The 61,861-nt window shown below is 31.1% G+C and overlaps 1 protein-coding gene across 1 annotated transcript; it reads right to left on the reverse strand.

Annotated features, from left to right (window-relative positions):
• Nucleotides 1-27,960: 27,960 nt before the first annotated feature.
• Nucleotides 27,961-60,702, reverse strand: LOC148272874 (glutathione S-transferase 1-like). The gene is made up of 5 exons (XM_088239464.1): nucleotides 60,563-60,702; nucleotides 42,015-42,172; nucleotides 34,508-34,708; nucleotides 31,771-31,976; nucleotides 27,961-28,397 (listed from the first exon to the last, which is right to left on the reverse strand). Exons 2-5 carry the CDS (start codon nucleotides 42,153-42,155, stop codon nucleotides 28,295-28,297), a joined length of 651 nt encoding a protein of 216 aa, XP_088095590.1. The 5' UTR covers nucleotides 42,156-42,172; nucleotides 60,563-60,702; the 3' UTR covers nucleotides 27,961-28,294.
• Between the last annotated feature and the right edge of the window lie 1,159 nt (nucleotides 60,703-61,861).

Raw genomic sequence — 61,861 nt, forward strand, 5'->3', positions numbered from 1 at the left:
GCCTACTGCCGGCTGCGACACAGTACAAATTACTAATACATAAACATAATTATTCTTTCCTACAAAACAAGAAATGTGCCTACTGCTGACTGTGACATGGTACAAATTACTAGTACTTAAACACATACATTTCTCTATAAAACACACAGTTTTTCCCTGAAGATGGCTCCTGCAATGGTAGCCGAAACGTCGGATCAAATCCAACATACACGGTATCACCCAAAAAAGATACATAATATTCACATTATTTTGGTAGGTAATGTTTTATGTTGTGAGAAAAAAAGTAAAAAAAATATTATTTTTGACTTTTACTCATCTTATATAATAAATACCTTGATTAAAAAGACCTTCAAATGATTATAAATAGTTCACAGATTGAGTATACCTGACAACGTGGTTGCTATCAATGGGTGTGTTTCTAGTGTGTCAGTATAAATCATTCGGATCACTATCTGAGTGTTGACTCTGGATGTGTTTGGTAAACTAACTCTCATTGAAAAACCTCTCACTACAAGAGCCTTCCCGCACGAACAACTTTTAAATTGAACGAATTGAACACTCGAAAACCGCATACCTACTGAAATATATTATTTTGAAACGCCTTTTTTTTGTTTCTTACTTTTTATTTTTCTATATTATGAATTACTTAATTTGCGCCAAACTGCTAAAGCAGTTTTTTGCAGGAATTTCTCACTTCACATATTTTGGTAACACAAAATAATAATTTCTACATAAAAATTTGAAAAATCTCAAATACATATATCGAAAAAAATATATTTATTTAATAAATAAAAATGGATTTATTTGAATGACTTCACTGGTTCATATGAATCAACCTGTTATATTAGAGATATGGAAGATTTTCGGTTTGCTTACCGTGAATGGATCAATGGGAAGAACATAATGAGAATTAGCGGAAAAGAACCTCTAACGTCACACGCGAAGTTACTACAAAAATACAAAACTTTAAAAAATCATAGCGCTGATTTAAAAAATTTAAAAAAAATAACTTTTAGCTTAGTTTAATAGTCGTTTTGCCAATAAAAAAACTAAAAAATTGTAATGCCTCCACTTGATGACAGTTATCATCGGAGTGTTATGTCATGTTCTCTTTTTACCTCGTTTCTTACAAAGCCACCACCGCACGAGCAGCCATCTAGTCGAAAACACTCGTCAAGAGTTCTGTTTGTTTTTAACACATAGAACTGTATTCTTCATCCACCCGGACTAGATTTTTTTTTGAATTTATAAAATACTTATCTGCTCATTTTCTTCTGACTGGTAGAACCTTGAGCTCTTCTCGTTTTTTTTCTATTTTTTTATTAGATTGCCCTGAAAATTTAACGTGAGAGTTGCCTCTTATTCTTATATCGTCCAATGTAAATGGATTTCTGGAATGTGTACCGCGTTACCAAGTTTGTTGACGAGGATTTTCCTTTATAAATATTTTTCAGTCCCGCAATATTTCGAGTGAATATCTGGCAAAATCATTTATTTTGTTATGAAATAAGTTTTTTTTGGTATTAAATTTTCGCGCCGCGCCACAAATATGCCGCTGGTTGGTTAAAATATGTCCGTGTTTACAGAATACACTAGAAATAATGGCTCAGATTCGAAACTACGTGGGAAGCTTATCTAAAAGAGAAACAAATTTGTGAAGAAAAGTTATCACAGAAAAACACAAAATGAAATCTATGGAAAAAATAAGACAATGTATTTTGAAACGGGAAATTTTAATACCCGAAGCGTTATCTGTTTCAGATGTTTCAGAACCTATATTTTACGCTTAGAATTTATGGCCTTGCCGAGATACTACAGTAAAAACGAAAATGTTTATGTTGAGTGACGTCAGTAGGCGTTACTGAGGAGCAGTTTTGCAGCGTTACAAAATTGAACAGTGCTAATTAATAACGAGTGATCACATCCCGAGCGGGAGTCGTATTTCCGAGTGATACCGAAGCATCCTGAATAAATAATGCATTTACGAATATACGGACTAGATTTTAAACCTTAGGGAGTTTACAACTTTTTAAAAATTATCAACAGTAAAAGTACTCCCCCCACATACCCGGAAACCGTTTTAAATACCGCCGGTCTTTCTTACACAAAAAAAGGTATTTCCTCATCTGAACTGCAGAACCTGTTAAAACAAAATCTTTTTCGGAAAGGTAAATTCTAGCACAAAATTGCCGTATTTTTCGGTCCAAAAGACTCATTTTTTACTCTGAGATTTCAACCAAAAATTGGAGTGCGTCTAATTGTCCGCAAAATACTGTAATTAATTACCAAACTAATTTCTCCCTAATACCACTTGAGCGAAGCCGCGGGTAAAAGATACTACGTAGATAAAGTGTAAAATAAATTATTGATAAATAAATCATGTTTTACAAAGTATTCCAAAGAATACAAAAGAACAAAGTAAAATGGTGCACTATTTTATTTACTGTAAAATACGCGAGCAAATTCACTTGGAAACCCAACAATGACTGTATCACACGCTTGCTCCATCGTATCATCAGTAAACAGAGTCTGTGGACAATATTGTTTTATTCTCATCACGTTCGTCGGTACGTATAAAACGGACTTTTTCAGCTTCGAAATACGAAGATACGAACAAAAGCACACGACTTACAATCAAAACGGTCATGAATTCCGGGAAACACTATTTGTCCCTCTCCCCCCGTGTACACTTGTATGTTTATCTGTCTCATTCTGGCAAAATACGAGTTGAAGACGAAAGCAAATACGTGCTTTTATCTCGTTTAAAGCTAAGTGATTTATACTCTGGGTAATATCTGTATTATATGGATCAGAAAATTGGTCAAAACTTGGAAATTTATGATTTATGTATTACGAAAAAAAAATCTTGAATGAGAGCATAAAAATTTAAAACGAGTCCTAATTTTTTTTCAATTTTCAATCAGATTCAAACTGCGCATACAAATACTACGTAAATACCAGAAATAGGCCGCTATCACAATTTTAAAACGACAAAATCTAATTAGACTCGTATTCATCAATTCTGGTCATAAATTGTATGGATTATTTTATTTATTGGTAAAATCTGCGCGCGCATACACTATGTGCATAACTTATTTTTCATGCCGAGAATGTCCAAATACTTATTAAAAGGGTCATATAATAAAAGAAACATCACTTTGCATCATTTCAACAGAAACAATATTACTTATTAAACCGTTAATTCTATACAGATAGTTGACATTGTTAAAATCCCATGAGAAATAAATTCAGAAACTTACGTAATAACTGTCAAAAAAGTCTTTTTCATCATGTTCAATGCGCCTGTGACAGACATTTGATTAATAAATATTTACATAATCCGACACAAAATACGTTAAATAATACTCTGAATAAATTAAAGTACTTTAATGTTCATTGTATTTGAATCGAAATAAAGGAATATAATATTAAAATAAGGGTCGCCTGTATTTGTAGAAATTTGTATTGACACATGGCATTAAAAAATAATTCTAACAATACGTTAATTTCTTAGTAAGTTTGGAGAACAGCTAGATAATTTCAGCTGGACGTACATTGGTTTGGAAATACATACTCGTATTTAAAGGCGTTATTCGGTACTGGGTAAGTACACATTAAACGTTGCGTTAACGAACTTTAGTTTGTGTATTGGGCCTTAAATATATATTTAAAAAACATGTAAAATGTGGGTACTAATGCCTTAATCTATGCACTATTTATTGTTTAAGTTTATAAGAACAGACATTATCAACAACATAAAAAAATGGGTTCTTCGTTGGTTTGAACATGTTGTACATGTCTACACCATTAAACCAGGAAAGCCAAATAATCGATACAAATATTAACGATGTAACTATGAAAGTCATAGCATTACCAAATACAACAAATATTTAATTTTCTATATGTCGAAAGTTGTAAAAATTGGCGTTGATGTATGTAATGATAAAAAGCGGCCTTTTTGTAAACACCTTCAGAGAAACGGCATGACGGTTTTTAATATAGATGTTTACAAACTCATATCTCCACTTAGTAACAATAAATACATTTATTTTTTTACAAACAGGTTAGCATAAAATGAAATACAATTGATGAAACTGAATGATTCTGTCTCCTCTCCTTTTTAATGTGTACCTGGAAGCCATTTTTCATGATAAAAGACGAACTGGGCGGAAGAGGTACATAGATACATGTGTGGATGAGAATATTTTGTTAAATGTGGGTAAGATAAAATGTACATCAAATTATAAATAAAAATATATTAGTACATAATATCGGCGCAACTAAATTTTTTTATCAAATTATTAACGATTTTTAGAATTTTTTCGTTTATTTTTTGTTCAGTGTTACACGACCATTATCTTTTTGTTCATGAACGTTTTTGTGTTTTCATTTAGTGGCGGGAGTTGCGAGATATGGCATGTTTGGACGTGTCACTGTGGTTTATTAGGGGATGTTTTATAAGACAGAACAATACAGTGAAGGTTTAAAACAATACCCTTCGTTGGGGTTAATTCAAGCTCTCGATATATTAGTAATTGCGCGTTTGAAGGATGCTCCGAGCGTGTCTAGACAGGCAAGAGACTCTTGCTGGTAATTATAACAGCTTTTTCATGCTTTACTTTAGTTTCCTAAAAGATTTCATCATAGATTTCTGAGAACAGTGAGAAAATAAAGACTTGCTACAATGAATTAATAAATAATTCACTTAAATTTTTTATTTGGTGTTTATCGTCTATTTTTATTAACTCGCCTGTTCCTGTGATGTAACCGGCATTGCATTTAATTGATTAATATTTCAGCAACCCCTTTAAATATTATCACGTTTTTTTATAAATCTTTAAGTAAACTTTAAAACATAAAAAAACGTGTCACATAAGTACATTAGATCATTTTTAATGAAATGTTTTGTCCATCAGGATTTCTGAAAATGACAAAAAATTTAAGTATCCTGAGGGAAATGTACATAAAACATTTATTTGAGAGAAAGAGACGTAATCTAATTAGATCACTAAGCAAGACACACACATTATGTCAATAAGATGAAAAGAGACAGTGATTATCAGGCAATCATTTCCTAACCTCGGGTTACCTATGGTAGGTTAACAACGTTTGGTAATAACAGTTATCATATTTCTATGAACAAACAAGCGGTAAGTAATTTACTAGTTTCTTTATTTACTGCGGACGGGCTGGACGCTGGGCGATGCTATTTATAAATGTATTGTTGGTGAAATGTATTATTATGTAAACGGTGATGATAATTTATAATTAATTACAATTATTTTCTTTATTTTCCAATAAAAAAACATTATTATCGACAGTCAAATATAATGGTGAGCTGCGCATAATCGCTTATACGGACGATTCGCCCCTGATACAAGATGTCCTAAAACACAATGTATTCCCTTTGACCGACTGGTTTTGAAGCTACACAAGCTTCCTTCCAAGGTATACTTTATTAATAAATATGTCCTATTTTATTTTTAACAGTTTTATTACGAGAAATTATTAAAACTAAATACGTGTTCTTGTCATGTAGTGTTTTGTCTTTGTAAATGTAGGAGGTGTAGGATAAGGGAGGTACAATCTTTGTTACCATAAAAGATTATTGGACTATGGGAAATATTGCTTATTTGATTATATATCGTATTTTTAATTTATTAGATTTCTAAGTTTCCTAATTTAAATTTTTTATTTTCGATGTGTTTAACCTTAAGCCAAGTGTTTTCATTAAAACCAGATGTATAAAGTTAAAACTATGACTATTTTCTTTCAGACAGTTTATGAAATCAGAAAAAAAAAACACGCGCCTTATGTGTTCTTTGTCTCTTTTTCAGTTATTTTACCTCACAAATGTCAACAGATGAAGAATTGAGTAAAAGCGGATGTTTGAATAAAGGCAAAATTACAAATTTCGCACACTTCAAGAGAGGTAGTAAGCTAGCGAACACGCGTGAGTTAGGTTTTTATATGATGTACCAAAAAATACCTCAAGCCATGCGATGTCCGTCCAGCTCCAATGTTCGTCCAAGGTCAAAATTTAAAAAAAATATATTTGTCGGCAAGAAAATAATATTATTCACTCAGTTTACTCCATACAAATTCATATAAAAATCTTTCACAGAAAACTCTATTAAACTGGATCAATATTCAAATAAATGTAAACACATGGAAAATATTTATGAAACAACTTTGTTTCAACCATTTTTTTTTCTACCTACCGTTTCAAAGTTACACAAGTTTTTATAAAGTTATTATTATTTACTTATGAATATCCAATTTTATTTTAACAGTGTTTACTAAATATTAATTCTAAACATATGGAGCCAATGAGTCAAGTGTTTTTGACATGTTGTTCTTGTAACTTGTCGGCCTCGTGGCGCAATGGTCAGCGCGTTTGCCTACCGTGCAAGAGGTCTCGGGTTCGATTCCCGACATGGTATTTCACACTAGAATAATTTATAGTTCATGGACTGGTTGATACCTGAAGCGTAAGACTGATCATCTTCCCTTAATGAAACAATTTTATTTATTAAGATTCGCTGCAATTGGTGTACATGCAGTGCTCTATGCACTATGTAGATGATGATGATGATGTTCTTGTAAAGACGTTATGAATAACCACACAGAAATTGCTTTAAATATAAATTTAATATAAACAGACGTATTTTAATGACTTTATTATGATTTACATATTATGAGCTTTAAGGACAACATGTTAGCAAGATTTTAAATAATTGTTCCTACAATGAAGGCAGTTTAAGCGTTCTTGCTCATACAAAGGTATGGTTATATGTGTTCAAGTATTGGTTACGTGTGAATGTTTACTGCCATTTATATTTTTTGGTTGTTGGCTTTTCCTTAAGAAGTAGGAACCTGAGCAGCCTGGCAGTATCTACCGCATTGCAACAATTCACAAATTCCATATTCAAATAAAACTGACAGCGGTATTTTTTTCTTCAAACAAATGAAGTTCTTCTGTGATCCGCATGATAAACTAACAGCAAATAATATTCGTACCGTTATCTTGCCAAATAAAGTTACCGGTAAAGTGTCAGCATTATTATCATCACCGCATCCAATTACCAAAAAGACTGATGCACAAAGCAGAATAAGAAAGAACCTAACATCCGCACCATTCCCGCATTAATATTTGGTGAAGCGAGGGGGAACACTTCAACACAGGTGAGTCGATTTCCATTGTATATTAAGTGGCAGTAAACGTTCTTAATAACGTGTGTGTTGGCTGACCCTGTTGAACCATCTTGGATCAGTTCATGCGCTCTCTACGCTATCGAGGAATTAACTTTTGTGCCTCTCTCTCGCGTCACCAAGTATTGCAAATTGAAATAACAGTTTGTTTATTAACTTTACTAACTTTTTAAAGCGTACTTTTTTTAAAGTTTGTTTATTTCAACCCATCAAAAAAGCCAATGAAGCTTGTATATTCTTATACTTCCATAGTACCCTTTCAAAAATATTTTCCCTCTCCGTTCTATGGGATTCTAACAACTTAAACATTATTTCAACAAAAATTCAAAATCAATTAGCCATCAAGTCCTCATAAGGGGATCATTTTGACGACAGTGATTCTCCACATACATAAAATGAACATGTTTATATCTTCAGAGTTGTATTAATCTGCTACGTATTTAATCAAAAGTTAAATAAGTTATGTCGCACAAGCAACGGTTTTGCCTTCCTAAAAAAATGTGTTTCCCTTTTTTGCTTTATATCGTTAGTAGTCTTTGGCCCAGTTGATTTACTGCGGTTGAAATAAAACTGTCGGCAAAAAGGCCAAGTTTCGCACCAGTAAACGTGGCGCCCTCTGCGAGAATAAATGAAACTACATTTGATTTGCGTCTTGGCTGAATGTGGCGCATTTTGTTCGCTACAAAAAGGATTTGGCAAAGCTAAATGAAAAAAAGGCATACGCTCAGAGTTCTCCGAACACTTTTAGCTCGAAATTGATTCTGCACATCTAAAAGCCATGTATTACTATACTTATTGACATATTAATACATAGACGCACCCTGTAGAGTAAAATAATTTTTAAAAAGTAATAACACGAAAACGTATTTATAGCTACTTAATATGGTTTTTTTACCTGGGATGCATTCAACGACCCTGCATAAGCTAGCAAAAATTGGAGGATACTTGTTTTTGGTATAATAAAAAGTTCGTATATTAACCTCAACAATCAATATTAATTTTCGGTGGATCCCAATCAAATTTTCTCCTTAAATTCCTTAAAATTGCGACCCATTTATTTTTTTTCACTGGATTTGGGTGAATGGAAAAAAAGGATTTACCCACATTGACTATATTTCAAAAACGTATCCCTATTAGTGCAGCCCTGTCAGTAAGAAGAGATTTGCAGTTCAGCCGCAAGGTGTAGTTTGACGTTTACAAAATAATAATATTAATATTTGAACATTAATTGTTTAAAGCTTTATTAATCACTCGTGAACAACAAATGCTTACCAATGAAAAATTACACAATCCTTTTACAATGTTTACCTGAAAGGTTTTTACACGCTTTTATGACACAAGCAGACATTTTAGATTTGATTCTAAATGTCACTCAAAGCGGTCGAAGAACGACTTAATATGCGTTGAGCACGACTGAGTTAATGATCATCTTTTATTCTCGGGGCTCAGGGTATGTCTATGTGTATTAATATGTTAATGACTATACTCCAATTCTCCTAAAAATCTGCTATGCGCCCCGCAGGTTAACGCGCCATACCCCCTCTAAAATGTACGTTTTAAATTTATTTAAAAATGGGGGTTTAAAATAGTTGGAAAAGGACGGAAAAGAGCAGCGTGGTCCGAGCGAATTCCAGAAAGCTGCTGACCGTCGCTGCATAATTGATATGTCTCAAATGCATAGGTGAAAGCCTGCGTCGTAAAAATATATCGTCGGGCCAATGCCAAAGTCGCGAATCTGCATTTTCGCCAGTTTTGAGTTAAATATACCACGAAAATTCATTTTATACAGAGCACACACTACCAAAACAATTAATTTGTCAAAAATGTTTAGAGTTTGTCTAAATTTTTGAAAACATTTTTGTACATTCAACTCCGTAGAAAGCTGTTAATATTAATTTTTTTAAAGAAAATTAAATCTTTGCGTTCTTATGATTTACCCAAATATTATTTTTTGGTGGCCATTTTCAACAAGTTGTAAATAACTCACTATTAGAAAATGGAAATCAAGTTGCGGTAGAGTGGAGTGAAATCTTCGGATCTTTGATCCATGAGTCCACGACACTAGCCACGGGACCACAACCCGATTAACTTCTCTAAAAAGTTCTTCATCTCTTCTGTAATATGTTGGTAACTAATAAGTAATTGCCTAACAGTACCAAGATCTGAACGTCTACCATTTAACTAATCTGACAAAATATCCATGTATGCTATGCCAAATTCGCGAATATTTATTTGAAGACTTTGGCGTTGAATGCATTTACTTATTTATTTATTTATACTTTTACAATGTTTGTGTTTTCATTTTTATACAGAATAATGTTCCCTCACTGGGGTGTCCCGTGCTTAGAGAAACATTTTCACATATGTAAAACATGCCTTAAATTAGTTATTTAACAAAACAAACATAGAAAGGATTGAAAATGTTCAACGAAAAATTTTAAAATACCTTGATTATAAAAACAATAAAATGCTTTGTACTTACAGCCAATCTGCCAAAAAAAAAGAATTTTTACCCTTGAAAATAGACGCACTGTATCTGAACTATGCTATTTACATAAATTATTAAATAATAAAGTAGATTCTTTTAGTATTTATTCCATATGCCAGTCTGTAGCACTAATTATGCACAACACTCTTTTCTCTATCGTTCTTGCTCTATATAACAATATATTTTTTTCCATCTATTGATATGTTTTACATACCCATTAGTTTATTTAAAAAAACATTTAAGCCTTTTTTTTTTTCTTTTTTTTATTTTAAAATTTATTTATAAACCCTTACGGATTATTACATTCATATTACATAAAATAATATATACATTTTTCATTTATACTCTGTTGTTCAAGATAATATTTTTTACGTCTTTTGAAAAGTTTGTCTGAGTCTTTTGTTTAGTTTTGTCTGGTAGTTTATTATATAATTTCAGTCCCTGGTTCATTAGTCTTGATTGTCCTTGTCTTGTTTTAGAAAGTTGTATATGGTATTTGTCTGATATTCTCGTATTATGTCCATGTTGACTACAATTTTTTACTAGTTTTAGTTCTTCGTCTACAATTACATTAGTGGCTAATTTATGGATAAATTTTAATGATTCTAGTTGAAAGAGTTCAGTTATATTTAATTGCTTAGTTTGTTTAAAAAGTTCTCTAGTTGCAGTTAAATAGGGAAGGTCATACACTAACTTTAATATTTTATTTTGTTGTCTTTGTAGTCTGTTTATGTCATTTTGATTTCCTGCTCCCCATAATAGTTGCGTATAACATATTTTAGTTTTTACATAGGCTTCATACATTAGAATTTTTTCCGTTTTTGGAATAAAATTTTTGATTTTTAAAAAAAGACTCGATAATGTCGCCACTTTGCTAATTAAATTGTTGATATGAATTGTCCATGTTAGTTGTCTGTCTATTGTTAGTCCTAAGTATTTAACATGTTCAATTTCAGTAAGTCGTTCATTATTTATGTAAGCATCTACTTTATGTCATTTTTTTCTAGTTTCAAAATGGATAATATTGCATTTTTTTTCATTAAGTGTAAGTAAGTTTGTGTTTGTCCATTTAGTCAACATAGTTAGGTCTTTGTTAATGTCATTGTTTGTTAATACGTCTGTTTGACTTTTATAGAATAGTCCAATGTCGTCGGCATACATAATAATTTTTCCCTTGAAATTGTACAGTGACAAATCATTAATGTATAAAATATATAATATTGGACCCAAAACGGATCCTTGGGGTACTCCAAAATTTACCGTTTGCAAAAGGCTTTTTTTTTCATTTACATATGTATACTGCTTCCGATTTGCTAAGTATGATTTTAATAGTTTACTTTCTTGAAATTTTACTCCTATGTCGTTTAACTTTTTTATCATGGTCTCAACATGAACCGTATCGAAAGCTTTTTTAAAATCTAAGATTACTCCCGTGATTGGGATCCCAGTATCCATGTTGGTTTGGATAAAATTTATTAAATTCACTAGGGCTGTTCCGGTTCCTTTTTTTTCCTGAAAGCCATGTTGATTATAAGTAAGTATATTAAGATTTTTAACATGATCCATTAATCTCTTTTGAATATATTTTTCAAATATTTTGTTGAAAACTGTTAAATTTGCGATTGGTCTGTAATTGCTTATTATTTCTGGCTGCAATAAGATCCCACTTACTATTTAATGATGCCCAATCCTGAACACTTACTCCTAACAGTCAGCAGTGGACGTCGAGAACCCGATGTCTTGTTAATATAGCCATGCCAACTGTATTGCCTTCGCTTGATAACAGTTGTCACCGGAGTTTTTTGCGACAGTTCTCTTGTTACTTCATTCCACACAAAGTCATTCCACCGCACACCCAAGATTCTTCTGAGGCACCTATTCTCAAAACCCAGTATTTTGCTGTTTTGGGCCCTGGTAAGGTGCCACGATTCGCATCCGTAGAGGAAAATAGGTGTTATGCAGGCGTTATATAGGCGGAGGTTGGTTTTCACTGAGGAAATACATCGTTAAACTCTTCAGAAAATACAAATAATTCATTTTTAACATATTTTGCCATGAGAATTTTAAAAATGTGATAAAAATAAGGTCAAATGCTTATTAATTTATGTTTTTAATAAATCGGTTTAATTTATCGATTGTTTAGATATGAAGCTAGTTTAGTAACAATTTAAATAGATTGAGGACACCAGTTCTAAACTTCAAACATCAATATCTCAAAATAATGTTATTGAACGTTCACGTCTTGGCATCGACCCGACGATATTTTCTTCGAAACCCGGACATTCTTAGGAAAACTAGACTATATACTATAAATGTATGTATTTCAAACGCTTTTACATAATTTAAAAATTATTATAGACAAAATACTAGATTTCAACACCAAGGGAGTCATTAACATAAATATTACAACAATGGAAAACATTTTATATAAGTCTAGGCATTTACAACAATAAAGGTTTCAGCTCATTGCCGACAGGTCATAAGCCCTGTAAATAGATAGACTTCCATATCCTTATCTTAAATGTTCTCCATCTCTCTGGAGTGTGTTTGTCGAAATGTTTGTAGACAACGAGCGTATTTTACCCTCTTTTGTAGATAATTTATACAGCGCCGTTTTCGTTTTATAATACCTTGAGGGTACTTTACAATTTGACCATGACTATTGACATTAATTTGACATAAAGTTTATAATTAAAGTAAAGCTTTTTAGTTGCTTTTAAGTAATTTTGTAACATGAAACGAATTTATTCAAATGAATCAGAGAATTGATTGTTTTTTCAAAGGCATCACTTCATTACATATATAAAAATTATAAATTTAAAGTCCCAGTAACGTAGACCAGAAACCAATCTCTTTTAAAAAGTTTTTAATGTTACCCTAAATCTTTTCGAAATTCATTTATAAATAGAACCTGCAATATGTGTAATCAGAAATGAAATTTTATTGATATTAATAACATATCTTCAACTTCCTTTTAAAAAGTTATGATGTTGCGCCTTGAATCCGCAGCCTATATTATGCAGGTTATGTGCAGTTCTGTATGTCGGTACATTATTAATGTACACTGTATGGTCAACTATAATTGTATTATATATTATAATGTGCAACTGTGTGACCAATATTCAAAAGAAGATATATTTTTAGTAATGTGTATTACATTTACATTTTTGTAATATTATACGTTTTGTATAATTAGTTATTTTATGTTGTGTATAATTTTTATAACACAACATTTACAAAAACAGTATTATGTGGAAGCCTTTAATTGGACTTATGATATGTATTTATTGTATAATTGTATCTTATAAATTTATAAATGTCTGTTGGCTTTCCAAAACATAATAAAAAAATAAAGTTTACTTATTTTTTTATTTTTTTTTTTGTTTTTTTACAATAAACATAATAATAAAACAGAGAATTAAAAAAATAAAGAATAATTACATATCAATGAAATACATATTACTAGAAAAATAGTAAACAAAAAATCCCACAAAGGCATGGCCTGTTCGCGGGTATACACGAAAATGTTAATGAATTTTCGCTCCTATAATAAATAATGGACAGTTATAATATTTTTGTATAACATAAGAAAGAAAAAATAAAATAAATAAATAAATTGGGTTTATTTAAATTTTAAAAGGTACCTTATACATTTTAGAAATCAGTTGAATCTGCTTTACGACTAAAAACCCCTGATGACGTGTTTAAAGGTCATTAAAAATTTAGCACAAAGCACAGCTCATAAAACCCGAACTTAAGATTTAATTGACTTGTTTCGTAGGAAAAATCCTATCATCAAACTAACTTTAGGTTCTCAAATATATTAAGTGTTTGTGTGTATATTTTCTTGATTAAATAAGAAAAACAGAACAAAAAAACCATCATGGCATTTACCCTTAGGGATATGCAGAGAGGATAGAACGCCATATCACGCTGTCGTTGGTTAAAGACCTAGCTTTCTCTACATTTATACATCTTCTCATGCACGAGTGCCAATTATTATTGTAAAGTTATAATAAAAAATATAAAAATTAAAAGGTAGCGATCTCTCCGGCAAATTGGTGGCAAAATTATCTAAGATGGTACAATTGTCGACATCCTTGCGTTATATAAGGCTGAGATAAGTATTATGGACAAAATTAAAAAGGAGTTCTGTGTTGGTTTGAACATGTGATGTGGATTAAACAAATATGTGAATGTTGATGGATGCAGAAAACGAGGGAAACCGAGAAAGAAACTGCATAATCAAATTCAATAAATACATACTTCAAAAAAGTCATGTCGAAAGTTGGAATAATCGACACGCGTATGAATGTAGAGGAAACATGATCTGTACTTAAAAACAGAGTTTTATGTCGTTATATCCTCTCTGCCTACTTTAACGGGAAAACGGCGTGGTTGGTTTTGTTTGTTTTTGTCTTATTGCTGTGTACAATAATTAATTTAATTGCATTCCATCATCTCTGTATAGTAAATTAATCGAAAAAAAATATTCAGGCTTGTTTTATAACTATAAAGTCTAGAACCAAATATATCGGCCTTATCCTCCTACTGATTACCATGTCTGTGGAGCGTAGGGATAGGCGAGTGCATGTGATAGTTGGTCCTAGAACTTGCTGAACAAAAATGAGAAATGTGGGGGGTATGTCGACCAGGTACACAGAAACACATCAACTCCAGCAAATCTTGAGTGAAAGTTTTACAGAGATAAATGACTATAATTAAATAAAGAAGCTAGAAAATGTAGTTCAAAAGTAATATATTTTTAAAATTACTTCTACGCACGCTCAATTGAATTAAAATATATACCACTAGGGGGCCCGACAGACGTTGTCCTGCCCGAACGTTGGCTTGCCTGCTATTAGTTTGGTAGTACTTGCTAGTTAGGTACTTATTTGTGATTGAATTCCAAAACTAAAAATTGTTAATATTCAAATATTGAATTAAGGTGGGTACCTAGGTACTTGTTTATGGTTGAATTCCAAAACATAAATAAAATATTTTTTCAAATATGGCATTATTTTTGCAAACGTCAAACTCCGGTCTTCTCGTTATCAGAGGGGTGTACTTATGTAGGAATACAATTTTAAAAGATGTATTGAATTAAATATTATTTTAGTATTACCAAAAATTCAGTAAAAAGAAATAAATGGGTCGAAATAATAAGGAATTTATGGAAATTATCTGATAGCGATCCACAAAAAACAAATGCTGTTTGCAAACATTAAAAAAAAGTTTTTTTATGCACAAAAAACAACATGTTTCCATTTTTTGTAGATGCATTCTCCTCAAATGCAACCCTGGTAGATCAATGAATAAAACATTTTAGCTTCTTACTTCTTTTTTACACATTAGATTAAATATTTTAATATCCACGAACACGCACAGCGCAAAGATCTATATTTCTCTGAAAACCGCACGTGAATCGGTTAAGCCGTTTAGGAGGAGTTCAGGGACATCACACGTACAGAATAATTATATATATAAAGAGTATGGGGCGATACACTGATATACATAAATAAAATGGAACGGTTTTAAGAAGATGTTCATCCAAGTTTGTCTAGTTTTTAATACATTTACTGTGGTTAGCTCGGGGGTATTAGACTAGGATTGTAAGCATGTATCTCCGAAGCATAGTTCTTCTTTACACAAATCATTCTGCTTTGTCTCTTCCTATCTTCTGTGAGCAGCGGTTGTCGGGTTCGAAGTTAAGCGGGTCATTATTTAACTAGAGTTCAAGGAGTCAGTACTTAAGTAAATCTTTAGACAAGTCCTGGCTACAGTGGAACTTCCTCCAGCCTCAATCTTAGCTCCGAAGCAATTGTTAATATTACAATAGCAATGAAAAAAAATTTAGAAGAGAAAATATAGAGGTTTGGGAATTTATAGTGCTCAAGACCTGACACAAGCCACGAAAATTGTATTAATAATATTTTGAAAAAAATTAGTCAGATGAATCTCACTCACATTAATAAATATTTCAAATCTTTAACTTCAGAAAAATTAATTCATCGGAGAAATAAAAAAACTAATATGTATGTACCACAGTGTGTAAAATAGCCACTTAAATCGGTCATTAGTGTTAAATGAGCCATAGAGCTCATAGGCCCTGTAAATGCTCACACTTTATGTCACTTTTAACTAACCTATTTAACTTAACTGGCTATGTTGTATTGTTATACGAACTGAATACTGGCGTAGTTAAATTGTTTGACATTGAAAAATTTCTGTTTTTTTGTTATGAAAAGTTTTTTGTTTTGAAAATACATATTTGCATTCTTTTAATTTACCCAAGTATTTCATTTTTTAACGGGTTGTAAATAACTTTTAGAAAACGGTTATCAAGTTGGGATAGAGTGGGATTTGAACTACTGACCCTTGATCCGAGAGTCTGAAACACTAGCCACAGGACCACAACCTGATTCGAGTTAGTGCATTAAGTATTGATAGTGTTTTGAGTGGGTCCAAATGTTTGTAGACAGAATTGATTTCTCCCCTATGGAGTTATTTGGATCTAAATTTGTTAAAACATATAGGGGAAACATTTTTGAAAACGAAATACGGAAGTCTAGAAATTTACAGAGCTTATAACCTGTCGTTGGCTGATTAAAGTGGCCAATTTACATACTGTGTTACATTCACTATTCTGCCTATGTTTGATTTTCCACATTCCCTCAACTCTTCCATCAACCCATATGATAAAGATTTCAGCTCTTTTACTTCACAAAAGTCAACAAATGGAAGAGTTGAGGAAATGTGGATGCTTAAACATATGCAGAATAGTGATCGTTGCAAAGTGTGTAAAATTGCCACTTAAACCAACCAATGACAGATCATAAGCCCTGCAAATGTCTAGACTTCCATATCCCCTTCTCAAAAATGTATTCCATTTCTGTTGCAATAAATTTAGATATGAACTCACTAAACATTATTTTGGGGACGTTCTTGTACAGCAAAAGTTAAATATGTACAAAATGTTTAAAATTCACTTGTAAATCGATTGAAACAACATAACATAACAAAAACGCTAGGTTTCGTTATCAGAACAACAAGAGAGTCTAATACCCGTATGCAGAGACAAACTTTAAGGTGAGGAAAGTACATTCTATTGTCTTCACCTTCGGGTTATTATTGAAATTATAATGTACTTTCCTCACCTTAAGTTTTGTCTCTGCATACGGGTACAAGAGAATACCCGTATGCAGAGACAAACCTTAAGGTGAGGAAAGTACATTCTATTGTCTTTACCTTCGGGTTATTCTCTGCATTTGAAATTAGAATGTACTTTCCTTACCTTAAGGTATAAGTCTATTGATGCATTAAACATATTATACATGACCCTAGTAAGAAACCAGTTGGAATATGGGTCCTCAGTTTGGTCTCCTCATTATGTTACCCATATAGACAGTGCGGAGAAGGTCCAACACAAGTTGTAAAGATTTATAAATTTAAATTAAACATTCCAATTGAAGAGCTTAACTATAAATGTTAAATGAAGCAGTTAAAATTCATATGTTATAGTGAAAGAAGGGAAATTTCAGATTTATTGCTGCTTTTCAAGTGATTAAATAATGTTCTTGACAGTCCCAAACAGTTAAATTGTGTGAATTTTTATGTGAGAAAGCATGGGACGAGACAAAAAACTTTTTTGCTGTTGATGTGCATAGTTCAAACTATGCTAAATACTCACCTATTCCACGGCTCCACGTGTTCACGAACAAACATGGAAACTTTGGTTTATTTCATTTATCTTTATACAAATTAAAATCAATACTTTTTAATCACTTCTTTTCTTAATTGTAAAAATGTTTTAAGTGTTATACTTGTTTTACTGTTTATACTATAATACATCGCCTCTGTTACTTAAAAACTTTTTTATATTTAAACTCTTTATTTATTGTTAATTTGCTGCTTACCTATGTTATATTTTTTTCTAATTTTCCTTTAATTTTTCTTTATTTTCTGCTGATTATATTTTATTTTATTTTATGTATCTATATTTTCTATAATTGTGTTCAGGTATTTTTTTCATGATAATTGTTTTTCTAATTTTTTTTTATACTTTGTTAAAGCCGTCGAAATAAATAACATTTGTTACGTATACAGTCAGAGACGAAATGTTCTAATTATGTTTAAAAAATCCAATTATTTACCAGTTAAATGTATTTTATGTGGCAAAATTATTTATCAACTCATGGTCAGCTTAATACAAAAAACAATTAGAACACAATTATTATTTAACAAAATTTTCATCTGTTAATGGTCTTGTTTTACCAAAATAAATGTGGACGGCGAACATTAGATTATATTGTTCCTAAAATATATAATATGCTGCCACATGACTTAAAAATATGGCTTAATAAAACTTTATTAAATTTTTGTTACGAAAGGGGTTAGAAAACAGACTGTTAACATACTGAATTTTTATTTATGTACAACAACAAACCATCACGCCGTTTCCCCGTAAAAGTAGGCAGATATAATAGAACGCCAAAACACTCTATTCAGACACAAGACCACTTGCATGATCGGCAAACGCACTGATCATGTGAGCATGAGGCGGCCAAATAAAGACTATGGAAAATTTTATATTTGATCGATAAAAGAGATTAAACCAGGCAATAAAAGGTCACAAGCCTTTTATGTTTCCTATGAATCTTTTTTTGGATCAAAACAGCAAAGACTATAGATTTTCGAAATTTTAAAACAGATTTATTTGTTTAACGGGTTCCAGCTGTGTGTAAAAACTTAAAATTAAATTTGTATAGAGACAAGAGACTAGCGTTTCGAAATATAACAAAAGTTTGGTTGAATTACAAAGAAAATACAACTGATTTGAAGTGGTTTTAAAGCATCAAAAGTATTATTTAACTTATTTTATCTGAGATTAAGAAAGGATTTTTTGATAACACGTCTATAACAGGTGTGTGGAACATGACAGGAAGGGCATTTTCGGGAGTTTTTACGTAAGTTCCTGCATTTACATTTCGGGGGATATAAAAAATTTCAATCACCTTATGCCTTAGATCAGCGGTTTCTAACCTACAAGATACTACGTACCCTCGAAAAAAAAGTATTTGACAATTAAATTTTGTGTTTTAATAAGAAAAACATTTTTTTATAAAAATAGAAGATAGATAATAACATTTCTTGCAGCTACTGAGTACATGGACGGTTGAAATTCAAGACCCCACTAACCCAATTAAGGTATGTATTGGTAGTTGATAACATTTACCTTTTGAAGCTAGATTACCAAACGTCTTGCAACTACAAAGCGCATTGACGAGTGAAATTCTAACATTTTAAAATTCAACCTATAAATTTACAAAAATAAACGTTTAGCAGAAGAGTAAATTTGTCAAGTGTTCGTGGTAAAAACTTAACATATAAAGCGCTGTTTCAACACCAAGATTAACAAAATTACGAAAAATATCCAAAAGGTAGCTTTTGTAGATTGTAAGTAAGTAGTTACTGCCGCACGTGTGACTTACAAACTTATTGATAATTCCTGAAAGATGGTAGATGCCCATGAGTAGTTACACAGGGGGGGGGGATGATGCCTATAGTTCTAATAACTTGGTTTCCGTTACAAATATGATTTGATTGTAGATGGGTTCAAAAAATTATGTAAAAATTTATTCCCTAAATTTTTATTGTTACTCTACGATATAGAGTTAAATTAATTTATGAATAATATGGTCTAAAAAAATAGTTTTTTATTCCATTTTTTTTCTCTCCCTGGCAATAAACCGCGCCTCCTAGATTAGAAACCGTTGCCTTAGATACTTAATTATTAGAATAGATATAAGAGTAGTTAAATCCTAAAAAATATTACGTCTGCAGGAATGATGCAAATGACGTTTCTAAAATCTGATTCTCAAGGTATATTCGTAACAACGCTGTTTGTATAATTATACCATCTGTAAACAAAAACCCTCAATTTTACTCCGACGACAACGGTAAGTATTTCATTTTCTTCGTAGTAAGAAAAAAATCTAGAAGCTGTGAATATATTCATGTCTATGGTGATCATTTTTCTTTCCATTTCATCCTCGCCATAGCCGTGAGTCTATAAAAATGGTATTCCTAAGTAAATAATTCACGCACAATCGTCCTAAGTAATTCCATGTAATGATATCATAAGTCTACGGAGCAAGGTTATAAATAAGGAAAGCTTTTCTATCTGAAATACATTTTTGGAGCTTTTATGGCACAGAATCCTGAAAAAGTAATAGTTCCTACATAATAATAAGTTAAAGCCCATGAATAATGCATGAAAACATGCATATTAATAATACTGTCTAAATAAATTACTTTTGTCGTGTTTTTCATTGACTTATGACATTTGGTGGTATTATATGTTGGTTTGGTTTTGTTTTTGTTTTTTTTATTGATTATTTTTTATTTACTTATGTGCAATATATTTTTCTTGTGACTAATAAAGTGCTTCTGCATGTTAATTCGTGACTTGTGCTTTTGTTGACTACTCAGTTATTAATTGAATAATGATTTCGAGTAAGCCTAAAGTAAAAAAATGTGCAGCGCCCTTGAAGTGATCACTCAAAAATAATGCGTAATAAAAATTGACGAAATTGAATATTTCTTAAAATTATATCATATATGGAGTTGCACAACATCTAATTTGTATTTTTTACTTTTTTTATTTAATAAATAATATATCGTACAAAATTTTATAGAGAGAAACATAACGATATTTTTCGAAAACTTTTTTACAGTTTTATTTTTTAAAATATGAACAAACAGGTATATAATTGTCGTGTCCATGATCTATTTTTATGTGAGTGTAAAGGCCCTTACATAGTTATGTGTAGGTTCATTATATAAGTTGCAAGCGGTGCGAGGCGGTCGGCTCTATTCATTCGGGTTTCGCCTTCCTAGTCGGTATCACGTCTTTGCAATGATAATTGTAACGAATTCTCTAGTATAATTGTTTTACAAAATATGTAAGTTTTTACTGTAAAAAAAAAATTGATAGATTCTAGAATTGTGATTAATTGCGCATGAAGTATTTAGAGATCCTGGCCATGGATTTTAAATTAATAAAAAAAACTTAAAAAAAGTATTCTTAACTGACAATTTTTAATTCTCAGCTTCAAATTGTTTAAACAATATACGAATGTATAGTTTTTCTCGTAAAACTTAAATAACTTAAATTTAGATTACATTACAAAAAATAATTTTACAATGTATTTTTTTGTTAAAAATCTCTAGGATTGGTTTGTGTCCTTTGGCTCACCTTTTAACTGGCAATACGATATATTGTATTTTTAACCATGTTATATTTATTTAATTACCGACTAGTTTCGAAGTTACGCATCAAAGTTAAATTTATAAGGTAATGAATACTATCCCATTTTATATTTTTAAGTGTTTACAAAATAAGCGCGGTGGCCCAGTTGGTTAGACGACCAACTGTGAAATTTGGCTGTGAAACTGTGAAAGTAGGCAAAGCGCTTACCATTTTACTGTATGACAAATAAACGTTAAGTAAAGAAATTAAAAAAAAAAGTTTAAAGAACGATGCCTTGTTGATAAATTTATAAGATTACCTATGTATACAGCTTATAAAAGAGTAGTTAGTCGATTCATTTATTTACTTAGGCGTTTTAAGCTCATTATAAGTAGGAACATAGTTCAGACCAGAAGCTTTCAATGGGATATTGCGGGAGGATTTTGTCTTAGTAAGCTCGAATAAATCGCATCTTGAAGGCTTTGTGTGCTACAAGAAGCAACCCGTTCACGAGTTAACGAAGACTTCTTTCCAATGCATTTCTAAATATAATATATTTTTGAGAGCTTTATTCAATAAAATAACCATGTTATTACAACATAAATACATTTTAAGAAAAAAAAAACATAAAGTATAAAACATACGTTTCCCGATAAACTATTAAATAATAGTTTGTCTTCGGATGCTCATGACATGAGTTTTTATTCAGATTCAAATAAAAGAGTTCAGACATAATATTGTTCACATATAAAATAAAGAACATATATTTAGTTTGTTTTGAATGCTTTGAAAAAATTAAAACATCATTAAAAACAAACTTTTTTTAAGTAGAAAAATAGAGAGAAAACAATTACAATCAAATAAGAAAATAAACGTTTACTTTAATATATTTGAAACATTAGAAAAAAAAGTAAAAGTAATGGGTGCTCATAAATGCAACCATAGCAAGATAAAAAATGAAACAAAATATATCAAAAATGGAAATGTTTATTCTCAAAACAAAAAAAAATTCAAACTGCCCATTAATATTAAGATCTTAAATATGTTTAAATAATAAAAAAAGAAAAGCCAAAAAATGAAATAAGCAAAACGTATTTAACGATAGACAAACAAAATAAAATTGTTTCATTAAATGAAAGTTTTACATAAATAATAAATCACTATTGGAAAGTTTTGTCAACATTCATTCATTATTCTCTTTCCTCACCTAATGGTGCATAGGACACTGCATTGGTACGCCGATAGCAGCGTATCTTGATCACTTTTGTTACATGAAGGTAAGATGATCAGTCTTACGCATCAGGTACTAGTCCAGGGACTATGAAATATTCTAGTGTAAAAACACCCTTTTAAATAAATATTTCATATCAACCATGTCGGGAATCGAACTTGAGACCTCTTGCATGGTAGGCAAACGCACTGACTAATACACCACGAGGCCGATAAAACATCCCTTAATAAAATAATGACCAAGATCTATTGTAGGTAGTCAAGGGTCTGGTATCCTCTGTTTAGTTACTGCAAATATGTGATTAAAAACTGAAGCTGCGTCTCTAAAACTGGATGCTTCCTAGTAAACGGTAGATTTAAAAAAAAAAAAAAAAAAATTACGTTTTACATAACACTTTTTTTTAAATATGAATACCTCACTGGGCACGACCCGTGTCGAGGCATTCATTTACATAATATACATATAAAATAATACATATTCATGCTTAAATCCACACAGATATGTATACACAAATAATAATAAGAAAAAAAAAAGAAGAAAAGAGAAGAAAAAGAAAACAACAATATATTATTAGTACAGCTCATATACTTAACTACTGTGCAGACATCAGGTCAAGTAACAAGCTACTGCCAGCTCCCGGCGGCCCAACGTCCGCACAAATGCCAAATATACGAGTATGTATATGACATATATTCATAGACACTGTGTGAATACAAATACAAAACATGAAAGGCAAAAATAATTATATATAAACAAGTCTACTGCTTTGGTGGAGTGATCATGATGCACTTGGAAGGATGCTTATTGTTCCATCGACATGTGCGAAATAGGTTATTCTCCATCGGATATCACGCGGCTGGTTTTGTTTATTGGGAAATTCTTGTAATAATGAACAGACTTTAAGAAATTATAAATTATTTCTGATATTTTTACTTAATAATGCTTATTCCTTAATATTTTATGAGCAGCATGTGCGTGCATGAACTTTTCAATTAAACTTTAATAGTATCCATTTCCAAAGTTTATGTTATAAGTTTGTTCGTGGAATTATAATGGCGCACATTAAAAACATGGCGTTGGAGTTGCATTGTTCAATGTCTAAGGTAGAATGCACCGTAAAGGTCGGGTGTAGAAGGATAAATTTGAAAAGAGATTATCCTGGTGGATGAAGCAAGAAGAACGGGATTCGTTGTAGAAAAGAAAGGAGAGAAAACGCTAAAAGGAAAACGATTACGCTAAACGACTAGAAGAAGCGAATAGCTAAACAAAATGCATCATTCTATGAAAACACTGTAGTAAAATTCAACGAGCAAGCAAATTCAATCTAGAGGATTTTTTTTCTGACTAAGATGCAAAATGTTAATAGATTTTGTTCGGTTTTCGTTGTTTTTAAATAGATTTTAGCTAAGTAAAACGTAAAAAACAAAAGCCTTAAAACAGCTAAGTGCTATTTGAAATAAAACAAGAAGTGAGTATCTGCATACGTGTTTTTATCAGGCATTGTTTAGTAGGTGAAAGGGCTTAGTCGGATGAATCTCACCCACATAATAAAGGTTTCAGCTGTTTTGCTTCACAAAAGTCAACAAATGGAAGCGTTACGGAAATTCCGATGTTTAAATATAGGCAGAATAGTGAATGCTACACAGCGTGTTAAGTGGTCACTTAAACCAGCCAACGACAAATCATAAGCCCTGTAAAAACTAAGACTTCCATATTCCCTTCTCAATAATGTAGTTGCTCACTGTTGCAAATAATTTTGTGTTTTTTTAAAGTAATAGTAATATTATTTTAGATAAAAATTATATTCCATGTCCGCTCCCTAGTTGGAGCATATTGTATCCACAAAGAGCTTCGATGCATCTCCATCACAAGCCAGCTCCTGTGCGTCCTCCAAAAGCAGGTTCTCACCCTGAAGTTCTGACATAAATTGCTGACGAACAGTCAGCAGTAGACTTCCAGGACGTCGAGAACCTGATACCATATAAAGTAGGCAAGCGTGCTTAAGGCTCTCAGGAGGTATCCGCAGTACACGGTCCAGCCAACCGTATCGCCTCCGCTTGATGACAGTTGTCACCGGAGTTTGCTGCATCTGTTCTTTTATTACTTCATTCCATACAAAATCAAATTACCGCACACCCAAAATTCTTCTTAGACACCTATTCTCAAAACTCAGTATTTTGCTGTTTTGGGCCCAAGCTAGGTGCCCGTATAGGAGAATAGTTTTGTAATAAAGGTTCCAGCTCTTTTACTTCACAAAAGTCAACAGATGGAAGAGTTGAGGAAAGGTGGATGTTCAAACATGGGCAGAACAGTGAATGTTACACAGTGGGTAAAGTGACCACTTACACCAGCTAATGACAGGTCATAAGCCTTGTAAATGTCTAGACTTCCATATTCCCTTCTCAAAAATGTTTTCCCTCTCTGTTGAAATAAATTTAAATATGAATAACTTCCTAGGGAAGAAATCCAGCCAGTCTGCAAGCATTTGGACTTACTCAAACATTGTTGAATTAATTGTAATGTATTTTACATTTTGTTTAGAGAATGTATCCTTAAATGTCCCCAATCGGCGATTGAGATCGTACACAACATTTTATCTTCCAACCTTCAATAAAATTATATCGCGCATTTTAATGCATTATCACGTATATTAAGGTTGTTTAACAATGTAGAAAGTAATGCTGATATTGATATCTTAAACGATACATTGAATAATTTTAGGAAAACTGTAAAACAATTTATGAAATCAAATAGTCGCTAATGTTAGTTAGGTAAAATAATTTGTAATAACCTGTTAGTAATAATTTAATGTAATAACTTTTATTACAGCCGTAGAATTAAATTAAGCTAGCCAATTTAAAAAATAACCTTTTTAAAACTTGCATGCTGTGTTCACACATAATTGATGAATAATATCTAAAATAACGATTTGTAGTGATTATTAAAATAAACAAAATAAAATGAAAAAAATCTAAAATCCTACGTCAAAACTAAAACGAAATGTAAACCAAACTAACCTTAGATAAAACAAGTCAATTATATAATATTTCAAATTGATTCCACCTTACCGCTTACTCATTTTCAAATAGTGTTGCTTATTTGTTAACATTTCTTTTCATTGAAATATTTTTGATTCGAGATGAAATATGCTATCCACATGCTAACTCTGAATTACTTGATAAGTTAGAACGATTGCAGAATATTTGTATGCGTTATATCTTCGATCTTTGCAAATTTGACCACATAACCGAGTATCACACGCAACTGCACTGGATTAGTATCAGGCAAAGATGAAACATTCACATTCTATCACTTCTTTACAATATTTTAAATAATCCCACCTTGCCTGTTTATCTGAGAGAGCTCTTCCAACATCTTTCACAACACGGACTGTCTCTTCGCTCTAGTAACGAGAGAACTCTTTTAATACCCTGTCATCGCTCTAATTTTCTTGCTTCCTCTTTCACAGTAGTGGCCTCTCGATTGTGGAATAATCTACCCAATAATGTTAGAGACGCCCCTTTTTTATTTACATTTAAGTCAAGATTAAAATTTCACTATCTAAATATTTAATATGTTCTTTTATCCTTCTTTTTTCCTTCCCATCCCCTCTCCTTTCTTCATAATATGGTGTTATCTTTGTTTTTAATTTTTGTATGAAATTGTATGATTCAATGCGTCCATGTTTTTGTAATTTTCTCAAACTGAACGGTTTGGGTAGGTAGGAAGAAATTGCCTTAAAGCAATATGCCCGTCCTTATATGTTTACATATTGTATATGTATATAAAGTGTTAAATAAATAAAAATAATATCGCATTTTACTTCTCACCTCTCCGGCTATACCAATGCTAAAAAATATGTCAGTCGGTCACGCCATCGAGACGATTTTCGCATGTATAATAATTTAGTATGGATTATTATATGATGTAGCTATGTTTGTTTTACACTTATCAGTTTTCTAAGGAAAACACAGATTGAAGTTATTTGTGATTCGCTGACTAAAACCCGCATTACAACGAAAAGTTAAAAGAGATATCGATAATTGTTGAAACAATCATCTTGGCATATTTGTATCAAGTAATATGTTTTTATTAAAATTATTCATTATTTTTTTAATTTTAATCCAGCAGCTTAGAGCTGATTTGCTTAAATCCATTTTGACATCAAACAGTTGTTGGCGTATCTTATTTCCAAAACCAAAAGTTCCGTCAAAGGCTTCCGTGGGTTATTTTATCATTTTAATTTTGTTACAACTTTCATATTTTCTAAGAGTGAGAGATTTTTTATTGATTTTAAATTTAAGTATTGATAACTCAAGTGTTATACGTCAAACGATCAAGAAACTTGTACTGTTATATAATTTTATTGCGTTAAATTATTATTTTTTGTGAAATGAATACATATCCCTGTAAATGCATGGACTTCCATATTCCCTTCTCAAAAGTGTTGTCCCTCTCTGTTGAAATAGATACATAGTTCTCATACATGCAAGTAATTCGTATCTCATTAATATAATTTTTAAGAAAAAAAAATATTGTTTAAAATATTTGAGTTGAAATTTAAAAATTTTATTTTTACTTTTATTGGTTTTTTTTTATGAATTTTTTTCATTTATTCAGAAAACCTACAGTACAATTTCATAGTGTGAGAATTTCCAAAATTACACACATTTCTAAAAGACCGGTAAAAATTCCATTTAAATACATGCTAAGGTAATCAAATAATTATTTTTATTATTTCAAGTACAATAATAATTTTGAAAAGTGAAAAAAAACAAACCTGAAAGTAGTTTAAAAATTAAGTTCTATGGGGATTAAATAAAAATATAATTTTATTTAATAATAATGATTAAACAAAAATAAGAACAAACTATTTCTTCATACACTTTACAAAAAATATCAAGTATAGAAAAACCTCTAAAATTATTAATGTTTTATATGTATCTTATGTACCTACTCGTATCTTATATTTGAATAATTGTTGGTACTATTTGCAAACCCGGCAAAATCTTTCTTTATTTTGAGCAAATCACAAAAAACTGATAAAATACTTGGCTTCAACTTTTTTTAAAAACTTCAATATTTTATTATAATCAATAAATATTTTATTCGTAAGCAGTGATGACATAAGCATGATTATGCCAAGAAACAGTAGTAAAATAATAAATGGAATTTTATACATTCCAACTTTGCAATTCTCGATTGCCATGTTTGCAACACACCCGATGATTTAAAAGAAAATTTGATGATGATTTAAAATTCCGATGATTTAAAATTTCTTACAGACAAAGCCGTATTTTTAACTGAAAATATTATAATTGTTTAAAACATTTTATTCTGAATAAGTTTCAATTAACATATCACTTTTTTAAATTTTGAATTTTGCCGGGTTTGCAAGAAGTGCCCTCAATTGTTTGTGAAATTAAAAAAAAAATGAAACAAAATAATTTGTCATTTCATAAAATTAAACAAGAAAACCCGTATTATTCAAAAAATATTTTATTTGTGCAGATAATGTATAAAATGTTTGTATTTATTTATTCATTATACGGCACAAGTGCCTTTTACAATGTTATATATAAAATTGGTATGAGTTCAGTTATACAAAAATAAAAGAAAATAATAAAAAATAAAAAAATAAAAATAACCCAAAAAAATAAAAATATATACATATATATATTTATATATATATATATGTGTGTATGTTAGCATACAAAAGATATAAAAAAAAGGCGATTCATAATATATTAAAGTATTCTTAATAAATTAAAACAAATATTCTAAAAATCTGAATCAAAACAAACTTTCTATTTCTGTGAATAGCAGCAAGAGTAACATCGCTTAAAATAAAAAATCTACGTACATATTAAAAAATCAAGGGAAATTTTTAACAAATAAAAAAAAGCAAAAAAAAATTGGAGAGCAAAAAAAAAGGTAATATTCAGAAATTAGGAAAGGTCAACATATTGTATAAATTATTTTGAAAATTCATCAAACTATAGCGATACATTGAAAATTGTGTATTTTTTTTGTGTTGATATATTTTTTTAAATGGTTGACGCAGTAAAAGCTTCTTAAGCTTAAAAAAAATAATGCTGACTGAACCCTATTTTTACTTCTTGGTGCAGTGGTCAACTAGCCCTTTGAAAGCTTTCATTCCAGCTCCATTCGTTTCGGCGTACCCCTTAGCGCTTTTAGCCACCCTCTCGTACCAACTGAAATAAAAGAAAAAACGTTAATGCCTTGGAAGTATTTCATAATTTGTCAAAAACATTTTTAAAAATCGGACAGTTAAATATGTTTTTTTTTTCATTTTAAAGAAAACTGAAAACATTATTTATTTTGTTCTTATTTAAAAATAAGATTTCCATTACTTAGAATTTCCTACACATATTAAAAATAATTTAAATGGTAAGATAAACGCATAATTTGTTCATTGATTAGTTTTCAAGTAAAAAGAATCATCTTAGCTTCAAAAAGTAAAAACAATCCAGTTAAATAAACATATTAGCTTGTTTTACTTTTCATTTATTCATTTAACACTTTACATAGATAAACAATATATATACATATAAGGGCGGGCATACTGCCTTAAGGCAATTTCTTCCTATCTACCCAAACCATAGGGATTGAGAAAATTACAAGTACATGAACATATTTTAAGGAATTATACTAAATCTTATAATTTTATAATTAATTCAAATAAAATAAACTAAAAAAACAACCTTTATTACTATACTATGAAGAGAGGAGAGGAAATAGGAAGGAAAGAAGAAGGAGAAAGGAACAACTTGAATAATTATAAAGTGACATTTCAATCTTGATTTAAATGTAAATAAAGAGGAGGTCTCTAACATTAGTGGGTAGATTATTCCACAATCGGGCAGTTATAACTGTGAAAGAGGAGGCAAAAAAATTAGAGCTGTGAAAGCGTGTTAAAAGGGTTCTCTTGTTGCTCGAACGAAGAGATAGTCAAAGTTGCGATAAAAGTTGGAAGAGCTGGCAAAGTAGGATCATTAAAAGTATTCTGAAGAAGTGATAGAATGTGAATATATTTTCTGTACCTGATACTGATACAGGATAGTTGCGTGCGATATTCGGTTATGTGGTCGAATTTGCGAAAAATAAATGTAACCTTAAAAATTCTGCAACCATATTTTTTTTCATCACTGATGGATGACAAAAAAATATGGAAGAAAAATTTGAATCGATAAATATTTCTTACTTGATGAGCTACAGACATAAATGTTATTCTTAAATATTTTTTTTTTAATAAATGAAAATATAAGCTTTAAATATTTTATTACATAAAAATCCACTTATATATTTTTACATATTTACATTTTTTTTTGCACCACAACAGGCCAGGAGGCCTAATTACAGTGGGGAATTACATCACAGAGCACCCAGGCTTGAGAAAAATTACATTTTTAATTTTTGTGTTCTCACCGGGAATCGAACCCGGAACCTTCCGTGCGTGAGTCAAGCGTCTTGACCACTACACCACGGAGGCATTATGTTATTCTTATCATACTAATTAATTAATAAATTAAACTTTGATTGCATTTGGTTTAAAGAAAGCACAATTTCTCCTTCAGTATTTGGTTAATGAAATCAAAATTGAATTTCGTAACGGAAAATGAATTTTGGTCTAAAAATACCAAATTCTCAATTTGTACATCCAGGGCAAATGCTTAAGAAAAAACATTTTGTTATATTTTCTTTCTTAGTAATATTTACCATTACTGACTTGAATAAATTAGTTTTCTCCAATCGGAAAACGTTTTTCTCGACTAAGTAATTCGAATCAATATTATATTATTATTTGATTTATTGTTGATTAATTCGTACTCGGGGGATATTGGGGAATTTCATTGAAGAAATACTCGTTTGTTCCCTGATTTGAACATAGTAATTTCGGTTGTCGATTAACCTACATAATACAAATAGACAGAAAAAAAATCCTTTCAGAGATTCTAGATCGATAAAAATACAATTGTTCGTGAATTAAGTAACAAAAACTGAAGTGAGTGTAAAAAATAAGAACATGGATAGTAAATATTACTATCCAATAAGTATTGTCTTTTTTGGGTATCCGGTATAGGTAAGATTTTTTTTTCATTGTTTCCTACGTCGTGGCTGCCTTTGCTGCTTGACGTTGGGATAAACCATATTTCACATAGTTTACTCTAAAGATGGATCCTGCAACAGTAGCCAAAACGTCAGTACGAACCCAACACGGGATCACCCAAGAAAGACGGTATATATTGATAACAGTTTTCATGAAAATCTACACAACTATTTGTTTTTTTTATTTATTTTAAAATTTATTTATTAACCCTTACGGATTATTACATTCATTTAACAAAAATAATAAAAAAAAATTTTTCATATTCTGTTGTTCAAAATAATATTTTTTACATGTTTTGAAAAATTTGTCTGAGTCTTTTGTTTAGTTTTGTCTGGTATTTTATTGTGTAATTTCAGTCCCTGGTTTATTAGTCTTGATTGTCCTTTTCTTGTTTTAAAAAGTTGTGTATGCTATTTTTCTGATATTCTCGTATTATGTCCATGTTGACTTCATTTTTTTACCAGTTTAAGTTCTTCTTCTACAATTACATTAGTGGCTAATTTAAGAATTAAAACCGACAAGTCAAAGATTTTGTGCTTTCATTTATAATTGACAAAATATCACACCAATTGCGGTATATGCTTTAAAAACAATACAATACTGCAATTTTTATACATTAACATTAAAAAAAAAACAATTTACTGTGTAATACTTGGTGTCTTGACGCTCCAAATACCCTGACTCTGTCAAACCAAATCATTGGAAGGGTCGAGAGTTTCAAATACCTGGGAGTATATATCACAGAAAATGGCAGCTTCCAAAAATAACTGGGAGTGAGGCTAGGAGTAGCAGGCACCACATCAACAGTATGAAAGCTGTCTAAGGATCGAATATTTACTGAGTGAAAACCAAATTCCGCCTTTATAACGCTTGTATAGCACCTATTCTCCTCTACGGGTGCAAACCGAGACACCTCACTAGGGCCCAAAACATCAAAATACTGAGTTTTGAGAATAGGAGTCTCAGAAGAATCTTGGGTGTGCGGTGGTTTGACTTTGTATGGAGTGAAGTTATGAGAGAACGGATGCAGCAAACTCCCGTGACAACTGTCGTCAAGCGAAGGCGATACGGTTGGTTAAGCTGTATACTACGGATACCTCCTGAGAGCTTCAACCACGCTTGCCTACTTTTCAAGGCATTAGGTTCTCGACGTCCTGAACGTCCACTGCTGAGTGTTCGTCGGCAGTTCGTGTCAGAACTGTAAGACGAGAACGTCGAGGCGTTGGCAGTCAATAAAGATGTATGGATGCTCTTTGTGGATACCCTATGCTTCAACTAGGGAACGGACATGGAATGATGATGATTATACATTTAATATTTCATCTAATAATGGTTGGGAATCAAACGAAGCACTTGTAAATTAAAAATAAGCGTAAACAGACGTTAAACATGCCATCACAAGTTGAATTTGAGAATATTGTGTATCAGGAGATCATTATATCATATAAAGTACAAACCTTTTCACACTGGGGTAAGCGGAGATATCGTAGTTCATGACGTCGAATGTGGACACAGACGCAACAAGACACAAGTCGGCAAGGGTCATATTTTTTCCAGCTGCCCAGGTCTGTCCATCGAGGAACTTTTCAAGAAAAGCGAAGGCATCATCGATCTTCGTCTTCTTATCAGCGTCATAAGGAACCCCAGCGAAGATATGAGGATACTAAAAGTTAAAGTTATAAATCAGGTATAACATGAAAAAATGGATGAAAAGTGATTTGAATAAAACTAAAAATTTAAAATAAGTAATGACATGTCCAGTAACATTTGGTAATAGCTATACGGCAGAGATGATCTGATTCGTCATTCAAAAACGTTGTATGTTTTCCAAAAGCTTAAACTCTTGCCTCATTTAGAAAGCAACAGATCATAATCATCATTTGTTTTACAATCGTGTATTATAACCAATTAATTATATCCACCCTGATATGCAGCGCAAAGTCTAAAAATTTAAATATGCTTAGTTTTTTCATAAATTGCAAGTTCCACAGAGAAATATGGAATCCGTAATTAATAAATATCATTGAGAGACAGACATAAAAATAATTGGATCTGCATACAAATCAAAGTATGTCATGTGGTTGAATAATGTCTTACGATAGATGTACAAAGCGTGTTCTCATGTAGACAACGAAGAATATGAAGCCCCAAAGACTTCCATTAATAATACGGTTGGACGGCTTTCAAAGGTTTGCCAGGAGACAGTGTATGAGAACGATGCAGAACATGGAGAAGTGGAAGAGACAAGGAAGGCCTTTGACCTACATTGGACCAACACGGGCTGATTTTGGTGATGATTGTTGAGAAAATCCAAAAACAAAAACGTGTTAACTACGTCACAATGAAGTGACATTTTAGAAACAAATATTGACATGAATACTCTGTAAAATTGAAATGTGCTAGAAAATTCCAGCGCTATTCAAACGCGTCTGGAAAATCTACAGCGTAATAACATCATAATATTTGTTTGCGAAGTTAACAAAGCAAGGATGTTTGTTTTGTATTTAGCTGTCAGTAAATGTAACATTGTTAGCATATCATTACACTTTATTTATATTTGCCAAAGAATTTCTTAATTACTCTTATAAAGTTAGAAAGTGAAGGCACAAAATAGAGCCAAAGGCTTTTTGTAGTTGGAAATAATATCATAATATGCAGGAACCATTTTTTTTTTCATCATAACCATCATTCCCTTTCCGCACCAAATGTAACATAGAACACTGCATTGGTACAGTTCATGCTTTTACCAGCTGAGACAGATTAAATGCATACGCAAAAATTTGCCAGTTGATGCCGCCCGTCAATTAATAAATGCGTTTGTAGTGTCTAGAGTCGATTATTGTAATGGTATCTACGCAGCTCTACCAATGAATAAAATGACTCGCCTACAGGCTGTATTAAATGCCGCAGCGAGACTTATTTTTGGAATTTATAACTTCAGTCATATCACTCCACTACTTCGGGAATTGCACTGGCTACGTTTTCCACAGAGGGTGGAATACAAACTCTGTGGGCTTATGTATAACTCACTGCACAACTCTGCTCCAGAATATCTAAGGGAACTCTGCATTCCAGACGAACTAGCTGACAGATGTCTTACGCTTAGATCAGCTACATCTACGTCGAAAGGAAAAGTTATTATACATCTACGCAAACAGGGCACTAAATTCGGCGAACGTGCATTTGCGGTCGCAGGCCCTACGGCATGGAATGCTCTCCCAGCAGAAATCCGAAACTGTGAGAGTGAAGTGATGTTTCGGAAGAAACTTAAAATCCTCTTGTTTTCTAAATCATTTAAATAAATTCTTAGCATGTGGTGGAAAAGTAATATGAAAAAGTACATTATTTTTCTTTAATCAAAAAGTTAAAATAAAATTTATATCTTTATATAATCACTTTGTAAAGCGCCCTTGAGGTATTATATTACGAAAATGGCGCTTTATAAGTTATTCATAATAATAATAATTATTATTATTAATTGCAGTGTATCTTGATCACTTTTGTTACATAAGTATGATGATCAGTCTAACGCTTCAGGTACCAGTCCAGGGACTATGAAATAGTATAGTGTAACAACACCTTTTAAAATGAATATTTCATGTCAACCATGTCGGGAATCGAACCCGAGACCTCTGCATGGTAGACTAACACGCTGATCACTGCACTACAAGGCCGATATTTGTTTTACAAAGTATATAAGGGAGATGGGGCTCAAATTTGAGTAGGGTCACAGTAATGCATATTTTGCTGGGAAATATGTTAATATAAAATGCTGTGTAATACCGCAGATGCATTCCAATAGCAACACGACCAATAGTCCAACTCCCTAGCGTGCATGAGTGGTCTCTTAGTCCCCGCGAGCACTAGGCAATGTGTCCACTGGTATTAACATCAGTTCCATAGCAGATAGGGATAGGATGAATGGCAAATGTCTGTAGCAACAAAACAATATTCCTCCAGATAAGAGTAAGTATCTCCAACAGAACCATTGGGAAACCGTTTTCCCAGGACATCACTTGGAGATCTATTTTCTAGATAAGTGACGAAGAATATATGAGAGATTCCAGCCAACTGAGGCCGGAAAGACCGATTAAATGTGAATGAATTTACTTCTTGCATGTTTCAGTCAGCGATAGTCGATAACCAACTGTTAGGTACCTCCAATTTTTCAATTATTATTCTTATAATACTTACGTAATAGGCAGCAAATCTTTCGTACAGAGTTCCGATGTCAAAGTACAGTCTCTGGTCAATACGGGCTCTTTCTTGGGCATCAGCGGGATAGAGGGGGCTATCTTTGGCGTATTTATTGACCAGATAGGTGCAAATGGCTCTGGACTCCCACAGGCAAAATCCGTTGTCATTTAGCAGAGGAACAGTGTGTTGAGGGTTCATCTGAAAAACAAAAATAATAAATTTATAAATCGAACGGTACTTTCATGTCCAACTAAAAATTTATTTAATATTGTTTATGCAAACGATTTTATATATCACTACTATGTTTTGATTATTTAACTTAAAATAACACAATTTCTTCACTGCGTTGAATGGATTTTAGCCAATGATTTTACGAAGTTTGATGTTAAAATTGGTCAAATTTGAATAAAATTGATGTTTTTTGTTGATATTCCTTGATAAAACTCCATTGATAATGATTTTTATAAAATTATAAATAAAGTTGTCAAAGAAACTTCTTGGTTTAGTTTTACTTTTTTATTATTTTGACCAACAAGCGCTTTCGCCTAAGCAGACATTTTCAAGACTGGTGAAATGTTTACAACTTTTAAAGCTTTAATACTATTCTTAACATATTTTGTAGATAAAAATATCGAGTAAGTATTTTAAAAAAGGACAAAAAACACTAGTTGTAAATATTTGTTTTCTGTCCTCTGTTAAAATAATTATTAGAACTTGTTATCTTTAAAAAATGTTAGGAATAGTATAAAAGCTGTTAGTAAACGTTGTTAACAATTCACCAGTTTTGAAAATGCCTACTTAGGCGAAAACGCTCGTTGGTCAAAATACTAAAAAGGTAAAACTAAACCAAGAAGTTTTATTGATAACTTAATTTATAATTTTATCAAAAAAAAATCGTCAAATTTAAATTTAAATTGATGATTTCTACTTTGTTTTTGCAAAACATAAAAAAAAATTGAGTGATATTTGATTATTGATGTAGGTACACTATTTAAAATATTTTAAGCTGTTCACGAAGTAGAAACATAAATATCTTAAAAGGTTCGTTTTTAGCATTTTCATGAAATCGCCATTGCCTTATGTAATAATAGCTTCATTAAAAAAACGTGTTCCTATTTCACGTTCCCATGCTTTGAGACGATTTTATCAGGCAAACAATGAGCTTTTTGCAAGAACAAAGATGCCTAATTATGTTTTCAAAGGTAACTCAACTGTGTAAGATATTATATCTGAAAAAGGATCTTTAAATCTTTAACGTGATTTCTATTTTTCCCAAAATACGAAATAATTTTATAAATATTTCTCGTTAAGTTCATCGAAAGAAGACAATAAAAATGTAAATGGTCCTTCGATTTGCAATTATTTACTGATACATTCTTGCACAAAAGAACTATCATATTTATTTATTTATATACGGCATTTCTGCCATTTACATATATGTGGTATAAAGAGTGCTTAAAAATAAAAATATTAAAAAAAAATCGAGTATGAAATATTAATATACTCGTACTGTACACATTATTAATTACTTGAAATACATATATATTTTTAAAAAAATATACAATAACAAAATGCATTAATCAATCAAATTATAATTATTCCAACCCAATCTTCTGAAGATGATTTGCTCTTTTTGATAAACATATGTTGGTCACTTTATTTTTTAAGTAAGGCAGAGATAAACTAAATATATCAAAATATGATGCATATTCATTCCCGGTATTCTGTAATCTAACAATATCAACACATTATGAAAATGCATCAATATCGTTTAGATAATAAATACCAAGATATTATGTCTAAATGACAATTTTATCCAAGTCTTCAAGATTTTTACTCGGAAATAATATGAGTACTAAACACAACAATATTTTTTCTAGGTAAGAATTTTTAGTTTCCACAGAATAACGTAAGATAAAATAGTATTGAAATTTTTGTGTCCAAAGTAGACCAACTTGACTAATTTTTTTAATCCTCATATTCGATATTCTCATTGATGAAATTATTATTAAGGCATACAAAATGCTAGGTTTTTTAATGCGAATGTCAAACGACTTAAAAAACATTAACACTGCTATATAACAAATATGTGAGAAGTCAGTTAGAATATGCTTCAATTATATGGAAACACGAATATAAAATATATATATACAACCTAGAAAGGACACAAAAGAAATTATAAATTAAAAAAAATATTAATTTCACTGTACACCAAATTTAATTCAAATTCTGGAGTATAGACGAATGATTGCAGATCAAATATTCCTGTTTGAACTAGTAAACAACGTCGTAGACTGCTCTTTACTTACAAGTTCTATAGAATATCTTGTACCCAACAGAACAAGACTCCATACTACATTTAATTTGCCAGTACCTAGGACTAACTCAAGAAAAAAACTACTTTAGAGCATGTCATTATAATAATACTGTTCTCTCCGGTCACGCAGACATTTCTCATATCTCCTATGTAAAATAATGAAGATTCCTTATAGACGGTATGCTTGTATAGTTATACGATGTACGTTCATTATTATATTTGGTACCTTGTACAATATTTTTATATAACTAAATTTTTTTCTTATTCATTAAATTTATTTTACTTTTATCAACTTTTTTTTATTTCTATGTATTACAACTTGCAACTTCTAAGTACCTAACATTTCTCAATCTTCAAATTTATTTTATTTTGATGCTTATAATGTATTACTTAATTAATAATTTACACCACTGTGGAAAATTTATGTTTACTGTTTTCACAATTTCAGTTCCTATGTATTCTTATTTTTGTATCCAATATATGTAAAAACTGTAATTTTTTTCCCAAATATATAAATAAATGCTACAAATTATTTATTAAATTCACTGGCTACTTGCAAACAGTGATGCTTAAGATTTGTTTTATTGCCGCCATTGATGAATAATCAAGTTAAAAAAATAATCGAAGAGTTTTTTAATTATAAACATATTTTCAACTAAAAAGTTGCAAGAATTTAATATTTTAATTCTAATGCTATCTCAAAATTTACATCTAATATCTGCAACTAAAGCTAGCGCCATACTCTGCGGGTATTCCGTCGCTGATCTTCCGTAGCGGTAAATCCGCAACCGAACGAGCAGCCGCACTGCATATTCCGTGGCGGATTATCAGTCGACTACCGAACCTAATACGTCTCATAGAGTGGACGCGGAATGTGCTGAATGTAGCGCATCCAATTAGGAAACATGCAATGCAGCTTTTCCGATAAGACGCTGACGGAAGACCCGCGCGTGAAGAACGGAACAGAAGCCGAAGGCGAGCGGTCTGCCAAGGTCTGCCGACGGAACAAGCGATCATCCGCCCGTAAAAACCGATGCAATAAAATACGTCGGCATTCCGCCGCGGAAGGTCGACAGCAAAATTGACGGATCGAAGACTCCGTTCGCAGGTCCTGAAATTTGGTTATTATATTATTTATTATTAAATTCGAAACAATTTTGATTAAAGGATATTAAACAAACGACTTAAATCATTAGGCATGTTTTCTGGTAAATCCAATGAGTTTAAAATAAATTTAATATACTTATTTTGAATGACTTGACATGAACATCGGTAAACAGATTTATGACGTCAAATGATAAAAGTTTAGAGTTGTTGGGGATAACCTATTTTTTTGAAGTACCAATTCACTCTAATGAGTTTTTAATAATGATCCCATTTACCTTGAAACATATTTTAGTTGTTTAAAGCATTGGTTTTGAATTTCGCTAATTATAAAGATAGAGAACTACAAGAAGATACTACATGTTTAATGGAATTTTTAGCCTAATGAATTTTTATTAGTAGATTTAATCTGGGGATTTGTGGATTACTTTGAATTAATTGTGTTTTTGTTGAATTGTTAGAATAAGGTTTGTTTTTTTCTTCTTTAATTCTTAGTGAAAAAATAAATTAAAAGTTTTTACAACAGAGATGAACAACATTTTAGAACAGAGAAGAAAAGAAAAAATAGAAGTTTAGGCATCTACAGAGCTTATGACATGTCATTGGCTGGTTTATGTGGCTGCTTTGCATGTTTCTGAACTTGGAAAACCTCAACAGATGGGAAAATTTAAGGAATATAGATGTTCACATTGAAGAAAGCGGCCATTTAAACCAACCAATGACAGGTCATAAGCCTTGTAGATACAGATGCTTTGACTTCTATATTGCCTTTTCTAAAATCATCTTCATTTATCTCTGTTGTAATATGTTTATGAAGGCAGCGCTTTTAGGGGGCTGAATCCAGTCATTGTATGCAAAAGTTTGGACAAACTCAAAACATTGATAAAAATGAATTAATATTAAAACAGAGTAACGATGCTACGTTGCTATTGGCTAACGGATTGCCCTTTTTTTATAGTGATAGTTGGAGGACCGTCAATTGATACAAGCTACTTTTTATCCTAAAAAAGGGTAAAATTTCACTGCAGAAATTCGTTTTGCACGACAAAACTAATTTCTCTTTTATATTACGCGAGTGAAGTCGCGGGTTAAATCTAAAACTAACATGTATATAATCAATGTAATTATATTTTAATTTGTATGTTGTCTACCGTATATAATTATTATCTCATTTAGTTAACCTCATCAGTCATTTGTTCGTGAGTCGGTATTAAAAGTAGGTACAAGAGATTCAAATCATCGTACAAAATAATTGTTTATGGATAATCAAAACGTAAGGGTTATTGCAAGTAATAATAATTATGTTCGTTACGTGGGATGATAATTAGCAAACTTAAATATCATGTGATTTGCCTCCAGTTCGACTCCTGACTTAAACAGTGTAATATCCCTCTGTTGTGTGGTAATTATATGAAAAAGACGTAAAAATATAAATGAGAGAAAAATTATAAAGCCATCACATAGAAAAAAGTTAAATAAAAAATCGATAAGTTGTTGTTTTAATTGTTGAGATTAGTTGTGTCTTTTTTTTCAAATAAATAAAACAAACGGTCACAACAAAAAATAATCACTTTTGTATTATCCTTTATTATCTTTACCATACACGACGCAAGCATTGCGAGCAGCTTTATTCATTCGATTGGACGCGAATCCATTTTAAAGGCTTGTAATCAAATAAAATAATATGTTTACCGTAAAAAGAAACACATTTTCATGTAGAGTGAAAATTTTTCTCTTAAATGACGTATGTACACCTTTACCATTTTATTAAAAATTTTAAAATCACGAAAAAGCGGATACAAGATATGTTAACACCAAATTAATACAAAGCAGTTATGTAAAAATGTATGTTGTAAGTTCGGTTCATTCACATCTTTAATAAACATTTGCTTATGCGTGCGTGATAGGTTTTTAAATAAAATATTCTCGTCTAAAAATATCAACACAAATAATTTTATAAGTTAAATATCGCGTGGTGTATCAAGTGATTTTTAAAATTTCAAATGTCATGATAAAATGACAAATCACAATCGTCAAACATCGAGCATATCTGGTGGCATATCATGATGTTTCAGGAGTGATTTTCTGAACGCAAAAGCGCGCGTAGAAAACGCATTTTTAATGTGTATTTACGAACTAAATACACGCTAATCCATCTTTGACCGGTTTTGTCGCGAAAGCAATGAAACCGGTCACTGGATATTCCAAATTTGTGGATTAAAGTATCACTCGTGTTTTATTTATATAATAAATTACATTAAACGATCGTCAAAAATCGAACGCCTCTGGTAGCAACTATTTGACTCAGTTTGATGATCGTCAAAAATATTGAATGTGGCAGCTTTAAACAGCAAAATGTGGTTTATAAGCCCTGTACATTCTCAAGGATGTTGGATATATTATTATTTCCTCAGATGTATTGAAATATCTCTCTTAATAGGAATTGTTGCAATAAAATAAGTTATACTTAACAACAAAGGCGAGCTAGATAGGAATGTGGTTATACATAGTTTGCCTGGACCAAGCTTAGTGGGAGTATGTAGGTTAATTTATTACTGAGTTATTTAAAGTAATTAACTACATCCAATGTCCAACTGTGTGTCAAGCCACGCTCACACAAGGACAAATTGCTTTCATTTCAAGTTTTCTTTCTTTCCGAAAAATAACCAACTATTTATATGGGAATCTAAAAAATAAAATCACGTATATATGCAGTAAATTATGGTTACCAATTTTGAACAAAATATTTATTGTACGATACCAAATTTCCTATAACAAATTGCAGAACTTGAAACTATGAGAACTTGTTTCCCACTATATGCTTGTACCGCACCCCGCGTCTAAGAACTTAAGTCTCATTGGCGGTACCCACATGTTTACAAGAAAAACTGATTTTCGAAAAAGGAGAAGACAGCCTAAAAGACTTTTTTTATTTTAATTTTATTAAAAATCATAAAACACAAAGTATTTTACAAGTAAAATACGTTGAATTACATTCCCAGGAGTTACAACAACTCAATTCGGGACATAAATAATATTAACATTTAGAAAATAACACATATTGAGAACAACAAAGAAACAAAGCAAGTTTAGCACCTTTATAACTAAATATAGCACAACAATATAATATACGTTTAAACCTTTTCTTACACAAACAGAATAAATATATATAAAAAAACGCTTTTAAGAATAAAAAAAAGTAGTGAATCTACTAAAGGAGATAAGGTCGTTAACATCACATGCCATGCGAATGATGCTGCCAAAGTGATGATGAGAACATATCCATCTCAGTTAATAAACATCTGGATGCCTAAGAAATGTCGTAAAGTACTTCTTTGTAATCTGTTTGCAAAAGATAATGCAGAAATAAATTTTCTTCACTGACTGCGATTGAATTGTTTTGGCATAACTAATTAACGGAAATTATAACGAAGTCATTGAAAACATTTTAAATGCTTTTGAAAGCCACCAGAAGTAATATTCCAAACGCTCTCGCGACCGTAGAAAACACTTTTATCTCGCGTATTAGTATACAAAATACACGAGATAGAAGTGTTGTCTACGGCCGCGAGAAGGGTTCAGAATAGCACCGCTGGCGCTGATCTGTACAGGTTTATTAAATAACTACGCGAGAAGCTCCATTCGGTATTCCTAAAGAGAAAGTGAGAGACAAAATCACATTATATGTTCAGAATTTTGATTAAGATATCTGCAGCAGCACAAAGGCGAATCAAAAACACTATACACGTATTTTTTAATAAAATTTATTACGATCCGATAAATAAAAGATTGTCCAGTGATCAAAGATAACCAAAGGAGACTTTAAGCGCTGACGGATGGGAAAAAAAACGGCAAACTTTCTTAAGTCGAAAATCCCTAAGCATCATAAATGGATTTATATATATATTTTTCAATTTGATTGAGACATATCACAGATAAACGCCTTTTTCATCTCTGGACCTCCAGATCCAAATAGGCAAGCCCGTTAGAAGCAAAAATGCTACAAATCATCAAAACGGTTAAAACGACAGAACTGTTTATTTCATCCGTCTGAACATGGAATTATAAAAGGGATATTTATACCTTGATGTATTCAGGAGTCATGTGCTCTCCAGCCATCAGGTTAACTTCTTTGAGGTTCAGCTCCACCCCAATAGCCTTTGCTACCAGTAGTACAGACCTGCAGGGAGCAGACCCAAGAGTGTAGTAGAAATCGATGCCCATGATGGATTGTGATTTAGCTGAAAGAAAAAAATAAACCCATTTGTTTATTTATTTAAACACGACATATCCTGCGAAACCATAAAATGCCAAAATAGCCAACATGATTTTTGTCTCACGAGTACTAATACACACTTAATGTGCAGCTAATACCGATTTTTTCCTGTTTCCAAAAATGTTTTCGGAATTTCTCTATCACCCACAGAATTTCGTCAAACCATGGGACAATACTCCTGATTTCATATACCTCAAACAGAAGTTTTCTAAAATTAGTTATGAAAAAGTGGGAATATCTGTGAATTCACCTCACTAATATGATCACTAACAGTTTGAGGAACTACGGAATCCTCTGGAGAATGCATCAAATAATGTTACTCACAGTTTCTAAGTAAATCAGAATGTTTGAATATCGTGCAATTAAGAATAGAGAAAGTATAAAAATGTTTAAAATTATAAATGACTGTATCCTAGAAACCTCGTGTGATGGGAAAAAAGCGATATCGAATTTGAATTCAAAAGGAAAAATACTATCAGAATCACAAATTTTTCTTGTTGAGACAAAAACGAATCTTTTTTGTTTTTTAGTGTGATTTATGCAAAAATGAGACATAATTGAAGGTAGTTATGCAGAAAACAGGCAGCCGTAGAAAAGTAAAACTGAGATAATAGCATTTTTATGAAAAGAGTGAATGAACAAATCTACACAATAGTTGGAATGTTTTTACTTTCAAAAATTGATAAATTATGATATAACAAAGCCAAAGCGCTCGTTGGTCAAAATTAAATAAAAGTGAAACTAAACGAAGAAGTTTTATGGATAATTTTATTTTTTATTTTATCTAAATCATTTTCAATTGAATATCCTCAAATTCGAAAACCTAAATAATAAAATATTGATTTAAATTGTGTACTTTTTATTAACTTATATCCGTATTCTTAATTATTATTTTCATTTTAAAATTCTTTTGAAATAACTGATATTACATATATAAAATTCTGCTGAACTATTATCACTAATAAAATTTAGAATGCCCAGGTTTAATAGAAGACTCAATCATGTTTTTTCAACATCTCTTCAACAATCGAATCTGGGTAAAAATGAATATATTTATCGAGTATGCTTGTCATACGATAAAAATTTTAGCGCGATAGCCAACGAAAGAAAATACTGTTTTAAAAAATCGATAAAAATCAAAATTGCGAAAGAAACGTCAAAAGAGCAAAATTTTTAATTGATTATTTTTTTCATTGTTTTACTTATTGGTCATCATTATTTTATAATTAATTATTATAAATAATATGTATGCGAATGTATGTCCATTAGTGTATGCGGATATGTTAATGTGTGTATGTATGTGTATGCATGTATATATGCATGCTCTTGAGTGTGTATGTATGTATCTATGTGTATGTATGCATGTGTATGTATATGTATATGTATATATGGAGATGTACGTATGTTGTACGTGTACATTCTAATGCATTTTTATTTATTTTTTCATTATTTTATATTTCATGACTATTTCTTCTTGTTTTTTTCCTTCCCTTTTTTCCCATCCCACTTCCTTTCACCCCTAGAAAACTGTACGTTTTGTTTTTTTATATTTTTGGTCCTCTATGAAACCCATAATTGGTCTTGTTATTTGTTGTTATTCTTTATCCATTGTTTATTTTAATGAATGCTGGTTTTAAAAAAATAAAAAAATAAGTACTATACCCATACATTTTTTACTAAAATGTAAGAAGGTTTGTTTATATTAGTTTTTTTTCTTATTCTTCCTACTTCATTTTTAATTTTTTCCTACTTTTTGTGTGCATGTATGTAAATGTGTATATATGTGTGTATATATGTGTATGTCTGTAGTTATATGTATCAAACTGTGTATACGAATAAGTTTATATCTTGTTTGTCTGTGCTCTATATTAATTTGTTAACTATTATAATATATTAAAATGTAATTGCCTAGCTTGGAACGGGGTATGTACCCTTGTTAGCTGGGCAAAGTGAACGTGGAATTGCATTTTGATAAATAAATATATTAACAATATTGGCATTTCACCTGTGTAGTCGGTACTGGCGTATAATTTTATTATTAGGAAAAGTATACATGGCATATTTATTAATGTTGTCGAGTCACTGCTGTAGGTGTGTACTTATGTGCCTTCAAGGCCGTGCTGAATGGCGTGCTGCGTTCACCGGCTTCGTTTGTTTTTTTTTCATTTTCACAGCAATGGCCGCCACAAACGAGGCTATTTCCCGCCATTTCATGTGGAAACTGTGACAACGAACTTATGGCTGTGATTTTATTATTACAGCTGTCCTATTAAGGTTGAAATTCTTTTAAAAAATCAATACTACACAACATCAGTTATTCTTTTGATTTTATACAAGGATATAAAGTATTTATCATATCTATTTACTCAAATAAAAACTAGAAGGGGATCGAGGAACACGCGAAAGGTTTTCGGCCTTACTCATAAACCACTATACTTAGGCGTAAATTAACGTCGAGTTTATGAGTAAGGCCTATAGAATTTGGAATTTCGTGGGTACAGTTATTTATTTGTTTTACTTAAATAATCAATCTTTTGCGCCTAGTCAAAATATTTTTTCATTTGTTTTTCATGAGTCATGTGCCAACAAAAAATCTTTTGCTTTGAAAACCTTCGCTAAAAATAGTAACATTATTTAATTTGATTCCATTACTCCCTCTCCTCACCTCATGGTTCATAGGGTACTGCATTGATACATCAACTTAAACGTATTTTAATCATATTTGTTACATGCACATTATATGACCAGTCCAGGTATAGAGAAACATTCAAGCGATCTAGCGTAACAACACATTTAAAAAAAATGTTTCCCTATTTTCCCAAATAAGAAGCGTTTAATATTGTCATATTTATAGCGAAACGGGAACTATAATTAGTAAACGTTTGCTTACCTAATGTACTAATACGAGACAGAAAGTTTTCAAATAAAATTATCTTGTTAGTCTACTAACATGGATGATTTTTTTTATGTATACTTGGTTAACCGATAATAACTAACACATTCACATAGGTTTATTAAAAGTGACCGGCTAAAAAAAGATTTTCGATTTTTTAAGAAGTTTCAGCCAAAACTAAAACTTGCTTAAATAAGTTAAGAGTCACTGCAAAACACCCGAAATTGGGTGTTTTTAAACCTTGTAAGTCCATTCACAAAAAAAATAAAAGCCATGAGTTCAATGTGACATTTGTTTAATTTTAGCGCTTTTTGGTTCGTTATTCAAATTTTATTTATTAATTTTAATTGTATTTATTCATATGTATGCACATTACGAAATAGAATATCTTAATTCATACATATAGAAATAATGAAAATAAAAAGGTAATATTAGGTATGCACAAAAAAAAACACACATGTCTACATAATATCCAGAGAACAATACTCGTATGTAAAAAATAAGAGAATCTTGTAACGAAAAACTCGTAATGTCAATGTTCAAAAAAAAATGTTCAATTATGGAACTACAACACTCATCGACCAAAAGCCGAAACAAACTAGAGGTCACAGGTCACATGGCCGATTCACGAGCCAAAAGATGTACCCAAGTACAGCCAGACGTATTTGACGTTTTTTAAGTCTCGGACAATTTTTGTCCGAAACCGAAACTTCGGCCGGTTACTACTTATTAAACTTCCGGAAGCGCTGAAGTCATCTTTTGATAAAAATATCTCGATCAAGCTTCCATTTTTTTCTTGTTGGATTTAGGAGTGTCAGATAAACATCGACTTGGATATATATGAATTAATTAAAAAATGATCGATCAAGGCCGTTCCAGATGTATCGAATGATTTGTCCATTTGTGTTCATATGTACCTATTCAATGCCAAGGTCGTTATGTAATCAACACTGGATTATTTTCACCATACTCTACCATGAAATATCCAAAGACAGCTCGGTTCATATGTTGTTAAAGAGTTTACGCATTTAGACCGACGCTCAACATAATCCATACCTACCTGCCCGTCCTTCTTATTTCCTAGCGCACTCCATGTATCAATAATTCTACGTATGAGTGCCGGAAAAAACATTTTAAAATCCGTACACAATCTAATATCGACCGAGTGTAGTGCTTAATTGATTCCCGACATGTTAAACATGAAATTTTTATTTAAAAATGCGTTTTTCACTAGAAATATCTATCTATCTCCGTTATAACGTCTCGGAACAATGTCGAGATAATGATTGAGTCCTAGGACGGAACAATATTGTATTGTCCACGTGTAAAACCTTTATTATCGTAATTTTTCTGGCAGTCTGCCCAATGTTAACAGCCTGAAGACAGTTTTTACGATTTCACAAAAATCTAAGATTTTTAATCGAACCTTTACTGTTTGCCTAATACAGAAAAATACACTTCAATTAAGGTACATAATTGTATTTTTATCCTGCTGACTTTAAGTTATTAGCGGTCAATTATACGAGGGTCGGCTGAAAACCAATGCACACATGCTTGTAGAACGCAAACGAAATGACGCTCAGAAGCGCGCTAGGTGGCATGTGGAAGTAACATTCCTCTTCTGTACGCATGAGTTTGATGGCGTTGAATTCATCCAGTTTATTTTGAGAAGCGGAAGTATGGAGACGTGTTCTAGTTCTATGTCAAGTCAGTATGCTAGGTCAGTGACCAAATAAAAAAATTTTTGACACGTTGGGAAAAATGTGTAAGACTTAACGGTGACTACGTTAAAAAATAAATGAATGCTTTTAAAGCTTGAAAATTGTACTTTGATGTACTTTTTGCTCGATCCTGTTATTTGTTTTTGTTCATGTTCTACAAGCATGTGTGCATTACTTTTCAGCCTACCTTGTACAATTTGAAGGTCATTTGAAATATTATTATTTAAGTTTATAAAATAGAATTGACAGACCTTGGATACACTCGATTAATTCTACGAAAAAAAACCGCAGCACATTGAAAATAATCAATAGCCTGTTAGTTCTTACAAACAATTGATATAAAATTACAAGGATCGTTAACGACAGTCCTTTACTGGAATATTAGGCTTGTTTTTGAACGTTAGTATTATTATTTCGCAGTCAATAAATGTACAATGCAGTCCTTAATGCACCCATGGCCGCATCAAGAGATCCAGGGCCCCCATGCTCCTAGGATTCGAAGGACCTTTTTTGGTGACAGCAAAAAACAACGTACTTATATTTATGTAGGTACTTTGACATATACATAGAATCATGGTTCCCAGAGGCAGAACTAATCAAGAACCCATCGATCTTGGGCTCCCTTGAAGGCTTCTGGTGGCTAGGCGGCCAGAACCAGGCGGCCAGGTTCCCAATAAAAAATATTATGTTAATAATCACTTCAAAAAATTAACTTGTATTAAAAACATCTTTCAATAAATATTTATAGATAAAATCTATTTTTGGTCGGATCTTTAGACCAGGCCCTGTAGCAGAAATGTGGCGCTACATCAGAAATTTCGACTACCAATTTTTTCAATAAAAAAAAAAGTTCGGGTTTTTTTTTTGCATGTTATAGTCGAGGATAATTCATGTTCATGCGTTTGCGTGAGTCGTTTATTAACAGTATCTATTGACCAGGGCCCCGATTACAATGGAAAGTTTACATTTATCCTCATTTTTTTTCTTCTTAATTTGTTCAATTATAATAGGTTACCGACGAAGATATTTTGAATGTTCAAGCAAATATACTCACTTTTGTACAAAAATAACGGTTTTTCTTTATAGACAGTCGAGATAACTCTTAATAATTTTTTTTTTTTTAAATTTATATAATCTGAAAACATTTATTCACAATATCAATATTGATTTTAAAAAATACAATGAATTATTTTAAATCAATTTTTTATATTTTTATCAGTATTTGTAGTACGTGATATTTCCCCATTCCCTTAGGACGTATATATGATTGATAAATAAATGGTATATACAATTAAACATACAATTTTTTTTATTTTTGAACTTCTAGTACGCTTTCGTGTCACGACTTTTAAAATGTAATTTATTCTAAAGGGTGCGTTTATGTATTTATTTGTCAATGGATCTACATTTGTCTATTTATTTTTATTTTTGCTGAATTTGTGGGCCTATGTAAGATTTACAAACCTAAAACGCATATCTTTTTTACTACTACGTAGTAAAAAGTCTTCTATACTTCACTCGTTTACTGTATATCTTTTTTTTTTTTTTTTTTACAAACATTACATTTACTGAGTTTAACCGCAACACTAAGCTTGTTTTCTTTATATCAAATGACTTTGTATTTAATTAATTTTGTACAAATTGGCTACGGCCGTTAGTAACAATAATAAATAAATATTACATTCAAAAGTAAACAAATATAGGTACCCAAGTAAAAATAAAAACCATTCGCAAAAATGTTATAATAAATAGTTTTTAAATTTTATTTTATTGTTTTGTAACAATACCAAACTACTAGCAATACTAACACATACACAAAATACCAAATACGTATAACTCGGTGAGTAGTTTTTAGTAACTGTCCACAGCTTGCGGTGAGTTACAAAAATCATAAAATTTCATTGATTTATCAAGTTTTCACGCAATACATCAAAAGTTTTATCAATAATTTACAATAATAATAATTGGGAAATAGACTAATAAAAAAAAATAAGCATGAATAACGGCCAAATTATTTGTGACCGGAACGTCGGATTACGAAATAAAGAAACTAGTGAATAAAATTATAAAATTATTATAAAAGTGTCGAAATAAGGTCTACTCGTAAAGTCGTCAAAATTCATTTTTAAAATACAATTTTTAGTATTGACCTTTAATTTGAATTTTTTACCATTGACCGGATTTCGTTGAAACAGACATCATCAGACTGGTGAGTGGCTGTAATTATCTTTTAAAATATGGAGTGAGAGCAGGATTGATAATTACAATTTTGTCAAATTGACAAAAATGGGACCTTTTAAATATTCCACTGGGAAACAAATCAGTAGAAAGAATTTGGGAAATTATAACATTCTGCAAAATAAAATAGGGTTTTATACGATTTTTTATTATTGTTGTTTTTTAAATAAGCAAAAAAATACGACGGTAGCTTGGTTATTATTTTTTTCCGTGGGATGTTGTAAAAATATGTTACTTTAATTTAAAACACGCTTATTTTTAATTATTTGAAAACGAGACGTCTCGCGTCTTATAGGAAAAACGGCACGTATTTCATCATCGCGACATACTTTTTGTTAAATTGTAATTTTTACTAACCTTTGCCTAATTAATGACTTTACATATATTGTTTTATTTTAAATTATAATATAATTTAATTTTCTTTAGAATATTAAATATAAAAATGGGTAAATTAACAAAAAGGATATAAAAAAAAATTGAAGTCGATAACATTTATGATAAAAATAACAGTTTCTAAAAAAACACATTTACTGTAGAAAATGGGAAATCTATCCTTAGTGTCGAACTCCTAGTGTAATGGTTAGCACGCTTGCCTACCATGCAAGAGGTCATGGGTTGGATTGCCGAAATAAAAATATTTATTTAAAATAGTGTTTTACACTGGAATATTTCATAGTCCCTGGACTGATACCTAAAGCGTAAGACTGATCATCTTACCTTCATGTTACAAAAATGATCAAGATACGCTGCGATTGGTGTACCGATGCAGTATCCTATGCACCACCAGGTGCGGAAAGTGAATAATGATGATGTTGCCTAATTTATTATCACACAATTTCGTTCAAATTTATAACGGTTAAGATAGACATTTTTGATTTACATTTTAAATTAATTTTATCTCCTTTCGAATATTAACTATAAATATGGGAAAACTAACACAAATGATAAAAAATAATTTACGCAGCTAATATTTATGATAAAAATAATCAATTCTAAAAAAGATATATTAACAACAACAGTCTTGAAAATGGAAGCTTTCCATTGTTAGGCAGTTAAGATGATTTACTAACAAAAAACATTTTAAAAATGTATGTAATCGTAAATATACATGTACGCGTTGGGCCTTTCTTATAAACCTGGTATAAAGTTACGCCCAGGCATAGTGGTAAAATTAGGATGGGAATACCATTCTTATTCTACTACTATAACAAAGATCATATTCCCATTATTCTATCACTATGCCTAGGCGTAACTTCATACCAAGTTTATGAGTGATGCCCAATGTAGGGCATCCGGCGGACAATTTTCATAGATTAATATTGATGTATATAAATATTTTGCAATAGAGGTAAAACATTTTTTAGAAGGGAATATGGAAGTCTTGGCATTTACAGGGTTTATGACCAGCTATTGGTTCGTTTATATGACCGCATTGCTCACCGCGTAACATTCACTATTTTGCTGGTATTTGAATATCCAAGTATTATTATTACTTTTTTTTGTACTTCTTCTAATATCAGTTAGTTTAATTACCCATGTATGTCCAAATGCTTGTAAACAAGACAGGATTCCACTTCTTAAGACGTTTTGAAAAGAAAATTGCTAATATTTTTCAACTTCTCGCTTTCCCGAAAAATCAACAGTATTCAAGTATGGATGTTCAAATGTGGGCAGAATTGTGTTTAGGGGCACTTAAAACACCAAATAACAAGTCATGTTATTTACGTTCAGTAGCTTTGCCGATAAAAAAACATATTCAAATGCCTTGCTTAACGTCTTCAAAATATTCTCCATCTCTCTTCAAATATTTAAAAATATTTATTTATTGTTCTAATACCACGCTTAAAATAAGCATAACTCATTTTCAATGACCGGTTGTACGGCTTGGTGGTTACGCACTTGCAATTCATTTAGTTACAGAAAGGTCATATTTCGAAATGTTTTAATCACGTTTTATTGCAATGAGCTACTTATTGGAATAATTGGTCTCATTTTGTTTTATGTACATTACGATACTGATGTATAAATAACAGTTTTTATCAAAGTATTATTTTATAAATTAAACGAATAATTAGAAGAATCTACAATATAAATAAAACAGTAATTGCAAAAGCTAGACATGGATAAGTAAAACTAAGATAATAGCACCTTTGTGAAAAGAGTGAATAATCAAATCTACACAACAGTTGGAATGGTTTTTAGTTGGATAAATGATAAATAATGCGTTGTTTTGAAAAACGCATTTGTATTTGACCAGTTTAAAATGATTTTGAAGTCTGGTTGACTACACCACTACCTAAGATGTGGATTTCGCTATAAACATTCAGCCCTAAAAAACTCTTCTGCATGTGTGTCATTATGCATAGAAAGTGCTATTTTATATTTATATTAGGGTACTTAATTGGAAAAAAATCACTTAGTTGATTTATTATATTAACTTTAAACATTATTGTTACGAAATTTTTGTGTCATTTTAAAGTCTAGCAATCAGACAACCTAAAATATGCATTTTGTAGAAAAAAGCCAGATCTAATATTAAATAATACAAAAATGAATGAGGTGTCATTATGTGTTAAAACATGTTTTTTGATTACAGGAGTTTTTAAATTAATGAATTTATAAAATTAAAATACTTATGTATTTATCCACTTCAATTTATTTCAGAAAACTAGATTACTGGAAACATTAATCTTCCCATTAGCATCTATACCGTAAGATTTTTTTAATGCTGTTAGTGTTTTCTGCAAATTAAGTAATGTCGTTTCTGTGATCCACCTATTTTCAGAAGGTGATTTTTATAGTTTTCTTTTTAGAAGCAGCCTGGTTGTTTTTACCAGAACATAGAATTAAACGTAGTAATGCAGAAAGCAGCCAGCCATAGAAAAGTGAAACTGATATAATAGCACCTCTGTGAAAAGAGTGAATAAACAAATCTCCACAACAGTTGGAATGTTTTTGACTTTAACAAATGATAAACAAGGAATGTATTAGGTTTTTTTTACATTACAAACAAGAATTTAATTATGTATTTGACCAGTTTTAGTGATTTTTAAATTTGTTAAGATTTTCTTGTGTTGTGAGTGTTTTCTGCCAATTGAGAAATACCGTTTTTGTGATTGATACCATTTTCAGAAGGTGATTAAAACAACTTTTTGTCTGAAAACGGTCTGGCTGTTTTTAGCAGAACATAGAATTGACTTTACCAATAACATCAATATCTCATTTTTTTTAAATTGTGGACTGGCTGCTTTGTGCATAACTACGTTTAATTGTTCTGTATAAAATTTGTAAAACTTTTTTCCGATATTTTTCAATATGTCCTTTGTTAAAGTTCGCAAGGGTTTACCTGAGTAAGATTTTGTCTCTCAGTGCCCTTTAAAAAAAAGGATTAAAAAAATTATATTTTGCCTTCTTATAATAAGCGTAAATATTCAAATTTTGGGGGCCATTTCACAGTTGAGGTAGAGTGGAATTCGAATCTCGAGCCTCTGATCAGTGAGATTGCCACGGGACCACAAACCGATTCTTTGACCAAACTTTAATAAGGGTAAAATCATCGTTCAAAGCACTTTTAAAAAAATGCATTTACAAATACATTTTTTTATTTTATTTTTATTTTATTTTATAGCATATTTATAAATTTTTACAATTTAAAAAAAAATTCACTTGTTATATTTTTACTAAAACTAAAATCCCACCTAGCCACTTTTTGTAGCTTGTTGGTGAAGATTATATTTATACTGACTTAATAATATTATTTACATTTATAAAAACAATGAATAACATATAAAAATTAACAGCCGGAAAGACCAGAATAAACATGTTTATACAAATAATAATATTTAAATTTATTTTTTAAATACAAGAAAATTAAAATATTTACACACAGCTACTATTCATAGGTATTGAAACAAGAAATTATGATTTCTTTTACACCGCAACAGGCCAGAATTATTTCATTAGTAAATTACATGACAAAACACCCAGATTTAGGGAAACCTACGTTAGTTTTTTTGTAATCTGACAGAGTCGAACAAGGAACCTTTAGTGCGTGTGAAAAACGTCTTAGTTATAAAAGGAGGACTGGCATTAAAATCTTCGTAATTAACAAAGGAAAAATTATACATTTTAAGGTTTTGTTATTATTATTCTAATTTAACGATAAAATAAATTCATTGCAACAGAAAATAAAAACATTTGAAAAAAGGAAAATTGAAGTTTAGGCAATTGCAAGACTTATGGTCTGTCATTAGCCGGTTAATGTGGCCTCTTCCAATGACAGATAATAAGCTTTGTAAATGACTTGACTTCTATATTCCCTATTCAAAAACGTTTTCCCTCTCAGTTGCGATAAATTTCAATCCTCATAGTTATGAGGAAGTAAAATCGATGTTTATATACAAACATTTGGACGCACTCAAAATGTTATTTTAAAAAAATGGGTTAATAATTTGCCAGAATATTTTCATTCCTAAAAGCTTATATTATAAAATTTGTAAATAATTTCTGCTGGATAAATGAGAATCGAGTTGTCGTAGAGTGGGGTTTGACTTTCGGACATTCGATCAGTGAGTTTTTAATACTACTACGGCAGCATGACCCGAAATATTAAAATTTTTTTTTTTAATAGTAAGTAATCAGTCAGTTTTTTTATATGACACACCGTAATAAATATATGCGCACCAAATAAGACAGTATTCAGATTTTTTATTTATTTTACTAAATGTTATTAAATATTACCGACTTTTCTATGTCTAACGATTTTGAAACGTTCTTATCTCTTCTTCAGGACACCAATTAAACCAACATGCAAAACCCACTATCCACCTTCACCATATTTGTTGAACGAAAATATAAAACCAACAAGACATGCATTTTAATGAGCACATGCACTACTGATTAGATAATGAAATTATTTAATGTTGTTTGAGAAATAGTTGAAAAAAAAGGAGAGAGGGTGGAAGGAGGAGCTTGAGTTTAATAGGTTTAGGGTGACTATTACAATGGAACCTCGTATAATAGGCTATATTGAAAAGCTGTTTGATTACTTATCAAAGGAACATTATTTTTCACAGCTTTCCTTATGTGAAATATTTCCATATTATTTACTTTTAACTCTTTATTATTTTTATGTAAGATTTTATGTCCCTTTTTTTATGAAAGTCATGATTAATATTGATTAGGTGATTTGCCATTTCGGAGAAATTGTTATAATGTAAACACCTCATATTATGTTCTTTAACACGAATGTCAAAACTGATATTCTTCCAACGTTAACAGAAGGATAATAATTGCATTTTAAAAGGTAAACACCTGAATTATTTAATAAACTATTTTTTTATTTATTATTAGGCAATAATTTACCAGTATTCTTAGTTTTATAAAAAGCAGGTTTGATATTATTTGGTAAGAATTTGGATATATTTTGGTTTTGTATGTTGGTTTAATTGGTGTCCTGACAAAGAGACCGGTAGACATAAAAAGTCGGTAAGTGGTTATTTATTAATATTTAATTACATTTATTAAAACTTTTGACCACAAAGTTAATGCTTTAAATATTAATAATACTTTATTTATTTATTAAATACACGGTCAAAACCAATAACATTGTCTGAAGAAAAAAAGTACAATAAATTTAACAAAAATAACATATATCTATAAAGCAAAGACAAACAAGGGAATTTTAAATGATAATTCAGTAGACATCAAATTATTTTCAAACAAGTTATCAATCAGTTCAATTTATATATTTTTTATGTAAAAAAAAAATTATACATAAAACGCAAAACATACATGGACTTTCTTTTTTCGAGTCTCATATGCGTAAAAATTATGATAAAAGCAAAGGATATTGTTCCGAATAGCGTAACCTGTGAGGCGAACATATGGGCGAAAGTGCATATTTGAAATTCTGTGATGCCGTCAGTAAAATGACACATGACTTCAAATTGATTATAGATCACTTTGTAGATTCGGAATATAAGAACAAATAGTTTCCCACAATCACACTCAATTAATCACTTCAGCGAACGATAATTCAATTTCTAGATTATTCTGAAGTTGTTTTCTGCACACAATTTTGAACAAGAAAGAACGTCAAATAAAAACTGAAAAATACCTTCTTAGTACCTTAAATGAAATGTTCATTACTTTAGGCTGTAGTCTGGTAAATGCTAGCAAAATGAGGAAATCATACGATTTTTCCATTTTAAAACGATTGTTTTTTTTAATTGCGCAATAATAAAAAAACATAAATTATATAAAAAACGATAATTTTTAAGGTATTTCTAATGAAAAATATACTTGAAAGTTTTATGTAACTAAAATGTAATGAGTTTCATACCAGTTAATTACGCCATTTCAAATTTAAACTGAATTTAGGTATATGAGTTATCATATAAAGACCAGTACCGATAAGGGCAGATATGAAGGTAATAAAAACGAAAATAAGGTATTGTTAAAAATTGAATATTACAACCAGAATTATCTTCTTTTTATAATAAAAGAGTAAAAAATTCTTTAAAAAAGGGTTTCAACTAAAATATTTCAGTTAATATTTTTTTTAAAGTATTACCGAAGGCATAATTTTACGTAGAAATAAAAGGAAATGTCACAAAAATGCATATAATTTTAAATGCTTGTATTTCTTTACAAAAACAAAAAAATAAGATTTTGCTTTTGCCACTTTCATGTTCAATGTTTTATCTCCAAATTATTTTTTTTTTAAAAATGTTACATTTTTTATATGAGAACCCAGATAACTTAGTTAAGTCTAAATTTGAAATGGCGTAATCTGCCGGTCCAAAACTAATTATAATTTAGTTACATGCAACTCTTAAGTATAATTTTAATATAAATACCATAATTGTTATTTTTTATATGAGAACCCAGATAACTTAGTTAAGTCTAAATTTGAAGTGGCGTAATCTGCCGGTCCAAAACTAATTATAATTTAGTTACATACAACTCTTAAGTATAATTTTATTATTAATACCATTATTGTTGATTTGATCTAATTTATGTTTTTTATTTTTTTATTATTGCGCGATCAAAAAAACTTTCGCTTTAAAAATGGCAAAATTGTATGATTTTCTCATTTTGCGTTTCACCAGATACAAGACAGGTGTGTAACAAATTTGTGGATAAAAAATGATGTTTCACTAAAATGTCTCTAGATTTAAAAGGTAACTTAAATAATATAATGTAATCAAATAATATACAATTAATAAACGCTGTTATGCAGCACTTAATGTACAAAAATTGCTAAGAATAACATTATTGTAACTTACATGTCATACACCCCATGTTTCACTAAGTTCTGACAAAACACATGTGTTCACAATAAGAATATAACATAAAACCCACAAAATTGTTACTAACGCACAAATGTTGAACTGTTCGCTATAAAAACAATAATTATCAACATCAAACGCTCTGCATTCAATCTTGAAATCGACTAGTAGTGAGTTGTCAGTGTGTGTTTCAAAAAACGCAAAGGAACGCACCCAAAGTTTCGTAATACGTCCGAAACTGGTCAAGTAAGACGGAATGAACCGCTTTTTTATGCAGGCCAGACAGGTTTCAGTTCGAAAGTTATCAAGAGCACAAGTAGATCAAACCATTCTAGGCACAGTGACGTAGAGAGATGTGACTACATAATCACAAAATATAATCCTTGGAAAAAACGCAATAAATAGTGGACAGGTCAGTTATTATTTTACATAAGTTAACAAGTTAGAAGTTGCAGAAAAAAATAAATTGAAAAAGTTCAAAGACAAAAAATTACTTCTACGCATATTTTGCAAAATAATTTAAAAAAACAAACAAACAAACCATCACGCTGTTTCCCCGTAAGGGTAGGCAGAGAGGATAGAACGCCATATCACTCTATCTTTGCATACAGACCTCGCTTCCTCTACATTGATACATCTTCTCATGCACGCACGCCGATTACTCCTACTCTTAACATGTCCACCTTTAAATACTTGATGGACTTGATCGTGCCATGCCTTTTTTGATCTTCCTTGTTTTCTGCATCCATAAACATTTCATCGTTGATCCTTTTGGCAGTTCTTTTGTTGTCCATTCGCTCTACATGTCCAAACCAATGCAGCACCCCTTTCTTGATTCTGTAGATAATGCATGTCTCAGTCTTACACAGTTCACGGATCTGGACATTTGTGCACCTAAAATACATTGTTTTACCTCACATTCGCCTGAGGGATCGCATTTCAAAAGCATTTAACCTACTTTCATCATCATTTTTCCAATTCCATACTTAAGAGTTGGCATGAGAACTCCATTGTGAACAGCTAGTTTAGTCTTCTGCGGTAAACATTTGTTTGCCAAAGTAAATTTCAGTGCAGCGTTCAACCTGTTCTCGACACTCTCACACCTTTTAAGATCTTTATCGGTCTTTCCATCCCTAGTAAACATACTCCATAAATAGACAAATTTCCATATATAATTCAGAATATTTCCGTTGATCTGAACTTACACTTAGTTATATTTTCATCCCTTTTAATAACCATCACTTTCGATTCATCAACATTTATATGCAAATCGCTTTTCTTGCATACATCGTAGACTTAAAAAAAAAAACAATATATGTATTATCTTTTCTCTATGTCCAGGCCGATAAGAATACAGTTTTTTGAGTAAAAAAGATTCAGAATGCTGCACGAGTGCTTTCGGCTCGATGACTACTATGCGTAGAAAATGTTTTTTTAGCGCGCATTAAGTACATAAATACGTACTAAAAAAAGCGTTATCTACGCTCGCGAAAAGTTTGGAATACAGAATCAAGTAAAAATCCCTACTCAGGAAATCGAGTGAAGATAAGTCCATCTCGTAGTTAGTGGTTGGTGTTTTTGCCTAACATACTTGAGGTCTCGAGTTCGATTTTTTGGAAAGTGGAGTTTGCAGTTATTAAGAAAGAGTTTCTAAAACCGTTTTTTTGATTCATAAAAATATTTTTGTAAAAAACATTGCAGCTTAGCTGTCGTCTACAGTGCTAAAAGGCTTCGTGTAAATAATAAAAATAATATTTATTGACAAAAATATATATATGTATATAAATCTCAACCTGTTTACCAAGGCAGACATTTTAATGTGCAGTCCCAAATAATAATAAAACAAGACTTCATACTAGTGTATTTATTATACAGTATTGATTACCTTAAAAATGCATTTAAATTTCCTCTACCCAAACCCACAAACTATTGCAGTACAAATTTATTCCATAGAATCCGGGTCGAGGTTTTACAAAATTAAAACTAACCGTTAAATATTTTGCGTCATAAAAACCTAAAATTTCTCTCACCGAAATCAGAAATACGATGATTAAGTTCCCAAACTTACAAAATTATTCAGTTGGATTCCTATTTCTAAAATAGTAATTTTTAAATCGCATTTCGAATATTTGAGGGTATTAGAAGCAAACTCAAAAATCTCCACCAAAAACAAAAATCTAGTTATTGATGCTAAAATAAACTAAACATAAATTTTTACCTACATAAATGTGAAATAGTGTAATCAAAAACCGTATAAAAATCTTGCAAAAATAGATTTCAAACTTGTAATTCTCCATTAAGTTAGTGAAGCATAATTAGAAATTGAGAAATGCCGTTTTTGTGATTGACACCATTTTCAGAAGGTGATAATTCAGTTTTTTGTGTGACAGCGGTCTGGCTGTTTTTAACAAAACATAGGATTGACCTTATTGCACTCGATGACATAAATATCTCATTTTTTGAAAATTGTGGACTGGCTGCTTTCTGCATAACTACGTTCAATTGTACAACAATCGTAGGAATATAAATAAAATTCACAATCATTTTTAAAATGTACAAACACAAATAATGATAATTTTATTACTACGGTACGCCACTGTATAGTACGGAGTACTGCAGGGAATTAAATTTGGCCCCTTCCAAAATTCGAATACGTAATTGTTATGATAATAATATTACACCTGCACATAATGTTCTTTTTTTTACTTAATTTAATTTTATTTATTTTGATTTGATAAAAGTGGGTTCGTTATATTTTCATGCACAAGGTTTTAAGTTTAATTCTCAAATGGAAAAAAAAATTGTTTTGTTTTTAACAATTTTATGTAAAAGGCCGTATGAACGATCGATACTTAGGACTGATGTTTATAACACTTGATAAAAATCATTGTGCTCTATACAGGGTGTTCTTTAAACCCTGTCACATCCGAAACCACCATGATCAGTATGTGCAAGAAGACATATTGGCACATTTAAAAAAAAATTATGAACTAATAAAATTTACAAAAATAAAATATTTAAAAAAAACAAATGGTTGCTTATTTCTGCTGGGGAGAAACGAGGAGGAATAGGTGGTGGGAGGAGGGTTTGAAGAGGGAGGGGGGAGGGGGAGTCTGATATACCGTCAACCACGCGGTGGCACCTCCCTCGCTTCTACCCTGCAGAAGTACGTAACCATTTGTTTTTTTAAATATTTTCTTTTAAAAAAATTGTTCGTTCTAAATATTTTTTTCATTATGATAATATGTCTTCTTGCCCATACTGATCATCGTGGTTTCGGGTGTGACAGAGTTTAAAGAACACACTGTATAATACTTATTGTCCATAATAAAAAATAGAGTTGAGATAATTTATTATAATTTTTGGTATGGGTACCTAAATGTGAGGTAGTAAAAATATTCCCTAAACGTACTACGAATAAAAAATTAAAAAATATTCTTTTTACACAATTTAAATATAGAATATGATAAGAGATATTCTTAAAAATAATTTCACCATCGTCATTCCGTTTCCGCATTTAATGGTGCTTAGGGTACTACGTTGGAACACCGACCGAAGCGTATCATGATTATTTATAGCACACGAAGGTGAGATGATGTCTTATCTTTAAAATACCACTATAGTGACTATGAAATATTATATTGTTTAAACAAATAAGTAAAAAATTGATGAAAAAACAAAAAAAAACAATTATCAACTTATTTATTAGGTACTAAAATTTGTTCAATACAAACAAATAAAATATATAAAAATTATCTGCAATTATTATGGCCAAAATATTTTCTACTAATTTATAAATAATCTTCTGCAGCATTTTGTTTTCATAAAATATTTTACATTTATTTACATATATTTAATGTTTTTAACGTGTGTTTACCATAAATCATGTAAGCATTTTTTTAATGGTGGGAAATATTTATTTTGCTATTGTTGTTTGCAAACGTAACAAAAAATTGCATGTTTAGTACTTTTTGGAATAAAAGTATTCGTATTTAGTCAGCCGTAACATTTCATCAACCGTGCGTTTGATTTAAATGTTAAGAATCAAATAACTAAACGTTAATGAATATATTAAACTTGTTTCTGACTAATAGAAATACGTAGCGGCATTTTAATTAACACGTTTATGAAAATGAAAGTAAAACGAGCATAAATTCTTGGCAAGATTAACGTTTCGTCATCAAACAAATCGACCAGCAGGCAAGACTCACCGGTTTTCTGGTGCAGACAGGCGTGGACACCGGATGATGGCTAAGACACGACTGAATGTCGCTTTGCCGGCCGGCAAATTATGTTGAATTTCAATAATGGAACATGGAACTGCCGAGGTCACGTGATTCAAATTATGTTACGCTTTTTGTAAACAACGCAAAAACTAGCAAAGCCCCCATTAGATCCGACGCGATGTTAAACGAAACGAATGGTTACGCAAAAGATATTCACGTATTTAACCAAGGATTAAACGTTAAGCTTGCGACGTTTAAACTCGGCAGCTGTTGTTAGATTTTATTAGACAAACTTCACTACACGATTAGACCTACATAAGGTCTAAGTAATATTGGTCAAGTTGAGTTTAATTATAAAATACCTATTATACTTTTTTTTTCAGTTGAGTGAAGCCCGGTTTAAACGTTGAAATATGACGCCGTATCTCATTTTTACTCTTATCTTTTCTTGTTAAAATGATTATAAAATCATAAGTAGATAAAATGTTTTGTATTAAGAGATGATTCATTCGAATAAAAATAATCGATTGCATCCGATTACCGTATTCATTCGAATGAATTATCAAATTGGACAACTTAGTATTTATTATTTGAAAATAGTCTTGAGTGACCATAGATTACTCGTACAATAACCGCAACGCCCATCTCTATTACCTATGGAATACGAAAATCAATGATCAATTCGATTATTTCATTCATTAAATTACCCATCATTCGATTAGAAAATTTATTCAATTATTTTCATCTCTATTTTGTATTATTGTCATCATCATCATCATCATTCCATGTCCACTACCTGGTTGGAGCGTATGGTATCCACAAAGAGCCTTTGTGCATCTATATCGGCTGCCAGATCCTGTGCGTCCTCTTAAGTCAGTTTCTCGTCCCGAAGTTCCAACATAAACTGCTGACGAACAGTCAGCGGTGGACGTCCAGGGCGTCGAGAACCTGACGCCTTGTAAAGTAGGCAAGCGTGCTTAATGTCCTCAGGAGGCATCCGTAGTACAGGGCCCAGCCAACCGTATGGCCTCCGCTTGGTGACAGTTGTCACCGGAATTTGCTGCATCCGTTCTCTTTTTACTTCATTCTTCACAAAGTCAAACCATCGCACACCCAAGATTCCTCTCAGACTCCTATTTTCAAAACTCATTTTAGGTTATTTTGGGGTCTAGTGAGGTGCAACGATTCGCATCCGTAGAGGAGAATAGATGTTATGAAGGCTTTGTATAGGCGGTATTTGGTTTTCATTGAGTAAGTACCCGATCTCTAGGCAGCCTTTATACA

The sequence above is a fragment of the Micrasema longulum genome, unplaced genomic scaffold (assembly GCF_059751315.1).
Source record: "Micrasema longulum isolate JH-2025_06_02 unplaced genomic scaffold, ASM5975131v1 h1tg002170l, whole genome shotgun sequence".
NCBI classification, from domain to species: domain Eukaryota; kingdom Metazoa; phylum Arthropoda; class Insecta; order Trichoptera; family Brachycentridae; genus Micrasema; species Micrasema longulum.

Bases quoted from the DNA above. Each gene is read 5' to 3' on its own strand.
- LOC148272874 (XM_088239464.1), bottom strand. From the start codon at position 42,155: ATGGGCATCGATTTCTACTACACTCTTGGGTCTGCTCCCTGCAGGTCT. The intron at 34,709-42,014 runs GTATAAATATCC...TTTGTTTTTCAG, and splicing joins TGACTCCTGAATACATCAAG to ATGAACCCTCAACACACTGT. The intron at 31,977-34,507 runs GTAAGTATTATA...TTTAACTTTTAG, and splicing joins AAAGATTTGCTGCCTATTAC to TATCCTCATATCTTCGCTGG.